The sequence below is a fragment of the Spea bombifrons genome, chromosome 12, assembly GCF_027358695.1.
Source record: "Spea bombifrons isolate aSpeBom1 chromosome 12, aSpeBom1.2.pri, whole genome shotgun sequence".
Taxonomy (NCBI): Eukaryota; Metazoa; Chordata; class Amphibia; order Anura; family Pelobatidae; genus Spea; species Spea bombifrons.
The window spans coordinates 28,451,974-28,514,489 of record NC_071098.1 but is presented as its reverse complement, the minus strand read 5'-3'; the positions used below and the strand labels follow the sequence as shown (position 1 = coordinate 28,514,489).

Here is a 62,516-nt window from a genome sequence, read left to right as displayed (position 1 = left end):
TTTTTCTTAAATCCTGTACTTTATACTAAAATACACTAAATAAACCCACATACTGGTTAATAAACTCCAAATATTTGCTCATACATAAACATTTTAGGCCCTATATATTATTTTATCGCTATCGTCATCATCATTATTTTTATGAAGCAAGACTCCGATTGCCTAAATTAAAAGGGCTTTTCTTCAAATGATTTGTGTCTTGGGAAAGCCTCCGCAGTCTTTAATCCACCCTTCTGTGCTTTTCCAAGCCATTCTTTTTTTCTTTATCCTCTCTCTCTCTCACATTTTCAACTTCTTTCGCATCTCTGAAGCCACCTCGCCAGATATATCCATGACAAGCAAATGAGGCTCCTCCATTAAGCCCCATTCAAGAATAGGCTGGTCTGGCTCGTAGGGGGTAATTGCCCCCTGGACTGGTGTGAATTTAATGATTTGAGTCACCGCAGGAGGTCTCCTTGTCTACAACAAAGCCTATCCATGAAGCAGAATCTATTGGGAAGTAGACCTGTCAATCACAGTTCTGCTTCATTGACTAAGCGCATGGTTTTTCTTTTCGGTTCCCAAGTGAAAGTGCGGGGCTACTAATGGCTCGGTCCCCGGGTCCTTAGGAATCATTCATACCCTTTCCTCCTAACCAAAAAGCTATACGTTAAGTCCCAACATCAGGGTTAGACTATAGGATACCAAGTTCCTCATAAGTGCTACGTTTCCTCCATATTTCTCAAGAAGAACGTGTCTACACCATAAAAACTCCACAAAACATGGAATAAAACAGATATGTTTGGTATTAAACCCAAATCTCTAGAAATTGATGTCCTACAAGTCCCGTATGCAACATATAAAGTGTATTTTTTTTATTATATGAATGACCAATGTATACGGGAGCTGCCATCTTGCTGCCTCATCACAATTTCAATTACTTCCATATCGCCAAGACAACCTTGGGCCGAGACATTTTTTTTGTAAGTCTGGTAAAAGTACTGGGGGAAGAAACAGCATTTTTATTTTGGGGGATTTTTCCTCCATATTGCGCTGTTTTTTTCCCACATATTTCACAATTATCTATATATATTTATGAAATTGAATAATGTTTATTTCTAATCACTGGCTGACAGGGTACTGAGAAGGCCACGGTGGAACCAGGTCCTCAAAGACTCGCTGTTTTGTGTTGGAGGTGGCCATTCGTCTTCTGTCCGCAACGTCTCCTTTGAAAATGTATGTTTATTGGGCTAAATATGAGAACTTTTTCAACTTCGCCACTGACTTTACTTGGCTCAATTTTCTGTGCAAGCAACTAGATGTGATTGTAAGATGGAGCCCTGTTTGTAATTATTTACTGGCCATTGGGTCTCCCATGAACCTTTATTTCCGTACACACATGACCGGCCCCATCCTTTATTGGTCAACGCTGGCTGGATAAACAGGGCTGTAGTGAAGACAAGGCGAGGGGGTTGCCATGGGAGCTGCACTGATGATAGGAGTGGGGATGTTTGTGTGTATGTGTAAGTGTTTGGTGTTAGAGTGAGTGTGTGTCAGTGTATGGAGCTAGAGTGAGTGTGTTACTGTACGGTGTATGCTGTTAGCATGTGTACATGCGTGTTTCTGTATGGCGTTAGTGTATCAGCGTATGTCTCAGCGTATAGTGTTAGAGTGTCAGGGGTGAGCCTAGGATTATTGGTGCGAGGAGGGAGATGGTGTGTGTATGTATGAGTGTATGGTGTTAGAGTGAGTGTGTGTCAGTGTATGGAGCTAGAGTGAGTGGTGTTTGAGTGAGTCTGTGTTACTGTATGCTGTTAGCATGTGTACGTGCATGTTACTGTATGGCGTTAGTGTGTGTAGGGTAGTGTACGGCATTAGCGTCAGCGTATGTCTCAGCGTATAGTGTTAGAGAGTCAGGGGTGATTTTAGGATTATTGGTGCCAGGAGGGAGATGGTGTGTGTATGTATGAGTGCATGGTGTTAGAGTAAGTGGGTGTTAGAGTAAATTTGCGTCTTAGTACGCGCGTGTGTTTTAGCTACAGTGGTGTTATGTGCGGAGGAAATACTACACCCAGGCGCCACTAACCCTCGGCTTACACCTGGCGCAGTTGCGTGTATCCCAGCTGCCTGACAACTGTACATCTAATCTCCAACCAGGCCCTGCCTCTCTGGACTCTAAAATCCATGTCTTGGATTGACTTGTTAAGAAGAATTGGCATTCATTAACCACTTATCATGAATGAAGCATAAACTGTCCTAACACAGTTCATTTGTGTTACCGTATCAGATTGTGTTATCTTTTTATGTAGCAGGAATTGATTTCCTTCCGTATAATTATTGATTAAACAACAACAACAACAAAAAGAATATAATTATTGCTTGGCTTATAGAAGGAAAAAAATAAAGCGGCTACTTGTGATAGAAGCTGCAGCCCTGCAGCTGTCCTCTTTCTCCGTGCTTCCAAGATTCTTGTCACTGATTGGCTGCCTGAACCAGCCAATAGGTGACAGGAAAGCACTTCCATTGAAATAAATGGGAGCGCTTTCCACCCATATGAATAGACCCCTGCCCACAGTGTTCTTTAAGTCACTTTAAATGGCTAGGGGGGTAAATGCGTTTGGGGGGGCAGTATGGGCGCTCTGTCGGCCAGTGGCTTCCTGGGCATTTGCCGGTTTAGGCCTGCTGCTGACTCTCTATAAATAAATATAATTGGGAATAAAAGAGTTTCTTAAAATAGTCGAACAATGACACCATTGCATTTATTCAACATCACATACACTCAACGATATAATAATATTTAAATGCACATTATTTTACCTTTTTTACATAAATCATTAGAAATAACATTAAAAGGACTGCTGGTTAAGTGGCATAAGGTTTGATATATATATATATTTAATTCCAGAAGTGATGGTATCCAAACACTGTTTACCCGGATGTATAAGATCTCTGGAGCAATCCCAACACAGACATTAAATTACGTGTTTTCGTTCCGTTCCCAACACGGCAAGACTACCGTGTAAATACCGTGTTTACTCCACCCAGACATAACAGGGACGCGGAACTCCCTCTGGTACCCAAGCCTGGTTTTCTAAATCTTGTCCCAGGGGTTGTTGATGGAATCCATGAAGAGTCAGCCTTTGTGTCCAAAACATAGAATGAAGTCTATGCTCCAAGAGGCTTCCAAGGCGGGAGATCTAGCTTCATAAGTAGCAGAGGATCATGGGTAGGTGAGTAGAACGAATGTCATAAACTGTACATGTTCCTCGTAACTGTAGGACAATAACATCAACCATATCATGGTCATAGTAAAATGTATCATAATGTGCACGTAGGGTTGTTACCTGGGGTAAAAGGGTTCTCATGCCCCAGGAACCCAGTCCAAGTTTACTAGGTCTCCCCTAGCCCAGGATTAAAAAAAATAATAATAATAAAATAAATAAGGGCTTGTTGCAGCCTACAGAATCGAATCAGATATGTGGGTAAGGTAGTGGAAGGTCTGGGTGGTGTCCGTGTCTCGCTTTACTGTGACTACCTGGGGCCAGCGGCCAAAACAGGTCATAGGGCAAGCAGCATGGTCTACATCTCACTTTATACTGAAGTCGGGCCCTTGAGAATGTTTTGCCCCCAGAACCCATTCATACACCCCTCGTATCGTCACTGGATGCACCATGACACAATTCTCTACGCCTACCACCTAATTCCGCTTCCCACCTTCACATTGGTGTGCACCTGGGTGGCATGGTGTCTTCTGGCGGTGCTTGTTACCCCCACAAAGATTGGATCGCCAAAATTGATCTCTTATTGGAGTAGCCAGAAACAGTAAGATCTGCGGCCTTTGCAATTATCACTGGCCCTCACGCATTCCACAGACACTTGTTCACAGGCAGCCATGCAGGTTGGATGGGGTGTAGTTTCCCTCCTCCCTAGGATTCAGGACCTAGTCCCTGCAGATATACCACTTGTGTGCTATCCGAGGGCCACCCTAGGGTCTCCACTCTCCAGCACACCCCTCCCGCATGTTAATCTAGCAGACAACCGGTTGGCAGCACCCCAGGTTACCACCTAAGTCGCAGCTATTAGGGCTGGCCCTACAGCTCTACTTTTAAAGACCCCTTTAGTGACCAGGGGTGGGCACCTCACTATAGCTAGACGCTCAACCCCTGCCAAACTGTCCCTAAGAAAAAGCCAGCCTGGTTGTGGGAGAGAGGAACATTTCTGTGCTTTTCATTCACAATCTTACTAAGACCTGCTGGGGCCCCTAGGCCCACACGTGAACATAACACATGACTTACCTACTTACCTGGTCCACTCTTGTTAAATGCGTGGGGAGCTCACATGCTAACAGATACACCACAGAGCTACATTATTCATCAAGGACTCCAGAGTCCCCTAGGCACTGGGTTAGTGAGCCTAATGGATGATCCAGCATTGAAGAATAGAATCTGATGTCTACTCACCCATTTTTCCTTAATCAGACGTTGGTCTCGTCTTAGATTCCCACCCCATGCATGTTTAAGTCCCCTCACTGTATTAGCCTCTACCACATCTGCCGGGAGGCTGTTCCATTTACCTGCCACCCCCTTGGTAAAGTAAAATACAGACAACAGTACCATTGTCTCGCTGGTCGGCCAATCTGGAAAACCCGTATTTGCCAAAGATTTTGCATTCAAACCAGTAGACATCAGAATGCCATTGAAGCGATGATTTACACACTATAGCGCTTCTTCCTTGGAAATAAATAAATAAATAGACTCTATTAAAAAAATAAACACTAAAAATAAACAATAATAAAAAGCCTCCTTCAAACAAAAAACAAAGCAAATCTAAATATTTTGGATAACAACAAAAACAATAACAAATATAATAATAACTATAAAAACTCACTACGAATGCATGATTTAAGGTTTATATTATTGGATAAAATGTATCATTATTTAGAGTGACAAAAACACACAGTTTATGGTCTTGCTTTTACAGATAGTATTGTCTTGCGGATGCCACTTCTCTCTCTCTCTTTTCTCCCTTTTTCTCTCTCCTTTTCTCTCTCTCTCTCTCTCTCTCCCTTTCTCTCTCTCTCCCTTTCTCTCTCTCTCCTCTGTATAGTTTTTTTTTCAATGTGTCTCTGTGTTTCCCAGTGAGAATGTATTTGGTGGCTGAGATGTGGTGTAATTTTAGACTGTCTCAGTCCCCTCCTCTCCTCCTTCTCCACCTCCACCTCCTCCTCCTCCTCCTCCTCCTTCCCCTTCCCCTGGCTCTGTGTGGTGGCAGAAGGGGAGTCTCAGCCTGTCTGCCTCTTTCTCTCCCTCCCCTCCCCCTTTGTACAGTTCACTGAAATGTATGCTGGGAAGCTGAAATAGACACATAGAGAGACTGCAAAAATGGCTGCACCATGAGAAAAAAAACCAAAATACATTTGCAATCCAGACAGAGAAGGGGCTGCTGAAAGAGCCTTCTTCAGGAGGGCTTCACAGCTCACCTCTGGAGGGAAGAGGGGGGGGATCTGGAAGAAGAAGAAGAGGTCCCCCCACTACAATCTGTTTATTTGTATCAATTTTGTATCACAAGAGAAGGGGGAGAGAGAGAGAGAGAGAGAAAAGAGAAGAGAGAGAGAGAGAGCAAAGGAAGGAAGCAGAGGAAATTTCCATCAGAAAGAAGAAAAATAAGGAAAAAATAAGGAAAAAATAGGGTCACATTACAACATAAAAATTAATGGATAGAAATTATCCAACCGCTGGATTTGGTGATCCTTTGGGTGCTGGCACAGGATGGAGCTACGAAAGGACTGCAAAGGCAAGGTATGGATCAAATGATTAATAATAATTAGGGAATAAATATGCAATTGGCAGGGATGATATTCACGGTTGGGGTGTTGTTGTTTTTTTTAATAGATCTTGGCAAGCAGTGGGGTCTTGGTGCATGCATTGGCTTTAGTATTGTGTTTGATTATTAGATGCATGGGTTGCAAACTGCACTGATTTGCCCCTGGGGAGGGGGCAATAGGGGGGGAAAGGGGTAGGGGTGTTGGTGGTAGGGGAAAGAGGTTCATCAGGGGCTATAGTTGCTATTGAACCCCTCCACCCCCCCCTTTCTATAACCTTTGCTTTTATCCCTTATAGGGGGGCACACAGAGTGCACCCCAGACATTCCAAGCATAAACAAGAGGCGCCCTCCCGCATCAAATTCCTTGATGGTTGCAAAAGACAGGAGAGGGAGGGAGGAAAAAAAAAAAAAGAATGAATCCAGCCCTGTCTGCTAAAGGCCTGCAGTCTGCAGCATGGAGCACGTTGCAAGCAAAGGGATTTCCTTCCATTTTGCCATTCTTTCTGCTGCTGGGGAAGAAAGGGGGTTGGGGGGTGGTATAATAGTGGGAAAACCATAAAATATTACCTCCTATATTGCATATCCTGATGCATTTACTGCTAGGGGTGGTATTCTACCTAAATAAGCATCTATTGTTGTTTTTTCACCCCAGTTATTAACTTGGAATTTTATATTTCTTTTGCAATTGTCTGGGATCGTAGTGTGTGGAGGGGGGGGGGCTGGTCTGTCTGTGTTATATACATGGTAGAAGAAAGGGGGACAGGAATATAGAGGAAATTATTATTAATATTATATAGCGCCAATAATTTCCGCAGCGCTTCTCACAGTCCGTACATTCAAAGGGTCTGACGAGTCCGACTAAGGGGATCCGATTTATCAGGGCTCGCAAGGTTACTTATGTTTATTTTTGCATATTCTATGCATAAGGCCAGGTGTAAAAGGGGGTGGGTCCTTCTAGACAAGCTCCTCCCACCACACATAACTAAATATTAATTATATCGCGCAAAGAAAAAAAAAATGAGATGCGGGCGCTGAATGGCTGCGCATGGAGATACGGAATTAGGGATCTGGAGGAAGCAGCTGGTTGGCTGCCGATCTTGCAGGAGGGAATGGAAGATGGTGGAGAGAAATTGCAATAAGGGACATTAGCATCCGAGCCAGCGGTGGCTTTGGTGACAATGGCCAGATGCTACAAAAATCCTCCGCTTGTGCATATTTGCTTGATTTTTTTTTTCCCCTCCCCGTCTCTCTACTATTGAACATGCCCAGTGAATGGGAAATGTCAAAGGTATTAGCTGAGTAAAGAATCCCCCCCTCTTCCTCATTATCTAGCTGGGGGCTCATTCTTGAAGTGGAGGCCTTATCTAAATGAGATGCAATCATAGAGTTACTGAATATGCTAATTCCCACGGAGGTATAACATTCAGGTAGAGCATGAAGTGATTGCACTAGGATTCTAGAATTAGTTTTTAGTGCAAAAAATAAAAAATACAAATAAATAAATTATTGGCGCACCCCCAAACGCTAGTCTAAAAAAAATTACGGCTCAACGGAAAAATAATAAGACTTACGTCCCTGAATGGAGCAGACGTTCACAGGTGACTCCCACTTTATTATTATTTCTATTCCTAGGAAGATTAGTAAATACCAACAAAGAATTGTAATTGAAAATTCTGCCTAAATTTTCTTAAATATTTATTTGAAGAAAAAAAATATATAGCACAAAAAGGTATTTATCTTTAAATAAAAACATGGAGTTTTCGCCAAATGGACCAATAAAAATAATTAAAACAAATATTTAAATAATTTTATTTTTTTAATAGCGTTAGCTCAGTGTTCTTTTTTATTATAGAATATGTAAGTGGTGCCAACCTTTTATTTGCTTTTTAAATTGAAACTATATTCTAGTATTTTGGTGCATCCGGACACTGATTAAACATAAATATTCTATATAATAGGTTGCTTTCGTGTATATACTTCCGAATACCAATTAAAAAAAATAAAATAAATAAATACCAATTAATTAAAAAAAATATATATTAATATTAGGCACCATGAACTAGGAAGGGATTAAAAGAAAAATTCTCATTTATTAAATTTAACTATGAAATTTTTGATTTTTTTAATGAAAAAATAATAAATACTAAAAATAAAAATTAAAAAAAAAAATGCGGATGGGTAGATAGATGACTTGACTGCAGTGCTATGGAAAAAAAAATATTTCTCTACATGCTGTAATGGGTTTTAGAGGAGGATTTTGGGTTAAAAGGCTGGCTTTGAGAATTAAAATCAAGGTTTGATGCCTTTAAAAACCCAAGAGTCTATTGGGGGTCGTGATGTCATCGGGTGTTTGATACGTGTAAGCGGCAGGAAGTTATAACGCGATTTCTGTATCTTTAAATGTAAACGGATGTTGATTTATATTTATAACCGAGCAGACACAACGTTACAAGCGTTTCATTTCCCATGGGCTGGCTGTGTTGGTAGTGGGAGGTAGTATTGTCTGCTGATACACACGGTTATTATTCCTACTTTATTTAGACATGTCAAGTGATCCTCATTCCAAGATTATGGAAAATTCAAGCTTCGGGGCAGCATTCAAATCGTGGGTACCCTGCACGATGCTTTAAGGGGTGGTATCTAGGGGTACTTTGAATATTGGGCATACCGTGATCAGCGTTAGGATAAAAATCTCTAAAAATAGGGAAAGAGGGGATGTTTATCACGCTAGGAGTGCCTTATTTTATCACACAAGGCAGGGCTAGGTCTGTTGTGTTGAGCCGAACCACAATATCAAGTCCGAGTCTTTCAGGTCTTTGTTTGGAGGTGACCCATGTGATGTACTTTCTGTAGGTCACCATTAGAGATCTGGTCCAAGCCCCACGCACTAAGTCTTTTATAATCTGAACATTATTGGCCTGCCAGATAGGGAGAGTTCTTACACGCGTCTGGAAGGACCTAAACATAGACGGTGAGGAGGTGTTCTAGTTGGCTTGGTGCTCTTCTTCTCTAGTAACAGGTGTGGATGTCCTCCCCGTGCTCGGTGGGCTCCTATCATTGCCCACAAAGAGACCGTCTCAAATGCCTGGAAGGCCACGCACACCATGCTATTCTGGACCCCAGAGCGCTAATCAACCATGTTTACCACCTCCGCCAGCTGTCACGCTTTAACAAACATCCATAAAGTGTAACTATTCTACATCGTGTTCGTATTAAAACATTCATTGCGCTCGTTACCCTGTTAAAGCACATCCGCCTCACTAGATCTGTCCTTTTATCATCTCCTCTGAAGGTTTATTCACAAAAACACACACTTTGGAGGAGCTTTTCTTTAGCGTCTAGGGCAGCAACCTATCAAAAGCCTGCTTCAGTGTCACATGACAATTATGCCTTCCCTGAAAAACAAAATTATTAAATTTACATGAAGGTTTGGGACAAATCAACAGTACTAGGAATGATGTCTCCAATGCTAGTAGGACCATGCTGGTGGGTGGGACATGACATGGGGAAAGTCCTGAGAAAACTGAGATGATTGGTAGGTATTCTTGTGAGGGGCCCCATTTCGTCTATCATTTTGTGACCTGAAAGGTCTTATTTGGCTTTTTTTTTCCGTTCTTCATACCCCTAGTTCGGTGAAACACGTGAGATGCTTCCAGCTCCCTAGAGACACTCGGACTGGGGCAGTGATCACTAAATGGGTTCCTTGTTATCCGTGGGCTAATTACTTCCACCTGTGGACATTCAATTAGCGCTCTGCTGGTTTGGCACAAACGCTCGAGGCGAGCAATGGATCTCCTTAGTCCAGGAATGTCAGGTGAAAGACGTTTGGGCTGAGATGTCCTCGGTCCACCCAGGCTAATTAGTGCCGACACAGCCACCTTCTGCATCATAAAGTGCAAGCACAACAGGAGACTAACGCAAATACAAGGTCACTGAAGAATTTACTAAAAATCTATTTATTTCAGGTGGGCTATAAAAATAATAATGCTTAGTACATTAGTGATATATATACACGATGCTGATTGGCCGGTGACGCGTTATTTGGAGAGATCTTGAAGTATTTTGGTCCTTAATAAAATGAAGTTAGGATAATCCAGGCTGTCATCTTAACGCGGAGACCTCTGTTTCCCATTCTGTTCAGTAGGGTCCGTGACCCGGCGCGTTTCCGATGCCCTAGGGCTTGTATGCTTCGGGCACCCAGCAGATGTAGGGTTAGGGAGAGGTGGTGGATTTCAATGACCTGGCACGACTCTTCTGAATGCCACCCTTGTCCAAGGACGGTTCTTAGGGTATCCTTAGGAGGGCACGGGTTGATCTCTCAACCGTCTACAACCAGGACTAGAAGGGGCTATTCTGTCCGTGAATGAGGCCGCTCTTTAAAGATTGACGCAACTGGCGGCATCAGAGTTATTAGAAGGTTTATCTGATAATCATTTTATCTCTTGCTGGGACTTGACCTCAACCTTCAGTTCACCCGAGATCCAGTCCTCGCTGCCTCTGTCCCTCCGTCACCTTATTGTCCTCTAATTCTCTTACTTTGTGTCAGTGTCCCAACCGAGGCTCCGCGGGGACTACGGAAAAGGCACAGTCATAAAAACGTTATATAGAAGATCAAAACAGCTTTAAAAAGTTAACGCGTAGCAGTAACACTTTACGAACTCAAGCTTAGGTTTGTTAAAGCTACGTTTTTTCTGTGAAATCACATAAGGCCCTTATTGCTGGTGTTTTTCCATGTATTTTAAAGATGCTGTTCCATCTACTGTACAGAATCATTCCTAGAACTCCTGAATGCCCAAGGAAAACTTCTTTAATTTGCCTCGCTCATGATTTGTGGGAATCCTTAATTGCCTTGTGACACAAATCAGGCATGGGTAGATTGTTGCCATAGAAAAATACATTGTTTTACGTTATTAAGCCCCTAGGGGCAATAATAAATAAGCAGATTTGCTAATATTTGCTTAGCATACTAGATAGTGTAATTAATATTTTCTCCTAGTGGAACAGCACCTTTAACATACAGTAGGTGGTCTCTAGATATGGGATTTGACACCTGTCGCCTTTAATGAGATGAGGTTGGACTTCAGGGGGCCAAAAGACAGGGTGATGTCAGCAGGTGACTTGTATGATGTCATATATGCCCCCCCACCGCATTCCATACTACAGAGATAAAAACCTTTACTGTCTCATTTCTTAACAAGCATGATATATGGCAGTTTGCTACAACTAACATCTGTCTTTAAAGGTTTTGCGTTCTTTTTCATTGTGATAGAAGCTACGGCAGATGTTCTTCTGTTGGATTATTAAGTCATCGGGCAGGAAAAGGGTTAAAATAGGCAGCATAACAGAGGCAGGGGTTATAGAAGAGTTCAAGCAACCTTTAAATCCACTTCCTGGTTGTCATAGGAAGAGATTAGCTTCCTCAACATGTAAGGCTATCTCCAGCGCCTACGTTAGAGACCTAAAACCTCTGTCGGCACCGGCTGCTGAGATGTCGTTTCATTAAAAGCATTAAAAATCTACATTAAAAAAATATCATTTTTATTATTTACAAAAAAATAATAATTCATGTTAATTAATCATTTTCAACATTATTCATAAAATAAAGCAACGGTAATTCGTTATCAATCCTGGTCAATCGGGCCTTTCCAGGAAAGTTCAACGTTCAGAAGTGTTACGTTACGAACTTTGTTTTCGTTTTGATACAAAATACATTTTTATAGGGGAGTTAAAACGTATCTACAAACAAAACAAATCTACTTCACATTGTAACCTCGGGGCTCGCAAGTTACTTTGTATGATTGGCGACATCCAACAATTAAATATAACCCCCCCCCCGATGCCAATTTCTTCACCAGACAACAGTCCAGGGGCGTCAGTCCTTCCTCGGATGGGCAGGATCCATTCTAGAATCAGTAAAAGTAGGATTTTTATTTATAAAATCCTCGAAATCCGGTCCGCTTAGTGCATTGGGGTCTTTGGAGATGTCTATGATTACCCTGGACTGTGTACGTGGGGTGGGTGGGGGGATGGGCATATTTAATATGTATATTGTATACAGCATATTCCGTAACCCTTTTAGTGCCAGCAGGGCGGTGCAAAGCAAGGAAGGGGTTAAATCCGCCAGTCATGTCCTCGTGTGGTCCCACTCCACTAATGGTAAAAAAAGAATTACTCTAATTAGAACTCGTCATCTGCGATTGGCCGAGCGGCCGGGCCGCGCGAATAAACCGACTCGGGGAGAGAATGGTGAGAATCAACACGCAGGACAAGTGTGCCGAACAAATTCTCCTCGGGTAACACTTAGTCCTGCGCAGCTAATAATAACCAGCATTACTAACAAACCACAAACGTGTTATCAACAGCGTACCGTGACCGTAGAATACCCAAGGAGACGTACAGTAAACATAGAATTTGACAGCAGATTGGCCCCCTTTTGGCCCGTCTGGTCGCCTGTTTTTTATCTGCCGCAAGCCTTGGACTCGTCCGTCTTGAGTGTTTTCATTCTCTTATTGTATTAGCTCTTACCACTTCTGATGGGAGGCTGTTCCATTTATCTACCACCCTCTCAGTAAAGTAAAACGCTGGTTGGCCAATCTAGAAAACCAATTTTTTATTGAAAACTGTAGACGTTAGAATGCCAGCTTTCACAACGTTGTCTGATACAACCGTGCTGTATGCGAGCCCTTCTGTCTCCTCTGAACCCTGTGGAGAAAATTATGTAAGAGTGACCTATTTTGTTACTTTTCCCCCCCGATCATGAGACTAATTTCCTTTATTATTGTGTATTTGGTAGGTTACAGTCCGCTCGGCATCGCTGATTTACTTTGAAATCAAATTTCAGAATCTTAACAGCGTTAAAGACATATTAGGTTAGAATTGTTAGAGCAGTTGCCATGGAAACGGAATAAAGTCCTTATTGCTTGCTCCGTGCTCAAGGCTTTGCCCCATGATTGCTCTATGCAAATATTATCTAAAGTTTTTCTTCTAGTACTGACATCTGTGTTCAAATGTTTTGTTGATTATAGAGTAGTTATGTATTTATGTTATATATGTTATATGTTATATGTTATAATATGTTAATATGTTATATGTTATATATGTTATATATATTATATATATAATATATAATATTATATATATATATATATATATATATATATAGTTATGTATTAATGTTATGTATTTCTTGTTATGATTTTTGGAGCTGAAATTCTCCTAATTAAGTGAAAAGTCATTTATATATAAATATATGCACACACATTATATATGCATGATATATATAAATATATATATATATACAATATATATATATAATATATATATAGATATATAGATATACATAATATATATATATATATATACATACATAAAAAATATATATATATATATAAAATATATAATAAAAATATTTTTTGGGGCTTTTTTAAATCTGATTTGTTAGAATAAAATATATTCTTGCTTAATTCGGTTAGTCACATGCTGTTTCATCCCAGTGGGACACGTGAACCATATTTTCATTAAGCATCGCCGAATGAACGATCCGCTGAAAAATAAAAATAAATGAAATGAGATTGTGCTCTAATACACCATTTTTTTTATATTTTAACTCCTTGAGGTGCATCAGCTGAAGAGAGAAAAAAAATATAAAAAAAATAAAATATATAAATGATTTTTTTTAAATCACGTTTACCTGATATATTTAAGTATTCTGCACACAGTTTTCCATCGGACCGGTTTCTTTTTTCGCGGACGCGTCTCTCTACTAATTGCCGAGGCATCCTGGCGCGTTTCAGAGTCGGGTCTGTTAGCGATCACCGATAGTTTATTTAAGGGGATGTTAATAATAGCCGGGGCGAGGGCTGCTCGCATCGGAGGTGCGATGCTCTGTATTTTAACCGCTTAGATACCCGTACGTTGGGATGGCCAACGTCTTACGTAGGATGCCATAAAATAGAGAAATTTAATCCTGGAAAAAGGCAGATTTTTGTTTAATATGGGACTGCATTTAATCATGTGACCAGCTGCTTTTCTGGAGAGGAAAAAAAAGTACGGTTTCATCTAATTTTACTAAATCTACTTGTTTAATCTTTGTATTTTGTTTCTTTTTTTATGTTTATTTTTATTTGCCATTTATATAAATTATTATTATTATTTGTATTCTAATTTATAATTTATTAATATTATTTGTACTTATAGCGCCAACAGCTTCCGCAGCGCTTCTTATAAGTTGAGGTTTGCTTTGTGTGGAAATGATCTATAAACGCCAGGTATGGTGCAAAATTCCATAAGTGCTGCAGTCACCATGGCAACCAGTGAGATGTTTCTACTCGTTGCCCTATATTTATGGCTTTGCACCATAATCGCACTTTGTACGTTTCCCTCTATACCATCGCTCTGTATGATTACAAACCGTTAGGGAGAGCCGGCTAGTGACGTAGTTAAAGAACGGACTCGATTCTATAATTTATTCTAGAATCTCCTGGTTTCTTCCGGATTGCCGTAATCTTTGAATTTCTGTATTCACAGTATATATATATATATATATATATATATATATATATTTCTTGATAATTCTGCCTATCTCTCTGCAATATACCCCTCCAAAGCTTTGCATTTTTTTGCGACTCAAACCACAACGGTAATGATATCGCTAGAAAAGGGGCATTACTCGAGTAATTGTAGCCCAAAAGAGGGCAACGGAACTGTAGTCCAGTTGCTAGCGCCTTGAATATAATGTCATTTCCTAGCATCCCAGGCTGTTACGTTATGACATCAGAAATAAATACAGGAAATGAGTTAGTATACATAGTATAATATACATATACATATATATATATGATCCCTAATAATACATATTCCACAGGGCTATATAAAGGATATAATCAATAAATGCGTGTGAATATATGAAATCTGATATAAACGGAATATTGAAGACAATTAAAATATGTAATAATATATATACTGTATATATATATATATATAATATATTATTCTTTGAGTGGTGTAGGGTTTCACTTATCAATGGGTTAAAGTCAGCTAATGATGGTGTGAGGCCGACGCATTCCGCTCAGTGACTTATAGCTTAACTCTTTGTTTGCCAGGGAGTAGTATCAAGCTCTGCCCCAAGCACTCAGGCGGTTAACGTAAAGGTAAAGGCAACGTTAAGGTTAAAGCACGTCTTTTTTTACCCCCCCCCCGCTACAGAGCGGTGCTGCCAACTGGCGCGGTACAGAAGTGCCATTCCATCTGTTGTCGGTTTATCTAGTTCAGAGCGTTGCTGCAGAGAGCTTATGCTCGCCGGCTCCCTCCCCGCTTCATTTCTGGCTCCCCTTTTAACCTCCCAACGCCGTGATCTATAGAGAAGGGGAGTGGGACACAAATTTTGGGAGACCCCCCCCTGAATCATTTTAACGTTGGTGAAATTATTAAGGGGTACAGCGATCAGATCTCCTCTTCACTCATTTATGAAAACATTATATTGAATATTAACGCATTATGCCGGGAACCAGTGATTTGGATTTTCAGAGGATTCCATTTTTGTAAATTACTGTTGTTTATAAATAAAATTTAGTCATAAAAAGCCTTTTATGTCGCTTAAAAGCGTTAAACCGGTTTGTTTAATGTTTGGTTCTGTTTATTTTAAAAACAGTGTGTTGTTTATTTTAATCCGCTATTTTAATAGCATCATTTGTCTCTTGTGCTTAGAACAATATATATATACCCAGCATGCACCTGGCTTTCTCTTCCTGGTGTTCCTTGTCTTGTGACTCATCTAGGAACAGGAAGTAGAGGGCAGGAGAAAAAAAGGTGCCCAAAACGCCTCTGGCATAAAAAGATCAGCGCAAAGAGATTTAGATTAAAATCTATTCCCGAAACATCTCAAAGGACGCTGACGAGTCTTAGAAAAACGTTTAAACAATTTAAAAAAAATGTTAATTTATTTTAATTACTTACACTTATTCCACTATCGGGACTTTTAGCCATTTTTTATTTGTTTATTAATCTTCCCCTGTCGATTTCCCCAAGTAGTTGGATCAGTAATCGACTCGTAAACCTTGAGGATAGGGCCGTACAGGCTGGCAGGCATTAGTAGATGCTTCACGGGATGGGCACCTTCAAAAAACTTTATTTATAATTCAATGACATGCAATAAAAGGTGATTGTTGTATATATATATATATATATTTATATATATATATATGTTTTATCCGTTGCGACAATAATTCTCGCATCGATTCTTCCAGTCCTTACATCCGAAGTGTCTGACAAATCTAGAACCGACGGACTAAGGTGAACCGACATCAGATTAAGAGGGCCCGGCTTGCAAGTTTAACATATATATATATAACTGTATCGTAAGCATGACATATTTTTTTGGTGCACTTTAATTAAAAAGGGCTTGCAGGCCTGGATTTGCCATGTTTTTAAGGCTTGCTGTCTGTGGGTGTGGCATTATCTACCTGTGCTGGAATGCTGCTCCAGGTATTCACTACCCTTTCTGTAAGATTTTGGTCTCTGGTAAGGGGCGCAGTGCTGTAGAGTTGTAAGGCATAGTAAAACAAAAGTGCCTTGTTTGGCGTATCTCTAATTTACAGCGATTTATGTTCTTCTCTTTGGGATGGGAATGATGGGTGTTGCTGTGCCTCGCGTCTTTGGATCAAGTTGTGCTTTTGGGTCTACAATGAATGAGACATGCCATAAATATATATATATCCTGCTGAGTTGGTGGGAAAATGTATTATTATTATTATTATATTATTATTATCATTATTATTATTATTATTTAATAATAATTATACTTGTATTATTATTATTATTTTATTTTGACACTGGTCAAGACCCAAACCTTAATCAGTCGTTGGTCTCGTCTTAGATTCAGGAGCCGTATGTCTATCCCATGCATGTTTAAATCCCCTCACTGTGTTACCCTCTACCACCTCTGCAGGGAGGCTGTTCCACCTATCCATCACCATGCGAGTAGGGATACTGTAGCCCCATTAGTGGGCACGTTCTGTGGCAGTATAAATAATGTTAGGAACTAGATTGATTTGCTTGCGTGAAACCTCCTTGGGTATCGGGGACTGCCGGGATCACTGCTATTAATAATAGGGGACGGGCAGATTGTTGGAGTAACTTTGTTCGTGAATATTTTTTTGCGTGGGAGGGATTTTAATGAATGCCGCAGGCCGACCTCGCATGATGAGGCAGATTAAATGGGTTTGTACGCTCGCAGCTACTGTCTGGTTTGGTTGATCCGCAGACCGGTGCAGTCTAGCAGTGAAAGGGTTAACAGTTGCCTTCTCGTAACCGGGATAAAATAAACAGAAACGATAAACGAGATTCTGGGCACTAAACCTGCAGCGAATGAGAACCTGAGTTTATTTATAATGAAGAGCAACATCTTTACTTTAATGTTACTGGTTCTTTCTGAAGAAGAGACCTCCGAGGTCCTGAAAGTAACTTTACATGTTGGTCCAATGAAAGGTATCAGCTTCATGTTGACCTGCGTCTGCCGGGGGGTAGTTGAGTTGGCCCTGGGTCCGGCGTGGCTCGCTTATACACGTATGAAGCGGAAGCTGAAGGTAAAAGACGAGTGCTTGAGGTCACACGAGTCTCCATTTACTGCCGCTCGATCGGCAGGGGCATTATTTATTGACCCCTTCCACGTGCAGACGTTTAAACTGGTAGTATCGAGGCCGGCCAGGGAGTGGTAATTAAAACAAATACCCCGTTAAAGATTCCCCCCAGTTGTTATGGTCGATATCCCTGCTTGAATGCAGGTGACTCAATTAAGTGTCTCTTTAAACAATGACACATCAGTGTTTCCATGGCGACCGGTATTAGACCCATTTGGGTTGACATTTGGGGGAATCACCACATAGAGTCGTCACGCTGGGCTATTAAAGGGTTAATATTTCAAGCGTCCGCTCGTTTAGAAAGTCCGCAGGTATGGCTATGCAGGAGCTGTCCGTCTACGGCCCACCGTGTATGACCTCATAATGTAGCTTTTTTTGTGTGTGTGTTCTATACCTCTCCTTTCTCATCACACCCCCTCTCTCCTACACCCAGCCCCCCTCCCCACCGTCCTCCTGGCCATCAGCCCGAACAAGACAAAACCCCATTGACAGGGAAAGGAATTTGATCCCGGGGTAATTTTTAGGAGGGAGGACGGGGATTCCTGTTCTTTTTTTTTTTCCTCCCCTCGGATTGGGGGGTGGGGGGATAGAGCGGTGTTACGTGTTTTGGAGTAACCGCCACAGCATTTTAAAGGCTTCGGAAATGAGAGCAGAGTTTGGATCATTTCCCCCGGGGAAAAATAAGGATATGATTTTTCTGTATTTTGTACCCAAAAAACCCCAAAACAAAACTCAGAATAATAAAGCTTAAGAAACGTGTTGGGCTCTAAAGGGTTACTGCTGACACCTCGCATTCACAGACTTCATGACATTCTGACTCTGTCCCCCTTTTTAAACAATAGGAGGAATAAAAAAGACCTCAAAGCAGCCACCCCGGGGGGAAAACGGCCCACCATACCGGGGGCATTCAGGGATTGTCTCAGAGTCTTTGGGTTTTTGCCCCAATCTCAGGGTTTCTGGGGCAGATTCTCGGGGTCACACAGTCTGAAGCCGACTCTTTCCTATTCTCCCCGCGGCGATCATATATAAGACCCCCAGTTGGTGCTTTTGCCCCCAGTATGTTATGGTTGATGTCCCTGCTTGAATGCAGGTGACTCCATTAAGTGTCTCTTTAAATAATGACAGGTCAAGGTTTCCATGACGACCCGTATTAGAGCCATTTGGGGAGGCACTACCTCCTAAGCATATGCATTTAATGAAATCGGTGGGACGTGGAGTTTCTGAATGAAGGATTCAGTGTCGTCAATGCTTCTAAAAGGGGCTTCATCCGACTCCCCCCCCCAGACGCTTCTAATAAATACATGTTTTGGTGCTAAAAGCTGCGAGTCGGCCCCCGATGCGTGGGAGTCGGCGGGAACGGGATTCTCCTACTGAAGGACGACCGTTTCTCCGTATTCATTCAGCAGAAGTGATGGCGAATATTATTCCCGGAAGGAGCAGCGAAGCCGTTAAGATAATTTAAGCCGCCTGTCAAACGTCCTTTTTCAGACTTAAAAAAAAGAGCAAAAGTGTATATTTTTAGAACGCTAATCGTTCATTGATGGTTTACTTCGGTGTTCGGGATTTTTACATGTTTTTATTCGCTGCCATTGTCATCTCTGCTGAATACTGGGATATGATGTCATATCCCGACACTCGGCACGGGATAAATAGCCCCCTATAGTATAACTGGCCTGGGGGTACAAGGGTGGTCCCTGCTATCCCCAAATGGACCATTGGGAAGCTATAGGAGATAAAAGATGAGCCCAAAGTCCCAAACGCTAGATATTTTAACAACAAATGTCAAAAAAAGGCCATTTTTAAAGGATGAAAGGGCTTGAAGGGCTGTAGGTGGGCATAATAAATCTTTATGGTCCTTTTAAGACGGAATGATCAGGAACCTTACTTCATTTTATTGCATATAATACATTATTGTGTAGAACTTGTAGATCTTTTTCATTTAATTAGCGATTATAAAGATATTATGTGACATTTAGTATAATTCTAAATCAAATTAATTCTCTTTATATCATTCTTCTATTAGTGGACGGAGTCTGTTCCCTTTTCTTATGATTACAAACTGTTCTCATCCATTCAAATAAACAGAATCCAATCGGATGTCATTACCTGGGATCCCTTTGGATTTCCCAACATGATTTGGTGTCATTACCTGGGATCTCTTTAGATCATTTCCCACACAATTGGGCGCCATTACCTGGGATCTCTTTGGGCTTCCCAACACGCTTGGATGTCATAACCTGGGATCTCTAGATTTCCCACCACGATTGGATGTCATTACCTGGGATCTCTTTGGTTTTCCCAACAAGATTGGATGTCATTACCTGGGATCTCTTTGGGTTTCCCAACACGCTTGGATGTCATTACCTGGGATCTCTTTGGGTTTCCCAACAAGATTGGATGTCATTACCTGGGATCTCGTTGGGTTTCCCAACACGCTTGGATGTCATTACCTGGGATCTCTTTGGGTTTCCCAACATGATTAGATGTCATTACCTGTTATCTTTTTGGGTTTCCCAACACGATTGGATGTCATAACCTGGGATCTCTTTAGATTTCCCACACGATTGGATGCCGTTACTTGTTATCTTTTTGGATTTCCCAACACGATTGGGTTTCATTACCTGGGTTTTCCAACACAACTGGATGACATTACCTGGGATCTCTTTGGGTTTCCCAACACGATTGGGTGGCAAACGTTCTGCTCTCCTTTGCGTACGAGAAATAATGTTAGCTCATTGTATGAGCTAAAAGCACAAGGGTGCGAATTGTAGCCGGTTCCTTTTTTTGACTTCCTTCCCTACTTCCTTAATGAATGAACCAGCAGGGTCAGTGAAAGAGTCTCTTGTTAAAAGGACATCTGACAACCCGGCATGCAGTGCATTATGGAGGACGCGTCGCTTACCAACAAAAACTTCAACGAGAGGGCACTTTAAGTTTTGGGGCTTTGGCTAGTGATGGGGCTTTAAACCCTATATATGAGTGTGGTTGGTTAATGGTCTTTAGTCGAAGGTGATACCTTTCATGGGGGCAACACTTTAGAAGAGTCACATAAGCTTTGGAGTCTTCAGTGATCTTTTCTTCAGGTGGAAGTACGATGAGAAGACCTCTGAGATCCTGATTGTAACACGGAGTCTTCACTTAATCCAGTGCGGCTTTGATGGTTTTCACATTAAGTCAAGAAGTTAATTAAGTAACAGAACAGGAGGAACTTTACCTCTTAATCAACTCACATGGTACTCACTTCTTAGTAAGGAGACCTCAGTTCTTCAGAATAAAACCAAGCCGTTTCCTAGAATTAACAGCACCTGTTATACAAGGTTCATTTTTTCCATGGTATAAAGTACTAGTTGGTATAGACTGCAGCCGCAATTTAGCTTCTCTAACAACACCACACGTGGTTATCAAGTCAACAAATAAGTTGTAACACAATTGGATGGCTACAATTGATAGGAAGTATCTGATATCTAGGAGGGTTGGAGATTATTGAGCCTCGTATTAGATGGAGTCCATCAACAGTGGACAAAAGGTCCTTTGTTGATGGGTCCTACCTAGTACGGGATTGAATGACCTCCAGTGACACGTGGTTGAAGCTAGGGGGCAGGGTTTTATGTTTCCGATTACCGTAATACTTTGTAGGAAGTTAAATTCTTAACACAGCTCAATAAAGAGATGAGAAAATGTGCCACTCTTTACCACAGCTCTTCCTGTCTCTCCTACGTTTTCCTCTGCTGAGTAAAGACCTCGACTTTTAAGTAACCGCTTTTATCGAGAGGTGTGTGATTGTTTTATCTTAGAACATGTGGCCCCTATTGTGACACGCAGCAACTGTCCAGTGGTCTCTCCTTTGAAAAAAATGCATTAGAAAGCCCATAGGGGTCCAGAGTCAGCCTAAGGGAAATGTGAATAGCCTGTAAAGGACATAGGGGGTGGGTGGAGACAGACAGTAAGTGGACACACCCAGAGATTAGAAACACAGCCCCCGAGGTTCATCTAACATGCCTGGAGCCTCCAAGACAAATCCAGTTATACCTACTCCACAGCAGCCCTTCTTTTATAATGGTGCATCCCTATCATAAGAACTCGCTGATGTAATGTTGACCCCTGGTTGGACGTGACCCATAAGCCCACCAAGTTTGGCAAATCATCCAGTGATACAAAGTCTTACATTAGGAATAAAAATTGTCAATTTGCGCCTTTAATGGCTGGAGAGCATATGGCTGGCTTTCAGACCTTCTTCTCTTAATCCAAAAACATCGATTTTTGTCCGGCTAATTGGGTGGAAGAACCTAGAAGCTAGAATTGGACACCACTTGTGCATACTGGTGTATCAACATTGTCAAAGCATTTTTTAACTAGTAGGGCACAGGTTATTGCTTTCGGGCTAGCAAAGTTAAGATTACCAACGTTTCCCCCGCCAAGAGGATCTCTGCAGAAGGTTACGCACCTATTAACGTGGTTTTTGAAGGGTCATCAGAAGCGGTAACCTGTCAAACTCAAGTTCAGTTTTTTATGACCGTGAAATCCGATACACATTGATTATTTAAACGTGTTATTTACAAGCAGGTCACCGGAGGACAAGCAAAGTTTTAGCTGTTCTAATAACTGACAACAGCGGGTTTGTGAACCAACGATGGCACGTCTGGGGTTTAATGACCCCCAATTTGAAGCTCATCATCAGCCTGAAGACACAGGGAACTGAAACCCTACCGGGGCCGGCTAATATTTCAGTGGAGTTGTCACGTCCGTAAACAAAACCCTTTGGTGAAGTGTTTATGGAGTCCAATTAAATCCCCTACAAAGGTATTTATAGTGCCAGCTTAGGGACCCTGTCAGCGATCTCCGTCAAGTGTCAGAAGCCTTCACCTGCCAGGCTGACCTCCCGCAGGACTTGTTAGGGTACACATCATTTTGGCATCTGTAATGGCATGTTGCCTGCATGTAACCCTTCGGGAGCCCAAAGGATGTTGTGTTTCCCTGTCCAATCCGCTCCATGCTGGTGGTAGAAGTTGGATTTTCGGTTTAATGGTGATAGTCAGAGACCGAGACAGGTTTGGTTTTCAGGAGAGTGAAGCAGCGGGTACACATTCTATTTACCCGTTCCCGTCATGGACCTCTTCTGTAACTCCAAGCCGTGGCAGTAATTAATTTTTTATTTTCCCATATGATTTTCTTTAATTTATTCAATATTCAGCTTTTTAAGGGGGATTATACATATCTTTATTAATCTGTAGAACAGAACATACCTTTTGATCATACCAATTGTCCCTCTTTTTGAGGACGCGAGATGCATATTCATCTGTCCATCCCGCTGTCCACCTCTTCTCATACCGTAAACCTTCTTCTCCGTTCCATACGGGTTCCATCAGGTTCTGTCATGGTCCCATTCGCGTTGTGCGTGTGCGGTGAAATATATATAATGTCGTTTTTTTCACCAGTTCCGATTGTTGCCAAAATAATAAAAATCTCCCCTCTTGTCTCTTTCTTTTTTCCAGTTTGGTCTATGGCAGCTCAAGAGGCTCCCACCCAGAGACAGACATTTTGCACAGACAAGCTTATGCAACACCTCACCCTCTGCAAGGCTACGCGACCAATCACCATCCAGCAGGTAAGCCGTCGAGACGTTTTACAAGATGCTTTTTGGACCAAAAATGGCCGCAGGAACCGTAGTCTGTGACTAAAAATGGCTACCTGTGTTTCTGTAGACTTTGGTCCCAGTAAATCCCATGGATCTAAATCCAATAATGTAAAGTAGCACTGAAGGAAAGGGGGGTTTATTTCCCTTGTATGGGGTCATGTGACATTCTCTACTCAAACACCACACTGAGTTTTTGCTTTATGGCAATGCTGATGAAGTCCTGCTTACCCAAGAAGTTGTTTCCAACTTCCTGAATAGTCCAATGGGCTCTATGGGTGATTAAGACTGAGCTATTCTACGGTTTACCAAAAAGGGATGCGTTAATCTGCTTGATTGGATTAAATTAAGAAGAAGCAAAACACATATTGCAAGCATACGGCTGTCAAAACATTTATGATGTGAAAAGTATGATTGATTTGAAACACATTAAAGCCGTCTTAATTGATATTTAATTAAAAAACATATAGCGAGTTCTACCCGGAGAGCCTTCTGCCCGATGCTTTAAATGGTTTAGTGGGCGTAGCCATGGGGTGTGGTTAGGGGAGGGGTTTCCCCAAGACTTTTTATGTGACTTAATTATGGAATAATTTGAATAATTTTAAATAAACTCCCCTCCTGTACTTTGTTAAATCCCCTTCTGCGTCCTCTTCCACTGCCCAGTAGACAGTTTCTATGTCCCAGGGCCAGACTGGGCGTAACTGGGCAGCCTGACACGTTAAGGCCTTTGGCCGCTAAATGATGTGACTGCTACTCACGCAGCATACGGACGGGCATAACCAGCCGGTGGCCACATACTGCAGGGCTCGATCTGCCCCTCCATCAGGGAGTATGGTGCGCCAATGGCCAGCGGCCCACCGGGCATTTGCCCAGCGTGCCAGATGGCCAGTCTGGGACTGCTACGTCCCATTACATGCCTGGATTCAGCAGGGAAATCTGTTGCAGTTGGATACCCCGTTTTCATCAGACGGAACGTTTCCAAAAATTAAAGCTTGCAAAATAAAAAAAAAAAAAAAAAAATTAAAGCTCGATTCAACTTATTTACAATATCCTCTGGGCTGTTTGTTTTATTTTAGGTTTTGTGTATAAACTTCACACAGACCAAACAAATAATGTACAAGAGTATCAAAAAATACACATAAAAAAAAAGAAACAATCAGAAAACGTAAACAGATCCGTCGCCGGTTACTTTGTATTCTGGACAGATGTGATCGCAAGGAGCAGAATGCGGGCGTCTATGCAGATACCCCTTCCATTTACCACTTAAAGGGATAGTTTAATGTCCCTGGCACCCCACTGGTAACCCTTTAATATACATTCTTCCAAAAAAGGTGGGGAAGGGGGTCAAATGCATATGGGAGGGGGTTATCTGCAGAATCTCTATGCATTAAAGTGCATATGACGGCTGGAGAGTCCCTTTAAATATATGCAAATAAAGTCCTTTACCTCGTACGCAGCCTCATATTTATTTAGAGCGCAGATTGAATGATCTTGATGATATCAAATTGTCTTGGTTAGGATGAGAGCTATCGAAGGCTGCTTTGATCCACGGCTTTCCAGTAATGTTCCCCAGTATCGTGCGTGTGACAGATCGGAAAACAAAAAATGGTGCATTGCATCAAAACCCATGTTTCTTTCTCGTGCCTCACGGATCACAGATCCATCTGTACCGGAAATCTTGACCTGGATATAGCTCACCCCTGGTTACCGCCTGTACTTTAAGTCCCTTTATGTATTTAAATGTTTCCATCATACCCCCTCTCTCTCTCTTCTCTCCTCCAATTATGGCGCATGTAAAAGAGACGGCGTTTGGGTAACCTCCATCCCCTGGTTGTCTCTCCGTCTGGAGAAGAAAGCGTCGACGGATCTGAAAATGTCTCGACGGCAATGAAACTGTGACAGCCAGTAGTTAACGATGTTCTTGTCTTGCCGTAGGATTGTCAGGGTTGTTTGAGACTGGTCTCCACCATGCCAGCAGTGCTGCTCAAGATGCCTCGGTTATGAACCTCATCTCTGCCCTAGAATCCCGCGCACCTCAACCTGGACCCTCCGCCTCCTCGTTACTCTCCCAGTTTCGAACACCATCATGGCAGACAGGTACAAGCAAACCTTACTATGCATGGAACCCTAGACTCAACATCCACATCAACCCGGCTGGGAAAAACAAGAGCCACAAACATACTTTAAGCAGTGGGGAGTTGATCCATACATTGAGCTAATTAAATGTCTTATAGGTGTCTTAATTTTGTATCTTTTTGTATATGCCACTTGCTATTCCACATTGCGGAAACATAGAACATGTAGCCTGGACACTAGCCTGGAAAAAGTATCAATGCTGTAGGCATTGAAATATAAATCAATAATTATATGTTATACAATGTATGGATCAAAATTCCTGGTTTTAAGTGTATTATTGTATTATAGGGTAAATCTAACATTGTTGTGCTGTATTTTATTTTAAATGTGGTGCATTTCAGTGCATTAAGGCTGCTCCCATTACCCTAAGCCACCATAGGAATCGTTCATTATAATGCTGACACTTGGACTCCTAAGGACGGCATCCACCTTCTACATCTAACATTGTATATGTCACCAAGACAAGCCATAATATCAATTTATATATGTGCTGATATGACCAGGACCCCATAAAAATAATTAATTTTCAAAATAGACAAAAATAGTTAAAACAGTGTCCAGCCAATCACAGGCAAGAGTCCAATGTGTCATTTGGGTGTTTCGGCGTCCACCTACATTCCAAGTTCTAAGACTGACCTCATGTCAACTTACGCAAGTATTTCTGATTGTATAGAATTTCTCACTAGACTTTATGTTCTTTCTTATTTTTTTCAGCCATGCACACCCCTGCCCCGGCAGAGCTATTTATCTCTGGCGCCATCCCTGGATCTGGTACCTTTCCATCATCATCCGCCCTGTCGGCTTATCAACACCCAGCGTCTTTTAGTAGCAGAAGCTTTCCTGTGACCTCTTCCTTGACACTTCAAGATGCCACCTTCAGTCCCACTTCAAATGGACTCCTGTCTCCTCACGATCCTCTCCTCCACATAAAGTCATCCCAGTCATCAGTCCCAACTTCATTGAGTTTCGATCGTCTCGGTAGTACTGTTTTAGGCACCGGACTACCATCACAGAGCTCAGCTTATCGAAGTGCTCAAGAGTCGGCCTCGCGTCATCTACCCTCCCAGTTCAACCTTCTCTCCTCTTCCTTGGGTCCCTCAGAACAAACATCCCAGCTGTACAATGCGTCTGTATTCTCAAGCTCTCCTGCCTCCTCAATCGAGAGGGCCATGCCCCGACAAGATAGCGTCATTAAGCACTACCAGCGGCCCTCTAGCGCCCAGTCTCAGCTTCCCTCGGCTGCAGCTGCAGCACACTCTCTGCAGCATTATCTCAGTTGTGGAGGTAGCTACCAACAGATGCAACATCGCTCCTCTTTGTCTTGCAGCCCTTTGGGGGATCAGTCTCCCGTCAGCAGTGAGGGTTCGCAACAGAAAAGCTCCCAAGCGCGCCAAGAGCAGTCTCAGAGCTACAGGCCAATAATTCAGTCGCCTGGTTACTCCACATCTTCATCATCCAACAAGTCCAAAAGTTACTCTGCTTCTCGGCAGACTCAGAGATCTACAGCCACTCCAAAGTGCCAAAGCATTGCTACCACCGGACAGTCCCACAACTACTCTTCATCCACTCCAAAGCCTAGCTCGGTTATTGCCAGCCAGTCGCAGGCCTACTCTCCTGGGCAACCCCAAAATCTCCTTTCTATGTCCCAGTCACAAAATTATGCCGTAACTCAGTCTCAGAACCTCTCCACTCAATCACAAGGCTTCACATCCAGCCAAGCCCAAGATCTGACAAGCGGAAGTAAATCTCAGAGCTATTCATCTAGCCAGTCGCAAGGTTTGCAGACCTGCGTAAGCCAGAATCAGACATACTCTCCAGAGCAATTACAAGGGTTATCATCGGTGGGTCAGATTCCAAACTACAATGTCCAATCAGAGTCTCACGTGTCTGTTAGTCAGACTCCAAGTTATGTTCCTGCACATTCGCAAGGTTTACCCACTGCAAGCCCTTCCCTCAGCTACAGTACAGGCCATTCCCCTGCAATGTCCAGCCATGGTCAGTCCATTGGTTATCCTTCGGTCAGCCACGGCCAAAGTTTAGCTGATTCCAGCCCTTCTCAGATAATTCGACCACTGCAATCTCCCTCATCAAGTCGATCTCAGAGTGTAGCTTCCCCAGGGCAATCTCAGAAGTATTTGACGTCTGTGCTTTCACCGTCTTTCATGCAGCCCTCTCATTCACAAAGCTACCAAAACTCACAGTCAAGCTTAGAAAGAACATCCTCTTACAGCAAACCAAAACAAGACTCTGACCTTCTTTCCAGCGAAAGAACGGATGATGAAGACTTTCTCATCCAGCACCTGCTACAGTCTGAAAGTCCTCCACGAGTGTCCTCTGAAAGCCTAGAGTGTGAGGAAAGATCCAGTAAAAATATGGTCTATGAGATGAGCAAAACAGAGGAGAGGTATCATCTTCAAAGTGTCATACGAACTAATTCAAATTTAGACAACCAAGGGTTGGAGATGTCTCTGCAGAGCTTAAAGGACAAGAAAAAAAATGATCGCCACAAGGAATATGGTAACACAAGGTCAACTCCTGAGGCCTTGGGGACATCTGTTGTCCATTATAGTCATCAAGGAGGCCCGATGGATTCCTTTGCTCAGGACATCAAAAAGTCAGTAGACCATCTACCCCATATGGACAACTCAAATAAAGACTTAAACTCAGCTCATTCGTATCTACAAAAGACCCCTGAGCATGCATCACAAGCTCATAGGATGGTGGCCGAGAGCCAGTCAATGGATGCCCACAATATGCTTCAAAGCCAGCAAGGCACTCCAATGATGATGGACACCTCTCCCGATCTGCCACTTTCACTAACCCACCAGCCCACAACCCAGCAATCACAGCTGCTGCAATCTGTTCTCACCCATACACAAAGTCAGCTTCAGGCACACCAGAGAAAAGTTCAGACGCCCATGGACGTTCATATGATGGAGCCACAGAGGATCCAAGCTGAAGCACAGTCTCCGCAGCTACAGATGCAACTGCAGTCTCAGGCTTTGGAAGCCCATTTGCAGTCGCAGCAAATGCAAGCGCATGTCCGCTCACAGTCAATGGATGTACATTCTCGATCTCAATCAATAGAGGCACAATTGATGGATTCCCACCAGATGCAAGGAGACCAGCATTCTCCACAACTCCAGGCACAAATGCAGTCAGATCGTATGCAAGCAGAGATGCAGCCCGAGAGAATGCAAGCTGCCCTTCAGTCAGAAGGCATGGAGGTACTTCCACAAAACGACGGCATGCAAGCTTTATCACGGCCGCAAGAAATCCAGGACTTCCTAGAGCCCGATATGAGCTTAGAGTCGCATCTGAGCCAGAGTGGCTCCGTACAGTCCCAACAACACCTTATGAATGATGCAGGAGAGGCCTTGTGCTTGGATGCAGAGTCATCCCAGCAGGTCCCCCAAGCTCAAATGGAGCCCAAGGACCAGTTTGATAGCCCCAGTCCTCAAGGATCAAAACAGCGCTTTGTTCCTTTGACCTCCATCTGCTTTCCCGATTCTCTGCTGCAAGACGAGGAGAGGAGCTTTTTCCCTGGAATGGAGGATATGTTCTGTCCACCTCCTTGTGGAAATGATGAGTTTCCCAAGTCAAGCTGTGGTGATGATGGTTCTCAGAGCATGGACAGGAACGAAGCAATGAAAAATAGTTATGAAATGATGCAAACTAACCAAAGCTACTCTGGTTACTGCACCAATGACACTAATGACAATCAGCAGAGTGTTCACTTGGGTCTTGATTCTGTATCTGTGAAGCATGAGTTGCCATCTACCGTTAATACAGAGCAGTTGGGTCTCATCCAGTCTGGTCATGGTCAGCAGTCATCAGATGTTAAGCCCGGCTTAACATCACCCATCTTCTGCTCTTCTAAACCCAAGAAACTTCTCAAGACATCATCGTTCCACCTGCTAAAGAAGAGAGAACCCTCTTTTCAGCCTCCTAAGAAAAACTATGCCCAGGAATACGAGTTTGAAGATGATGAAGACAAGGAAGACGTCCCTGCAGATATCAGATTAAATAGTCGCAGACTGCCTGATCTTCTTCCCGATCTCATTTCCAGCTGTCGTACAAGACCCAACATAAGCCCCATGGGGGATATAGATTTCTGCCCACCCAGCATGGATGGCCCAAAGAGAAGAGGAAGGAAACCTACTAAGCCCAAAAGGGAAGGCCCTCCGAGGCCTAGGGGTAGGCCAAGGATCAGACCACTTGTCGAACCCCACATGATGGCACATGATGCTATCAGAAAGCCTCGTGGGCGAGGAAGAGGGAGAGGCAGGAGAATTCCAGATGAAGGACGGGAAAGCTTGATGATGGAGCCCCTGAAACCACTAAAGGTATATCACGCATAATCAAAACGTATAATGTTTTAAAATCAAATGTAGTAAATTCTAATCCTTAGAACTTCCAATAAAAATTGGGTTTTCTTTCTGCGTATCAATCATATATATATATGTTTTGTGTGCCATGGATGTGCCCTCTCATTGTATGTATTTCCTATCTCTTCTGTCAGATCAAGCTGCAGGTGCCAAAAGGGAATGATACTTTGCAGATGGATCAAACTGAGATGCTCCCTCCTCCCCAGGAAAACACATTGGACAACAGCCAGACACGAGAGAAGATCAAACAAAAGATCAAGGAGGTAGAAGAAAAGCAACCAGAAATTAAATCTGGCTTCATGGCTTCCTTTTTGGATTTCCTAAAATCGGGCAAAAGGCAGCAGCTTCCCACCGCCAACACCAGCCCCTCAAAGAACCGGCCGCCATCGGCACAGCAGACCTCTCAACCTTCCTATGGTATGGCTTCTCAAATGCTTTCTGGGCCGCTGGACTCTACAGAAAGCGACAGCCTGGTGATGAGCTGCACCAGTCCGTGCAAACGGTTGGATGATGAACTTAAGCGGAACCTGGAGACGCTTCCTTCTTTTTCTTCGGACGAGGAGGATTCTGTCGGCAAAAACCAAGATCTGCAGAAGAGCATCACCTCGGCCATCTCTGCTCTGTATGACCCTACGGACCGCAAAGAAGCAGAGAACCCAACAGGTCAGTACGTTCTTGATATTTCACTTTATTGTCCTTGGATATATACTAGCCTTAAAGGGACAGTTTACTCCATTTGCAAGGGGGGCACCATTACAATATGAATTGTTTCTTTAATACTGGGGCATTCAGAGCCTGACAAATCCCAGGCCATGTTTGAGTTTCATGGGACCTAACTGGTCCATTGGTGTACACATGCCTGGATTCTAAAAAAAAATATTGGGTTGGCTCATAATGTTTGTCTGGCTTGAAATGTAGTCACCACGTAGTCAACAATTTTGCAGGATAAACTCTTAAGAAGGAGAAGATGGTCTTTACCTTTGAGCTTATGCTCTATTAGAAGGTTGAACGGGAATGATACAAAGCTAGGTTTGGTTTCCCCGGGGGCCAAAATATTAATTCTTCATTTTCTCTTAAGTTCCCACGGTGGTAGAAGAAAAAGTAGCCAGTCCGTTAACGCCAGAACCTACATCGCAGCCCGAGCCGCCTGTCCCAGTCTCACCACCATCTCCACAAGAGGCTCCAGCCCCACCTCCGCCGCCACTGCCACCACCAGAGGAACAACCCGTCCAGTCGTCCCCGGAGCAGGAGGAGCCTGAAGATTCCCGGCCGCTCCACCTCGCCAAGAAGCAGGAGACGGCCGCCATCTGTGGAGAGACCGACGAAGAGGATGTGGAGAGCGACGGAGAAGGAATCTTCCGTGAGAGGGATGAGTTTGTTATCCGAGTGGAGGATATTCAGGCTTTAAAGGTATAGCACATTTCAAGCAGGTTCTCGTTGGGTTTCAAAGAGACGTTCTTAGATATTTTAAGCAAAGGACCATGGGTTTCGCAACTGCTTAAAACACGATACGTGACTGTGACTGGTACAGGAATCCTGGTATGAAAGTTGGATGTAATAAATGAGATTTGTATTCTATTGAAATGAGTTTTGCTTTTTTTTTTTATTTATCTGAGTGTGCGCATGTTCTTTTGCTTTCTTTTGCTTTCTCTGCTTTCTTTGCATTTTCTCCACTGTCACAATTCCATTGCCATACAGACAGCTTGCATGATGACAAACGTGGCAGGGGCTTCGTTTACACGCACAGCGACGAACCGACAGAGCAGTTTTGCATGCGCTTTTAGACACCTTAAGTACCACAAAGACGTTGCATGAAAGTAAAATATCACCCCCCAAAATAATGCACACACGTGTCTGGCATTTAAAGGTTTAAAAGTGCCAGGGGTGCTTGTGTGTCTGGAAAGGGGGTGAGTTTATTAAACAAAAACTTCTACGAAAATGACCAGGTAGGTTTCAAAAAAAGTAGCGAATAACAAAAGCATTAAGCATTTCTTTTAGAGAGGTTTATGGATTACGGGATAATAAACACATAACACGTTTGCTGTTTTTCTTTTTATTCCACCAGTTATTTAATAAAATACGCCGGGGGTTGTGCAGAAGTTCCCAGCAATTCTAGAAACATAGAATCTCCTGGCAGATCGGCCCCATTCTGCCCTGTCTAGTCTGCCCGTTTTTACCTGCTGTAAAGACTCAAACCTTAATCAGTCATTGGTCTCGTCTTATTTGCAGGATACCCTTATACCTATCCCATGCATGTTTAAATCCCCTCGCTGTTAAGTTCTACTGCTTCTGCGTGAAGGATGGACACAAGAGGCACCTAGAACACACTGTTACTGCTCCATTGGCGTTAGTTCACATCCATAATTGAAATAGGCCGGACTGCTCCATTGTTGTCTAACTGCGGCCGTTCATCTTTTGTTGGTTTCATGTTCCTCAGCCTTTTTCTAATATTTGAAGAGCTTAATGTCCCATTCTTTCAAGTGGCCAGAGTTGGTTCCCTTTTGTTTTGGGCATAAGAACTGAGAATGTTAAACACTGTGCAAGACACCAAACATTCTCAAATGCGGGAAAAGAGGGTCACCGGGGCTAGAAGGGTGGAATCTGGGTATTTAATGCCTTTAAATCCTAACATCTATGAGATTAGACCTAGATTTCGCAAAGGAAGTCTTGGAAACCCACCTTCTTTGTATAACATGAGAGCAGCCTACTTAACTTACTGTTCTAAGGATCCGCATGTTTATTCCACGCCTGTTGTAAAGCTATCCCTACCATTTCACTTGAAGCTTACCTTTGATATGGGGTGAAATAATAAAAATAATTTTTCTAAAGGTATATAAATAATTACTTTCATGTCACATATAAGCTCAGCATTAAATGTTTAAATTAGTATATATATATATATATATATATATATATATATATATATATATACTAATATATATACTATACATATATAGTTATACATACAGCAGAATGTCAATTATTATGAGATTTGTCCTGTACGTTATCCTTGTGGAAATGAAAGCGAGTGTATAGATCAAGAGGAATTATTTTAAGATGAAGTGAGATAATTAATAATTTAATTTAACCTGCATGGTTAATATGTATACTTTCTTCTTAAAACTTTGAATCTCACTGTATATACTATTAAGGGGACACTGTCCATGTCTCCCCTGATTTAGAGCTTCCATGTAGCAGGCTAGGAGGATGTTTAGACAGTTACGTGCTCTTTTGAGTAACGGGTTCACTTTAACCCCTAGATAATAGGGCAGCTACATCATTTTTATATTAAGAACTGGTTGTTTGATTCCGACACCTTTAACAGGAAAAACCCCTCTAGAGCTACACCTTCAGGGAACCAAACATATGCGTTAAAAGATATGAGGTGCATGCATGTGGCAGACGACGACAGACAAGTTGACACTTGTTACATATCCTGTGAGGGGGTTGGATGCGCTAAAAGGTCCATATGTATTTTATGCTATAGAATATCTGTCTTTGTCAATGAGGATCTACCGAACAGTGAGGGAACGCTAATCTAGTCCCTTATTCTTACAGATAATTACAGCTTCATTTGTAAGTAGTTAATGGGAAAAGGATACTGCACAGTGTTCTAATTAAGAACGGAGTGCCTGGATATAATATATATATTAATCCTTTTACTTCCATTATACTTCGCTGTGAAGGAGGGGACTGATCATGGACACCCATTAGTCGTATATTCATAAATTATTTTTCTAATTTTTTTTTTCCCAGCTTGCCCTGCACACTGGACGCGAACCACCTCCCATCTGGAGGGTGCAAAAGGCTTTGCTACAAAAATTTACACCGGAGATGAAAGACGGACAGCGTCAGTTCTGTGCCACCAGCAACGTAAGTGGCCGTGCTTGCTTCCGGTCAAGTAAAAACATTTGTGGAATCTGCTTAATAATATTTCTACTAATAATTCTACTAAAAAGTTCAGTCTTTAACAGGTTTTCCTTTTTTTTTTCTCCCGGCCTGTGCTTTCGTTTAGTATTTGGGATATTTTGGTGATGCCAAGAATAGGTACCAGCGGCTCTACGTGAAATTCCTTGAGAATATTAACAAAAAGGATTATGTGCGGGTTTGTTCTAAGAAGCCGTGGCATCGCCCCCTCCAGACTATGCGGTAATATATCCCTTTTATCGTCTGTGTAATGGAAATTAAAACGTTTGTCCTAAACTTCTTCCATTGGCTGCAATACACAAGTTTAAAATAAAAAAAAAAGGGTTAAAATATACATTTCATGAAATCTGGTTTGCTTACTTTGTAAGCAAACCCCGCTTTGAGCGTCTCCAGCGCTTTAAAAATGGTGCAATTAAACTCTGTGTAGCAATTCTGCCCCCTTGTGGCTGAGTATTGTGAGTGGCAATATAATTTAAATTGGAATTTTTTGCAATTGCGTAGGTGTTTAGTTTAGTTTTGGTCGGCATCGAAAGAGCTTCAGAAATACAATTCCTAATAATATTTTAGAATTGTTGGCAATATTAAAAAAAATGTCGCTTTCTTTTGTCTACACGTCATACAAATCAATTATTCTCTCGTGCCACAAAATGCGTCGAGCAAAAAAAATTAAATAGATAAATATATATATAAATATATATAAATATATATAAATATAAAATATTACATTTGACAATTTATGCACTTGAAATATGGATTCAGTTCAAATGTATAAATTGTCAAAAAAAAATAAAAAATTATACATATTATTGTATTATTCAAAATTATATGAATATGTAACAAGTTACTTATATTTTGAACAGGAGGCAAAGTCAGACAAAAGCACCGGGAAGTAAAAGCCCTGTGATATTGTCAAAACCAGAGAAATGTGAGAAGCTGGAACGGGCTATGAGGATAGACAACTCGGGCCGGCCGGAAAGAAATGACGCGGTAGAAAAGACGGAAAAGGTGGAAAAAGTTGAACAACCCGACAGGGCTGAAGATGAGGAGATGTTTGAGAAAACAGAAACTCTTCCCAAAACAGAAACGCAAAATGCAGAGGAGATCCAAGAAGAACAAAGACCTGTAACAAATCTATTAAAGGAAGGACCCCCGGATGAAACTGAAAAAGTCGAGCCGGTTACAAAGGTAGAAAGAGCAGAGCCAACTGCCAAGGTAGAAAAGTCAGAGATGTTGCGGAGAAATGAAAAAGAAGAGCCAGTTCCGAGGACAGAGAATTCCGAAGCTGTCCAGAAGAAAGAAAAAAATGGGAAACAAGTAAAGCCAGAAAAGGCTGAGCCTTTGGACAAGATGGAGACTAAGGAACCAGCTCCAAAACCAGAAAAGGTAGAGCCGGTGATAATGTCGGAGAAAAGCGAACCGACAATAACATCGCCAAAGGTGGAGACGGTTGTTAAACATGAAAAGAATACACCTGCTGGAAAGCAGGAAAAGGTAGAACCTTTGATAAAACCTGAGTTGGATTCACCCGCCGAAAAGATGAAACCAGAACCGGCTGCGAAATCAGAAAAGGTTTCATCTGTTGGAAGACGAGAGAAGATGGAAGCTTTGGTGAAGCCGGAGAAGGTAGAAGGGGCCCGGAAGACACAAAAATCAGAGACTATTGAAAAGTCCTCACCCACGGTGGAAAACCCTGAACATGATGAGGAGATGGACACTCAAGAGAAGGAGGAATCTGTAGAAACGCCGGAAAAGCAAGAGCCACTCAAGAGACAGGAGCACGTAGAAGTAACGAAAAAACAAGACAAAATAGAGTCAGCAGAGAATCCAGAAAAGTCAGAGGCTGTAAAAAGACTCGAGAAAGCGGACCTTCGGGAGAAGGGAAGTAAGACTGATAAGGTAGAAAAACAGTCTAAGACGGATCGAGTAGACAAAACCTCAAAGGTAGACCGATCGGACAAACCTCCCAAAGCAGACCGACCAGAGAAACCACCCAAGCCGGAGAAAACAGAAAGGGTAGCCAGGCTAGAAAAAACCGAGAAGTCGAGCAAGGTGGAGAAAACCGAGAAACATTCTAGGACAGAAAGATCATCAAAAACAAGCAGGGCGGAAAGGCCTTCGAAAATGGAGAAGTCTGAAAGACCTGAAAAAATAGCCAAGTTAGAGAAGACACCAAAGGTTGAAAAAGTGGCCAAGAACGATAAGCTAGACAAGAGCGAAAAAGAAAAAACGCCAAGAGCGGAGAAGACGGAAAGACACGTCAAGGTGGAAAAAGTAGAGAAGATGGAAGGGCAGCCAAAAGTTGCACTGAAACCCAAACAGAAACAGGCGAAAGCGAAAGCCGAGCCACCACCCAAAAAGAGGAAAAAGTGGCTGAAAGAGGTGGCATCATCTTCGGATTCAGACTCCTCTCCCGACCAGCAGAGCGAAGAAGGTAAGGAAGACGCATCTTCTCACACCTCATTGAAGGTGATTTAATAATCAATGTGAAGGAACCTGGCATAAAATAAGGTATTCTGCATTTGGGTCTATACGTTTCTTTGAACAAGCACCTAATGTGGTGAGAGATGATTCCCTCAACCTTTGGTCACAGGTTCTCTATGAACATGTAAAGGTTAAAATATTAATCCCCGGAACTTCCCATGTATCTACCATAAAACCGAACTGAAGAGCCCGATTCTCCATTTCACTCCCCATCTTTATGGAGGTCTCAACTACATCTCCTTTTTTTTGAGGAGGTGAAAGAGAAGGCAAGGTTACCAAAAGCTTAAATGTCTATATCCATACTTCTCCTTTGCCGTCGCCTTTTCCTCTTCTCAGTATAGACAACATACGGCTTTGGTCCATTCTTAAACGCTTTTAGATTTGGCAAAGAGGCCTTCAGTTATTGTCACCTGCAGCTTGGTGGAACTAATGGCTGCCTTGTTAAACCTACGAGTTAGGCCTGCCTTAAGACCTTATGTGCTTGACTGTTGTATATATGTTAACGTTTTTATGTCGCTTTAGACCCTTAACATGTCCATCTCTTTCTAGAACGCATTCCCGTGGGACGAGTGTTGAACACAAGAGCCATGAAAGAAATGTTCCGGAGTTACATAGAGATGCTGGTTAGCACAGCTCTAGACCCAGACATGATACAAGCCTTGGAGGACACCAGCGGTATGTAACTAATGGGCCATAAGGGAGACAGCAGATCCCAAATGGGCTACATACAATCATACAAACATACAATCACCACCTTTAATCTCACTTTGTGATGGATAACAATGGATTGAGTGTGATATCCCACATAGTTTCAATGGTTGTCTCATCCAAGGGGATGAGGCAACCATTGAAAGCCCATTTCTCTTGACTGGTACAGTATGAAAGCTCTCGTTGTTAATGGGGGGCTTGTGCCGATTCTCTGGTTATCTAAAGTCTTTAGAATTTTTTGAGACTCTAGGGATTTGAAAAACTGTGCAGACGACTAAATTCTTTCACTCGTTCCGTGTCCAGAGCGTGAAAACTTTGACATATAAAACTCCAGAAATCTCGACCTTTTGCACACTTCCAAGGACAGCAGCAACAATAACTCAATGTTGTCCCTTTTTTCTTCCCACATTCCGGCGGGAGCAGACGAGCTTTACCTTCCACCCATGAGAAAAATCGACAGCATTGTAAACGAACACAAGAAGAAAGTGCTCAAAAAAGTGTCTCTAAATTCAACGGTACAGGTGGGAAGCTCTTATCGGCCATTTTTTCCTGTTATGGATTTGGTGACCCGTTGTCTCCTTTAACTGGGCGCGATTATTAAAACAATATCGTAATAGACAAAGTAGCAATATTATTCAGGCAGGCTGGGCTGGGATAAGTTGTGTGACCCTGAGAGTCTCCCGGTTTGTTCTGAGACCGTAAGATTTTATACACAAAGAACATTTAGGTTTGTTGCCTCCTGACACCAGACGAGGAAGCCCTTCCCAGGGCGCCAATGAGTGTATCCCAAATTGCAAGCACTGTACTCAAAGTGATACCGATACCAGTCTTTGAAACATTGTCGTATACTGAGGGACCCTTCGCTCATCTTATTTCTCTCCCTCCTTAGGAGGCAATCCACACGTTTCCCCAGCTTTTCACTGACCCCGGAGACTCCACCGTCAGAGTGAAGCCTGGAGGCGAGCCCTACAACCGGAAAACTCTCAACAAGTTAAAAAAGAATGTAGCAAAACCACAGGTATGGATGCATTTATAATCCAATTCGCTCGATTATAAGAAGACCCTGGTTATAAGACAACCCCCCCAAACTTTAGATCTTAATGAAAGAAAAAAAGGTCTGAATAAAAGACAATGTTTGCTTTCATTGCTCTCTCACTCATCCTGTCTCACACACTCACTCTCTAACATTCTCGCTAACACTCTCATCCACTCTATCTCGCTCTCTGTCAGTGTCTCCTTACCGTTTCCACTGACCACTTCCGTGTCCCGGTCTCCTTTTCCGCACCTCCTCTTCTTCTGCTGCCTCTTCTCGCTCTTCTTTCTTCATGGATTCAATGCCTGTGCTGCTCATTAAAATTCATGCTTCTGTATTAAACCGCAAACAGGCAAGAAAACTGGTTTCTTGAGCAAAATCTAAATTACGTGCCATTTTTATTCCACAACCGATGGTATATCTGTGTTCCTGCTTGTATCCGCTGTCTGCTTCCAGCACGCTGTCTTCGCGTATAAATCACGCGTATCTTTTCTATCTTTTCAGGAATTTAAGGTGGATTCTGAAAAATGCCCCTTTTACGTTCTGTATCATTCCCTGCATCACTACAAATATCACATCTTCTTACGCTGCAAGCAAGAGGTGAGCAAGACCAGGAATTCTGGTGGCAGTGGTCAAAGTCAGGTCACCATGGGAAAGTGGTCAGGTGTTCTGGAGGTGCCATAATCCCAAATTTTTTTGTGTTCTCATCACTGTTGAATAGTTTAGCAGATGAAACTTCTTCTCTTCCTCTGCTTCCTGCACATTATAGAGCTGATGTCCTTGATGTCTCTTATGGGTAGACTTTTCTCATTTCTTCCTGTTTACTAATTTTTGAGCAGATTTTTTTTCCCAAAGTTGTAATTAATTCCAAAAATTCCATAAAATTGTCCTGTGGATTTCATAATTCCATGGATAGGTAATGTTGGTAGTGTGACTATACAGTCTTTTGTCTGGACTAATCACGTAGAGATTGGTCCACCAGGCCACCCTATGATCCTTTTCCAGTGACAAAATAATACTGATCATGTTACTGTTGGCCAAGATCTGCCTTTCCTCCCTGTTCTTTGGGTGGTACGGACGACTTATATCTCATTATCTGCTGTCCATCTCTCGTTCTTCCGCAGACCAACGCAATAGAGCAGCAGAACGATGACCTGGGCCAAGAAGAAGTCGTCCAGCAGTGCATGAGGAACCAACCGTGGCTTGAAAAACTCTTCGAATCCTTCATTGACCTTCTCACGCAGGCGCAGAGCAAATGCGCGTGACACCGTTTTCTGTGTTGACCGACACAAAGAGACGAGACAACAGGAATCGAATTCAAATAACTAAAAATACGTCATCGACAAAAAAAAAAAAGAAAAAAACACCACAACAGACTGAACAGAGATGAAAGAAGAAAGCGAGAAAGGCACGCAAGACATAAAATGCAAAGCCTTTCGTTCTATACTTACTTTGTAGCCTTGGCAGTTGGCCACGGCAGGGAGCGAAACGTAAGAGGAATGGATAACGTAAGTCTTGCAACCCAACCGTACTTGACGTTAGGTCTCTCCAAGGTCTTCAGATGGTAAACAAACAAACAAAACAAAGACTTTGAATCCATGTGGTTCTCTCTTTCTCTTGACTTGTCTTCTTCCTCTCTTCTTCGCCCTTCTCTGCCTTGGGAAGAGCTTTAGCTAACTGTACGCTGTTTTCGTTTTTTTTTTCTTTCTCCGTTCCTCTTGCCATCCCGTCGTGCCGTAAAAGGAGAATTTCCGGCTTCTGATCAGATTCCGCTTCCAGTGACTGACACAGTCTGACAGGAGCAAGCAGGGTGAAAATCATCATACTTTTCTTTTCCCCCTTTTATTTCGACCCTCATTATTTATTGGGAAGCATGTGTGTATGTGTTGTGCGCGTGGAAGAGCCAGGACCCCTGTTGGTTGGGGAGGTGGGCATTTAGATTTTGGATTAACAAATCTTTTTTTATTTTTTTGGGTTTTTCTTGCATAGATTTGGGATATAGAGACATTTTGCTTTAAAGATTAATTTGCTTGTAAGTGGCCACGCTTTGCTTCTAAGATAGCAATCCAATATCTGTTAGAGACCTAGCTCGGTTTGGAAAGCACTCCTTCTGCCCCAAATCTTTTTTTTTTTATTTTTTATTTTAAGACATGAAGACCAAACATGTGATTTTAATCCGGGTGCATCTTGTATCCATCTACCTATTATTATTATTATTGTTTTTATCATTCAAATGTAGAAAATAACATTACTTGTGGTTAGAGGAGCCGAGAAACATGGATTTTTTTTTTCAATTGTTTTGAAATTTTCACATTTAAATATTCAAAATCGTGTAAATATTTATTCCCACAAAAAAAAAAAAAAATTGTTTCCAGAAAATTTTTAACCTGGAAGGAAAAGTATTTTTTTTTTATTTTTTTTATTTTTTATTTTTCTTCCCCTTGGCTTTAAAATTTCTGGAAATTTTACTTCTCGAACCAAGATGCTAATTTTTGGCTTTGATCTAAGCCAAGCTAAAATGTAGTAATGTAGTATTTTAATTCCATGATATGGCTTTATTTTTATTTTATTTTTATTTTATTTTTATAATTTTTTTTTTTTTTTTGCATTCCTATTTTTTGTGTATAAGGAAAGAGGGTCAGTAAATCTATAAATTCAACTATTATGTCCATAGGTTTGAATTAGGTGCATTTATGGTCGATATAAGGTACCGTTGTTATGCTGTGTTGTATTTTAAGCTATTATTAATTAAAGCTATGTTTTTTTGGAGAAAAAAAAAAAATCGCATAGCCTGTTGCCAAACAAACAGCATAATAAAGGTTTGTTAATCCAACGTCAAGGACAATTTTTTGTTTTTATTATTTTTTTTTTTTATGTTTTCGAGCCCGCTGACTGTTTCCTGTAATCAGTGTTCTTCTTTATTTTATAATATTTTTGTTAACGTCCCGTAACGGAAATATAGTGTTATACGTACCATTTCGAAACGTCTGTTTGGAATTGAGACAGGGGAACAGAGCGATTTGGGTTATTTCACCCCGTTTCTGTTGGAAGCAAGGCAATATCACTGCTGCTTGGCCTTTATGCTGTTGCGCCGCTGGGCTGCTACGCGTTGTTCGGAAATTTCCGAAGATAATGAGTTATACGCACCCTCTCGTCATCTGTTTATACTCAAATCTCATCCTTGTCTGACTTTATCCTCGAAAGTTGAAAATATTCATTTTTTTTCCTTTTACCGAGTCAAAAATACCTTCGCTTGTATTTCATCATGGGTTTTAAAGCTGAAATTAGAATAATTAAAAAAAAAAAAAATAATAATAATAAAAAATTAGATATTTTTTTAAAGTTATCATTCTAACATTATTTAAACGTTAAAAGTAGTAAATGTACCCCATTTTTTTTTAATTAATTATTGTTCTTAGAAGAAATCTTAAAATCATATTTTCCCAGTGTGTTATAAGGAAGAATTTATCGGTGGGGGGGGGGGGAGATGAACTTTGTGAGTGTTTTTATTAATTTTTTTTTTAATTCTGTATATATTGTATAGGAAGAAAAAAAAAACTCTATGTACAATATTGTATTTGACTATATCTAATTGGTAACGATGACGATGTTGAATAGGTGTGAAACGTTCAGTTTAACTGAACTTGAATTAGTATTTTGCTCAGAAAAAAAAAATAGGACAGAGAAAACCAGAAAAAAAACGGTATCCTTACTTGAGAAAATTTTCTCTTTTATTTCCCCTGTTTTGAGGATTTTTTTCTTTTTTTTTTAGCTAATAATGTTTGAAAAATAACAAACCAAGCTATTTCTCTCGTCTTCTAATAGGTTTGTGTATTGTTTTCCCCTCTTGCCAGCATCCATTGCAGCAGGTGTTTCGGTGAACTAGGTTGAAGCCACGTATTTTCAAGTTTAATTAGGCAATTTTTATTTTTTTTAGAAAATGAGTATTTTTGTGATTTTATTTTCTCATTTCAATTTGGTGCTATATTTAAACAACATAGGGAGGTGGGGTTTTTAAAATGAAGGTTTTTGTTTAAATTCCTGCATTCAGTCCCACAACACGATATCGATAAAAACGAAAAAAAAAAAAAAAATTGCAGCGATTTGTTATTTTCAAAAAGTTGAGTGTGGATTGGCTTATTGGGCGGTGAGACGTCACCTGAACCGCGACGATCATTCTAATTAGAACGTTCTTAGGGTTCCAGGACATTCATTCACTATTCGAAGAGAATGTGGATATCGGCAGAAATATATTCCAACCGATTAAATATGACGCGTTAGTCTTTTGACTTGAGGTCTCTCTTACCGGCTTGTCTTCTCCACCAAGCAAACCGCATGGAGCTAATACTCCTTTTCCCTACAATAAAGTCTTTCATAGCTGGCTTGGACTATTTAATAATTATAATGCCTTATAAATCCAATTTTATGGCTAGAACAAACCAATGGAACGTTTTTTTGATGGTTAAACATCGTACCACCAGCTTCGCCCCACCTAAGCTTCGTAAATGAGTGTTCCAAATCCTCGCTCTTTTAAACCTCGGGTTCTAAGTCGATTGTTCTGGAATTCCAACATTTTTTATATATGTTTCCTCTAAAGGCTGTACGTTGGCTCCTTGTGTTTTACGTTTAAAGACCTTCAGGTAGACAAAGGGGTTTATTCACTAAAGAGACAGAGAATGTCAAGGAGTCTCCTCATTTTTAACTTCTCGCTTCACTATTGACTATGAAGGGCTTAGCAAGAATGGCTGAGATGGTCCTGTATCATGGATGAGAGACCTTGGAGAAGCCTCATTGATTTAACCATACATTATACATGGACCTCCAAGCCCTTGCTACAGCAGAAGCTCATTGGAGCTGGACCTTCATAACGTATAGTGAAGTCAAGGAGCTAAAAACTCTTAATAATCATACAATAATAGATGGAAGAAGCTCAAGTATAGAAAATTCTATGTGGGTAAGCATTGGGTAAAGGCAAGAGTTACTTGAAACCAATTTACCTATTTTTCACATTAAATTCCCCCAAAAATTCTAGTAGAAGCAGCCTTTGTTTTTTTTTAATATATTCAAAAAGGGGGTTTAAATTTGGGATGAAAAGAATGACACAAAGTATCACATTAACTCCGATTGTTCTTTCTCTTAATGTGTTCAAGATAAAACTGCAGCTTGTAGGATGGGGTCTCACTAAATGAATTTAGACAACTTTCCACCTCCTAAATCTACAATAGAATATTACAACAGAAGTGTCCAACTTATTCGTGACCTTATATGGTCATAAAAAGCGGTCCTTTGAATTTGTTGAAATGTTGGAGATTTGAGAGCGGGGCAAGCTTGCCAGTTATTTGTCTTTTTACAAAAAAAAGAGAAAAGCTGCAGTCTAGAAGTTTCTAGTTCTCCCATCTATCCGGGGTAGAATGTGACTTTAAAAAAATAAAAAATATAAGTAAATGTATAGGTCAAATGAATGCTTGGTGATGATGTGCCTGTCCAGTGTCTCTTGTAATAGTGGGCTGTGTGTTGTAGGAGAATGCGTATTACGTTCCATGCGTGAGAGACGCCAATTCAAGCTTTAGGGCAAAAAAACAAACAAAAAAAACAACAAAAGTTGTGGGTTGAATGTCAAATGTTTAAGGAAAATATCCTATTTTGTGTAGATATCAAGAGAAAAAAATAACATATTAATGTCAGACCAATTATTTCTTAATTCCTGTTACTACGCCAGAATTTTTTTTTTTTTTATTGCCTATTCTAAGAAAATCAACCATTATAGCCAGCACCAAATGATCTATATTTTTTTATTATCTGTTGTGTAGAAAAATATGTGTTAACTAGTCGGAATTATTAATATTATAGTCACGCTTCTGAGTTTTTTCTCCCGGCTTGTAGAAACAAAACTAGCTATTTTTTTCATATTTTTTTTTATTTTTTTTATTTTTTTTTGAATTTCGAGTAATCTTCCCCCAAAACCTGTTACTAATCTCTTTACTGTGTTGTAAATAAAAGTGGGTTGGAAATTTGTCACCGAGAGGGGTGTTCTGGCAAATGTTTAGTGTCATTTTTAATTTTTCTTGTTTTTTTTTTTATTTTTTTTATTTTGTAATTAGTCAGTATTGAGAAGCACAGCAAAATGCCAACATCTATGTTCCAAACTCTGAACGGAAATGCCCGTGGCTCGGAAATTTGTATTATAGTGTAAAGTTTTGGCCGTGGGTTAAAAAAAAAAAAAAAAAAGGTTGAATTTTCCCCACGATGGCGTGAAAAAAATAAAAAATCACGACGAAAAGAAAACAACAAACACATTATTTCTTTTTGGTCCGATCTCAAACTGACTTTGTAAGTAGTTTAAAAAAAATGGGTGTAAAAAGTATTTAAAGAAGTGAAATAATTGAAAAAAAAAGTTAGCCAAATCTTCATGAAATAAAGTTTTCACCCAAAACATTCTTCAGTGGGGGCTCTCTTTATTTTAAATTTGTTAGCTTGGTTGACAAAAAAAACATAATAAAAAAAGATAATAAAACAGGAAATTGATTTCTCTGTCCATGTTACCAAATGTATTTCTCGACTAAAACCCTAACAGCCCCCATCTTCTGCCCTTCGACCCTCCCAACCTTTTTATGTGTCCTAATCTAGAACTTTTTTACATTGTGTACTGCGTGTAACTTGTTCTTGCCTCAAAGGTATTGTTACAATATTTGAATTTGTGTTCCTGTATGGATGTTATTATATATTTTTATCGTTAATTAGTGTCTGACATTTTTCTCTCAATATGTACAACTCACATTGTATAATGTGTACACAAAGGAAAAAAAAAACACTTTTTCTTTGCATCTGGCTTTCTCTGGCTTCTTTTCTTTCTGGTGTTTGATTTTTTTTGTGGCATTTGGCAAGTATCCGCTTCAGTTGGCCACGTTCCTTTTTTTTTCTCTATAGTCAATGAGATGAAGTTGTATCCGAGCAGGTCACCCCTGTCTGCCTAAGAACGGATATAAGAAAAAATGGAGGTGTATCGGTCGTCATTTACTACGGGGGATGGGCCTTATAGTTCTAAATAATCCCCCCCCCCCATTGATGAATGCATAGGAGCCATGGGCTGTGATCCCTGTGATCTGCTGGAGAAGGAAGTAGATTTCCAGCGGCACTTGATCTCTTCTGGTGGCAGGGAGCAGAGGAAAAGGGATCGCAGCTCCCCCACTAGATCACGGGAGAAAGGAGGCGAAGGAGGTGCAGAACATCTACGTCAACATCAATGGGTGGACTAGAAGGGTGGGATGGTTCTTATCTGCCTGGTTACAGCCCCTGTTGGAAGGAAAGTAGGCAACGCCATGTTGGGCCCTGAGAAGATGGAGTTTTTAGTCCAAGTTGATACCTTTTATTGGGCCGTCATAAGATTTTGAGACCTCAGAGGTCTCTCCTTCAGGTAGTAAAAGATTACACGTCCCAAAAGCCCACGTACCTTTGTGTGTTTGGTTTTTTTGTATATTGGCCCATTAAGGTGTCAACGTAGACGTAAAGGCTATATGTGCCTACATGTTAATTAGATGTATTCAACATACTCTCATACCTTTCAACACTTATCTAACACAAAAAGTAACCCGTAATAATCACTACTGCAAAATTATTCTTATAGAGGTTATATTTGCTATTATTCTTATAGAAAACACAGCTGGGGGGGGGCAGTGAAATCATTGTATATGAGAAGACGTGTCTATACCCCCCTCTATGTTTGACTTATTAATTATTATCCAGTGTGTAATAAATTCCTACATTTACATACTTTATAGAAAAATGTCTGACAGCAGGGGGCGCTATAGGAGCAGTTTCTAACTTTAAAGCCGCAGAAAAAAAATATTTCTTAATATTATTTTCCATTTTAACCCCTTAAGGACAATGGGCAGTCCCTAAGCCCATTGAAAACAATGCATTTTGAGCCTGTACATGTACGGGCTTTGTCATTAAGGGGTTAAAGCAATTATAATTTTTACACTTTATTATTATTATTATTATTTTGACCACTTTGCCTATTTTATGGTATCTTGTGGTAATGAACAGAATTTCTTAAAAACCCATTGGGACCCCGTGACTAATGAAAGTCTTAGGACTCCCGGACTTCATTAGCATTGCCATAAAGAATCGTCTCGTTGTGGTGCTTCAGTAAGTAATGTGACCCAGATATTGGAAGAGCCTTTCCTTTGGCGCTGTATGGAGTTTAACGCTCAAAGAAAATATTTATTTTCCATGGGACTCCATCTTTAAATACATCTCATCTAGAGACATTCTAAAAACTTTGGTTGGTAAACTCTTGAGCTGTAGGGTGTATAGGGCGCAGCTAGAGGAAGGGTGAGCCTGTTGGTGCACGCTCTGACCTGTGGCCAAGCACGGTCCCAGGCACGGGGTACACGCCAAGCTGGATTTGTCTGGAACAAAAGGAAAGTCAAGTGAAAAGAGCCGTCTGAGGTGGAACGGCTCTGGCTCTCCTCTGTTCTCCATGAGCCAGGCCAAGTTGACATGTTGCGTTGGACCCCAACTCACCCAGCTATGACCACGACGAGCAAATCTGGACCTCTGGAAAAATCACAGACTTAGCTTAGAGGCTCCTAATGTATAGCTGGAAGACTTTATCCACCTGAACCTTCATTTTCTACCCCAGAACTAGAGTGTTGATTGCCTAATGATCCCAGAGACCCCAGTAACAAACAGTGTCGCCAGCTGTGGTGTTGAGTTGGTTCCATTGTCGAGCTTTAGTAAATGTTGCTGGAGAGTTCCACGGCACAGAAGGTCCCAAGAAGAGGAGATGTGTCCATGACTTGGACTTATTGTGCTCTACAGGCAACTTGTTTTTTTGGGGGGTGAAGGGTTAAAATTGGCTTTTAATGGGTAATTATGGTTATTTTATATCCATCTACAGGTCTTGTTACTTCTCATGTGCCTTTGCTGCTAATGTTTAGCAGATAAAACCACTTTGGTGCTGCCATTTTCTGTGTCATGGAATGCTGGAGGTTTTAGCGGCCGATGATTTATCTCTTAAAAGGGATTATTACACAAAGTGAGATTAAAAAAAAAATGTTTATTTTGGGGGAAAATGACATCACTCCTTTAATGTTACCAATAAAAAAAAAACCCACCTGCCTGTAAACGTACCCTCGCACTCAAAAAGTTAAACATCGATGCCGGTTGAAAATAAACATAAAAAAAAAGCTTGGCGATGATGTAGGAGCGCAGTTATTATAATGAGAAACATGTCCAGTGAGTTCGTGTGAAATAGAGGAATGCAGCAGAAACGACGACTCGGAACTAAAAATAAACATTAAAAAACGAAAATAATTCTGACTTTTTTTTTTTTTGTATAAAAGACTAGTTCGAGATCTAACGTGGTTCATAAATCCCATGTTTTGCAACCAAATCTATGACATGGACCCGTATCATATATGAGCTGTATTTAGGTTAAAAGACCCACCTTATGTATATATACACCATGGGAGCAGCCGTCTAAACTTCCTGTTCTCAGGATCTGCATGTTTATTATTCCTCCCCATTAAGTTATTTCTACCCTGTTGTTATATGGCTGGAGGAACAGATTGAATGAAGTCATCTGAAAAAGAGACCTCTGAGGTCGTGAAGGTTTATCTATCTATACGTTGGCGCAATAAAAAGGTAAACGTTTCAAAGACTCCATCTTTTCTTGGACCATATTGGCCGTGTTCCTTTCCCTTGTTAACCCGCTGTGGGGTCCATGCCATGAGGGCCCGGCGGACTGTAGAAGCGGTCGGTGATTACAATAAAAAAAAGAGTCATAAAAATCACTCCAAGAAATTGGAACTTAGTGTTAAAATTGTATTTAGTTTTCCGATTTCCACATCTTTTTAATACTTTGTCCCGTGATTACAAATGGCAGAGAGACAGTCTGTTCGCTGTGTTATGAGATAACTCACCCCAAGCAATGGCACGGACTTTGTGGTCCTGTACTAGCCCTCCATGTGTCGGTGAACTACAAGTCCCATGATCCTCAGCTAGCACGGGCTATCCGAGAGTCATAGATGCTTCTGTTCAGCAACAGCTGGAGCGCTACCTGTGCCCTGTATATATATATATATATATATATATATATACTGGCTCTTGCAAATTGAGCTTTTGAGTGTTCTGATATAACATGGTGCGTAATAAAACAACCTGTCCACAAGGGCCAGTTTTCTGCAGAAACCTACGGTTTAAAGAGGACGTTGTCACCCACACGATGTTTACAGTGTGACTCAAACCAAATAATACTATTTATACATCAGTCTGGCAGAATTAAAAACTTGGCGTGTTTTATAAAAAGGTTCAGAATGCGGTTGAATGAGTGCCCAAAATGCCCATACTATAAAGAGCTCAATCTTGGATTAAAAACTAAATGCTATGTTCACACCATTTAGGTGACAGTGCCCCTTTTAAGATGACGGTGAAGGATAGATTAGGGTTTGAGCCAGAAAACTGAGATGCTTGTTTAGTGTGTAAGGCGTTTAAATCCCGGAGGGGCCAATAAAATTCCTAATATATATAGCGGAAGTTGGTGTTACAAGAAGCCCTGCGTCAGTCTTTCGAATGCACGCGCACCTTGCTTACGGACAGCTCATGGAATACTAGTCTTAAAAGAACAAAAAATATATATAAAATATATATACAGAATATATATTTACATGCAGATCCCAGTATACAGGAACACTGAAGCATCAGCAATAATGATTACATTGTGTGCAAACTGCCTTTCCTCTGTAGTAGTAAGAAGCTCTGTCCCTGGGATGCAGGGCGATGTTCTGTCTTTGGATGCGTTACTGGCCCTCAGGGGTGGGGTCAGCGGAGGGAGGAGCTGGCAGGTCATGTGATCATGTGAAGAAAGCAATCGTCGCTCTGATGTAGGCTCCAGGTTTCTGCGGATTGAACTTGGATGAGAGCGCCACCGAGGAGAAGGCTGTCAACAGGAGCAAAGTAGATACTCAATGAGTATGCTACAATTTCACTGTGTTTTTTCTGTGCCTTTTTATTTTTTTCGGGCCCCACCTGTGCTCCACGTGGAACCGCATTACAGGATCACGCAGGGGCAGGATTTGGATTCTTTCTTTTTGGGATTAACCGTGGGTGTAGGAGGACTCTCCAGCTCCTGAAATTTCCTAGAAAACAAAGCAAGTAGATGTTTCACTATTGAACAAATTAAGTTAAAGTTCATGTTGGTAGCTGCTGGCATGAAGAAGAACATTGGATCCCTCCTCCCCTGGGGAACTTTAATCCATACGAGTGTTTCCTCATATTTCGTCTGAATGAAGGAAATTGTGTTTTTGATACAATGGCAGCTGATTACTCCGGCTATTTAAGCACACTCGCATCCAACCACGTGAGTTGGCCCACTGTTTGCCAACCATAAGCCAACCAGAAAGCTAAACATGGTGTTGTCCACCTGGAACCTGGATAAGGAGATTTCGAGTTCCTTGACTGTTCTTTGAGGGTAAATCAGGGTAAATGTGTCACCTGCTCCGAAGTCTTAAGTTTATTCCCACTAGAGGAGAGTCAAAGGAAGGAACTACTCTGAAAACCATGACTTCACTAAGCTGCTTGGACTCCAGGCAGTGCTTCTACGCTTGCATCCTGATGGAGATCCAGCCGACTCTCCCATGTTTTAGGTTAGGGAATAGTTAGAGTCACCAAAGCTGAGGTTGGGAAACAAAACCCTTTAAGCAAGCGACTCTCTCTCGCAGTTTTCTCAAAGAAGTGGCCGAGTTACCTGATTGCTCTCACGAGTTCATGAAAAGATTCATCGACGTTCAACCGGATCTTAGCAGAAGCCTCCATGTAAGGGATCCGATTTTCCCGCGCAAAACTCAAGGCTTCTTCTTTAGTCACCTGTACACAAGTAAGGAAAAGGAAGCAACCTTGGGTCAAAATGAAACACAAGTCTGAAGATAAAACAAAATCACTTAATTATATTAAATTTTTTCCCGTTCCTAGCTCCCCGTGGTAATTCTCACCTGTCTCTGGAGGTCCAGATCTGCCTTGTTTCCGACCAGAATCATGGGGAACTCATCTCTGTCTTTGACGCGAAGGATCTGTGTGTGAAACTTGCTGATTTCATTGAAGCTGAAGAAAAAAAACCATAACAAAAGTTTGGTCAACTCAGTAAACATTCCACTGATGTTATGTGTTTCAGAACCTTTGTGACGTGGTGAACGTTCATACCTTCCCCTGTCATTGATCGCGAAGATCAGAAGGAAGCCCTCTCCTGTGCGCATGTACTGTTCCCTCATCGCACCAAACTCCTCTTGTCCGGCGGTGTCCAGAACTGACAGGAGGAAGACAGATATATAAATCCCCCAAACATCTTAATCAGAATAGATCCGTGACAACCTATGACAATCGAGGTGTTAATTTGGACAAACACATAAAGTTGGGTAGCCGACTACCCAGAGCGTTATTTATCGTGGGGTAAAACAACAAGGAATAAGGTTAAAATAAGTAACCAATAACTATACTTTCTGATTTGTATAGGATAGAGGTAATGGCGGTGGGATCTGGTTTTTCTCCAAGGAATATCTGAATCTTGTAGATTGGTGGCCTACTGGAGAGGTTGGTCCAAGCCCAACCATGGGATGATATTTTTCTTCTTCTGTGGGACCGTGGGAATGATTCTTACTGTAGTCCTCCTTCACCTTCAACCTCAGCAAGTTCAATGGGTTTTGTATTCTAAAAGATGGTTATCTTGGTAGAGAAAGCGCCCCAGGAACCTCGTTCTGGTCATTTACCTCCATGTTGAGGTCGCAATCCAAGGCTCCACTGAATCTCACGAGGCTCTGGGAGTTTTAGCATGGCTGAGCACTTAATCTGGTGGGGTTGGTAAGGATCTCCATGTTTTAGCCAGACTAGAAGTCTGTGGTTTAGACCCATAATCCCATAGTGCGTAACAGACCTTAATTTGGCTATTGCGTTTCATCTGGGGAAAGGACCCCTTTATGTACCGAAGAGTCCATGCTCTCTCTCAGCCTCTTTAACTTGGGTTGGAACTAATCCTTGTACTCCGAGCGGGTATCACTTTTACCTACCGGTCGGACAGGTAGGGCGGTGAGTTATGCTCCAGTATATTGGGTAATGGGAGAGAGAAGCAATCCCCTCTGCCCTTAAGGCATAAACTAAACCGATTCTGACACAAGTTTTTAGTTCCAAATGATAGCCCCAGGCGAGTGAGATACTCATCCTGAATAGTTTCTCAATATTTCCCAACGCTACGGACGTTACATGAGTCACAGCTTAAAACACACCATTCCCCCCCTCGGGCAGCTGCTTTTAGTGATATTTTTTTATTAACACAATTATGTGCATTGCACAGGCATGGGAACCATAGTGACATAAAGATCCATAGGCGCCTTCCCATAGGGGATTAATGACCGGCCATCACGGAAACAAGCTGTAGATTATGCAATAACGTGTACTTCTGTTACAATGTATCAGTTGTGTTTCTTTTGTTAACATTGTAGCAACCTTGTGTTCAGCAGTATCCTCGGCAGTCAATAAAAGCAGTAGGGGGGCGAAGCTGCAACCACTCCGGAAGGATGTGTATCGCTTGCAGGGGGGGGGTCACAAAGCACGGTGTAATTATTATTACTATTTATTGATCTTTAGAGCGCCATCATATTCCGCAGCGCTGTACAAAGGCTAAACAGGACATACCGATTTGGAATGATGGACTCCCTCTGTCCTCAAGACCATCTCTGGAGGAATGTATTAGGTGACAGTAAAATAAGCAATTGCTATAAAGAGAATGTTTACAGGGAGGATGTCCCCTCTTTATTTACGTTGGCGACGCTTTGTGGAAAGCACACAGTGCTGTGTACACCGAGGGATTGTCTGATAATAGAACTAAAAACGGACAGGTTTATTTAGAGTAATACTGGTGCAGAGCTTTAAAAGGGGTCTTATCACCTAAGCAACCGACGGAATGTTCCTTCTGATCCTCTAGATTAGTTTCCTCAACAAAAGAAAAGAGAACGAATGCAAAAAACGGGCTTCTGTGGCCAAAATACATGATTATTTTCACAAAGGCATAGACGTTTTTTTAGTAGCCTGAGGCGGTGCCTGGTTCTTCTTGCCAAAATGACGTTATGGCCAGAACGGCAACTATCTTCTTATGGGACCTTAGAGATACGTGGCCCCTTCCTTCCCTCCATGGCTGAAGCCAGAAGGATCAGATCTTGTAGGGCCAGCGATCCAAGGAGGGGAACCCCGGAGGTCTTGAGGGGAAGGTGGCAGCCATAAGGCCACCTCATCTCCAGGGCCCCGGCCCCCCCTCGCGGCATTTCCAGGTCAAGACGTTCTCAAGAAAAATCTATATATGAAAGACATGGCTAAAAATGCTAATTTATAAATAAAAATCATACTTTCCGGTTGTACTTATTTTAAAATGAGAAAAATAATGTCTTTGGGTTTCCCCCCTTTTTCTGGGAAATGACACCATTTGCAGAGTTCACCATTTCACATTCCTGACATTCCCGAAATACTCCTCCGGGATCTGCCTTCACCCACACCCCGGGCGCGAGTCCTCACCTCCACTCCCTGGAATCCACTAAATATTCTAAATATACCTCACCTCGACCCCCTGTGAAATCCAGTCCCAAATACCCCCTGCCCCCACCACAGTCACACAAGGCCTTCCATGTAAGGGGCACTTACTGTCCAGGCGCGTTTGCTTCCCGTCAATCGAGCAGATTTTCGTGTACGAATCTTCAATCGTGGGGTCATAGTCGGAGACAAAGTACGACTGGATGGGGAGAGAAGAGAAACAGCGATAAATACGGGCATCGGCTGCCAATATCTACACAACCCCCTACTACTCTGTGACGATGTGAGACTTTCTTTAAAAAGTGGCAATTTTCATCCATATATCGGTCAAGAAGTCTTAAAAAAAGAGCCGTTTTAAGGGTGATGGTGGTTTGGGCCAAAAAATACAATAAATATGGATCTAGAAATGGTGGCAGAAGTGGGATACTTATCACAGCAGCTGACTTTGAGGCAACGTATGCGCATATATCAGATGGAAACCCACCAAAACGAGTCCGAAGCTCTAATACGAGGTCCTCCAGGACCTCTTACAAAGACAATTCGGTGTAATAACCCGTTAGAGATAAAGTATATCGTGTTTCTTTTTGCATTGTTTAAACCTCTTCTCTTGTAATAACTTTTTACTCCAGTGCGCTCTGTGACGATGACCTCAGCGGCAGATTAAATGAAAACGCTGTTGTTTCTCAGAAAAAAAATAAAACAGACGACAGCGAAGCCCGGGGCCTGTCACGGCCTCGCAGAGACAAGTCGATACAGCGCACCCTTGTTATTGTAACCCCGCGGTTATTTTCACCCATTGAACGAGATAAGTATGCTATTGCGCAACCACGTCCTAGCGCGACGCTCATCGCTCCCAGGAAACGGAAGGACCCTGGTCAAAAGAGCTTACAATCTAGGAGTCGAGTCGCCTGTATTTGCTACGGTGGGGTAACTATAATGACCGCAGCTTGGTATAGCCGTAGCCGTAACAGACAACGTCTCTGATGCTTACACGTCTAAAGCCGATAGGTGTTTGGCAAGAGAGAGGTAAACCCCCCCCAATCTGTGTGAGGGCGACCCAGACGGGGCAAATCTGGGGCAAATCACCTTTGATGGGCGTCATTACACAGCACGCAGTCTCCTTATCTGCGATACAATTCAAACATCCTGCTCTTTGCACGGCCAATAAATCTAGCTGTCCAGAAATAGGAAGCCCCAGACCTTGAAGCATCCGACAGGAGACAGGAGAGTCAGATTTCCGGCTGTTTGCTGACCCCCCCCCAATCTACTCGTTCTTCTATGACTTGTTAAAGTGCCAGCGAGGCTTGGCCACCCACTGGCGGCTACAGAAAAAGTGCACGGCGAGTCACCGGCAGAGGAACCTTCTAAACTAACGATACCAAACCATCAGAAGGCTCAAAACGTTCCTCGGCCAAACTTTTTTAAGCTCATGGTCAAACCCTTTTCCCTATAACCACCTGTCCGTCATGGAGGTAAAAGAGACGCGATGGAGCAAAAACCTCTGCCAGCAGATCGCCGGCCCTATTCGGCCCCTGTCTTGTCTAGTCTGCCCGTTCCTCCTATAAAGACCTTCATAAGTCGTTGGTCTCGTCTTAGATTCAGGAGCCGTATACCCATCCCATGCATGATTAATACCCTCACTGCATTACCCTCTACCACTTCTGCTGGGAGCCTGTTCCAATTATTTATCACGTTCTTAGTACATTAAAGCTCCTTACATTACATCTACAAGGTTTGTGGCACTAAGTCCGTTGAAGTCCAGTTAGGGACCCCCGAGTTCCCTCTAGCTTTGAAGACCAGGCAACAGGAACCATCCCAAGGGCCGCAAATACAAATCACTCCAGACGCAAACCTGACTCCGAGAAAGAAGCCTCAAGGTTCTAGGATTTAAAAAAGTACAGTTTGCTGACCGATGGACCAGTAGACATTCCGACTGCTCTGCGTCCAGATGATCCGTATCCAGAAAAGGTCAGCCGGTCTCGTGACATCGAGTCATTTTAAGAATCTTAAAGGGTTTTTTTTTATTTATAGCGCCAACAATTTCTGTGGCGCTCGTTACAGTCCTTACATTCAAAGGGTCTGACAGATCTAGGAGCGACCGACGAAGCCGGCCCGATACATTGAATGGGCTCGGCCCGTAGGCTTACAATCTAGAATACGAAGTCATCAGTTCCTGATCGTGTTACCCCGAGAATCTGCCCCATTCTGCCGCTGCAGAGGCGTTAAGGAGGTCCGTGATCAGGAATATACAGAGATTGCCCCCCGGGCTGACAAGGATGAGTATGAACAGCTTCCCTCTCCTTCCATCGTCCACTGATTCTTGATGCTGATTGGCTGCTTGAATATGATGGCGCTTTATAAAAAACAATAAATGATAATAATATATGCGACGCTTTACGCAGCCGTCAGACCTTTGGCAGATCTCGGCTCTGTGTCGGTTTCCACCCTGGAGGTGAAAGTAGAAGCCGGTGAGAACACCTGGCTCACCCCGACGGCTTCCGCGGGGCCGGCATATTGCGCTACCATACACGCCGACTCATACAGGGCTCGCCGACACATACAGGGCACGCCGACACATACAGGGCCCGCCGACACATACTGGGACACGCCGACACATATAGGGCCCGCCGACACATACAGGGCCCGCCGACACATACAGGGCCCGCCGACACATACAGGGCTCGCCGACACATACAGGGCACGCCGACACATACAGGGCACGCCGACACATACTGGGACACGCCGACACATACAGGGCACGCCGACACATACAGGGCACGCCGACACATACTGGGACACGCCGACACATACAGGGCCCGCCGACACATACAGGACACGTCGACACATACAGGACACGTCGACACATACAGGACACGTCGACACATACAGGGCCCGCCGACACATACTGGGACACGCCGACACATACAGGGCCCGCCGACACATACTGGGACACGCGGACACATACTGGGACACGCCGACACATACAGGGCCCGCCGACACATACTGGACACGCCGACACATACTGGGACACGCCGACACATACAGGGCACGCCGACACATACAGGGCCCGCCGTATAGGAACCGTCACTTATGAGAGCTTTTTGTTCACGGGAAACTGTCTCTTTCGCTACAATGATTTAGTAAAATCACCTATCGCTTTGGGCTTTTTGTGTGTCAATCAGGAACTTATCAATAGAGGGAGATAACTTAATGGGGAGGAATAATCCTGCAGAAACTGAAAACAGGAAGTTAAATGGCTGCTCCCATTGTATTCACATAAGGTGGCTTTTGGATACATCGATGTATTTGGTGTATAGAATTCTTAAAATGTAGGATTTGGGAAAGGTACGTTTAATAATAAAGGTAAAACATGTATTAATAATAATACAGTGCGACCTCCTGTCTGATTCCTGCACCAGTTCTAGAAGCGGCTACATATATTTAAAAAGATACCAAATGCATAAACTGATTAGGAAGTCGGGCTGCTTAACAGAACATTATAAACGATACAAATCCGCAACAATATATATCTTATAAAACATAATACACGATATAATATATACAAATATACAATACGTAAACACAAAATAAAAGATTGTGCTGTTGATAAATGTGACCTCAGAAATCGGTTTATTATATTATTATTATTATTATTATTGTAAATATTTATTATTATTATTTATATTATATATTATTCAATAAAGAATGAAACATTTTTACACGTGGTGTTTTTTTTTTTTTTTACTTTTTAAATAGCGTAAAAATTAAAAAGTATATATATATGACCCAGGCACTCAAATGGTTAATGAATAAAAGTGGGATTCATCTCAAAAGTGAGAGTCTACCGACAAAATGTACAGCATGCAGAAAAATTCAAAGATGGCCTCTCTAACATTACTGAGATGGTAGTAGATACGTGGAAGAGCTTCCCAGCAGAAGTGGTAGAAGCGTATCCAGTTTCTATTAAACAGCATCTGGCTTTTATTCCTAATCGGATAGTTTTAACGTTAGATCTGACACGGGTGCAAAGAGCGAGGCAGATTAATGTGACGGTACATTACACCGAAGGCCGCATCTTAAAGGGACCGTCGTGCCTTATCGCCGAGATTACAACCCGATTCACCCCGTGTCGCACTTCAGAGCAATGTTTTCCATGATTGTTATTATTGCTCTCTTCCTGGAGCCCTCGTAACGACAAAATTTCACCCAACGAGCCCCGGCAGCGAGTCGGCGATGTTCCCAGGCTGCCTGACCTACATCTGTGGCAAAAGCAGACGGCTGTCTGCATACTCTGCACATGAGAAGCTAAAACAAATGGGAACCCTGCAGTCCAGATTTGTTTAACTTCCTAAAACAAACCAGACAGTATTTACTATTAAGAGACTTAATTATCTTACAATGATTAACCCCTTAAACGCCATCGACAAACTACTCCTATTTTTTTTTTAATCTCCAGCTGCACTTCAGAGATGGCCCCGAATTCATGGGATCAAAGCATTTCTTTCTCCTTTATCCTGGCCCTTAAACAATGTTTAGTTAGGCTGTGCCAACATTTCCTACCCCCAGTTTATTAACCCCTTCCACTGAGGGTTATATTTGAAGAGAGTACTTTCATTTCATTGTTTTTTTTTTTCTGCTGCTATGGCAATGACATTGGTGCTTCTCTTTAGTTTCATGTGTTTAAAGGCAACAAGTCGACACCTTTTACCAGACCTCAGAGGTCTTGTCTTTGGTCGAGGTTGACCAAGTCTGGTGGAGATCTAAGCTCTGAGCTCAAGAACACCGGAGCCCACCTGCTTCTGGGCTATCCTTTCGTCTACTGTGTCTGCCAGCAAATCTACGGCCCCCGCCGTGGTCCTGCGGACTCCGACTTAGGAAAGAACTCCCTGTATGGAATAAAAATGGCACGGAGAACCAATCCGCCGCGCGGAATGAAAGATCTCCATTACCATATTAACCGACAGAACGTTTCAGCTTCCTGGAAAGAAACCAGCGCTGTCATTTGTTTATAAATCTCTAACATAAGAAAGAATGTTTGCAGAATGTTGCAGCTCGACCCAGAAGATGTCAAGCGGCAGCATATCTTAACCGAAGGCTCCTATTACTCTCAGCCGACAAACGGGTCGGAGGTTTAGACGCAACGTGAGGAAGTTTTACTTTGCCGAGAGGGTGGTGGGTAGGTGGAACAGCCTCCCAGAAGCGGTAGAGGCTAAACAAAGGTTGAGGATTGGTTATATACTCATGGGCGTGGGGCCGGAGCAAGAAATTCAGAGCACGGGTACTGGATTCCACCCCGGGGTATAGATCTAACTGGGGTGGGGCAAATTAAACATGTGAGCTTCATAGTCCTGGATACAAGAATGGTTTTCCAAGGGAGGAGGCTTAAGGTAGGAACAGCCTTAGGTAACAGATCTGACCGGGGTGGGGCGGCGAGATAATCGCAGATCTCCTGCCGGTTTATAATCCCTCCTTCGCTGCAGCAGAACAAAGCCTTGGATTGTAGCCCCCCTACCTCCTCCAATCCCCCCCCCATCACGGCCAGGAATGCCGGCTCTCCCAGGTAACGTGGATTCTGGGTGAAATAAGACACTTCTCTGGGGTTACCAGGGAAGCCATAATGGATTTAACTTTATAAGCGAGTCCCAATCGTGAACTAGAAACCAAAAGTAATAAATAACTATTATATATATATATATCTTTAAAATAGGCAAAAATAAATTACAAAAAATATTACATATTTTTAAAACAAGGCATAGTGATAGAAATACCAATTTTATATATAGATAGATAGATAGATATGTGTGTGTGTATATATATATATAATGTGTGTGTGTGTATATATATATATGTGTGTGTGTGTAGGTAATATTGCTTAATAAAAAAATATAATTAAGGAGGAAATTCACCATATTTGACTTATTTCCAGTAAAGTTGACTCATTCCTGTTATGTAGATTCAATTGAATAACATAAAAAAAAAGCAGTCATTTATTTGGCAACTGAAATTCTGAAACTTTCCACCCCTGCGTTCGCGAGATTATCTGTTGGGAAATAGCGTCTGAAAGTATTTTTACACCTGTATGTCTCAATGCGTACTCTTATTATACTGAATCACAGAATCTGTCGGCCCCATCCGGCCCCGTCTAGTCTGCCCAGTTTCTCCTGCTGTAAAGACTCAAACTTAACCAGTCGTTGGTCTCGTCTTAGATTCAGGAGCCATATGACTCTACCACTTCTGCTGGGAGGCTGTTCCACTAACCACTTATAAAGGTATTGGGAATGGTTTATAGTTTTAAAATCCAACGTTATTAGTGGGTTACTGACAAGTGCGGCAACCTGCTGACTCTATCATCCCGGGTGACCTGTTTCATATAAAGGGTTAAACACAAACAGCTCAGAGACTATTAATCAACAAAGTGCCCTCTGCTGAACACCTTGCGCGATCTCAAAAGAAAGGGATATAAAACCAGGGCCTATGGCATAGGAGTACAGAAGTCGAAGCGGGAAAGAAAGGGTTAAGCCAACCGCAGGGCAGAATGGGTTAAACGGATCCTGTAACTCATAGAGAAATATAAAAACAATTAAATTTGCGCAGAAATGACGACGGCTGTAATATAATTACACGATGATGTGCAGGAAGAGGACGTAAAGGGGTATTTATATACGGTAAGCGATAGGATCCGAGGGTTGTATGACGCGGCCGCCGTTAAAGCCCATTCATTTTGCCCATTGGACAGGAAGTGAGCATTGCTTACGGAGGCAGGCAATCCCTGGACTGCCACTCCCATCATCCCTGAATCAGATCCATGACACAGAAGGGCGGATTTCTGTGTCACATACATATATATACAGACATAGAAGAATGGATGTTTTCTAGAAACAACCAATAGTGTTAAGCTTGGATTGTAAGCTCTTGGGTTCATACTAATAAGTATTATTCTGTGGCTGTGAGACTTGACCTATGCATATGGGCCAGCAATGATAACTTAACCCTTAATATGCTATATGACCTTTGCAATAACTGCCCCAAGGAACTTAACACAACACATCCCCCTTTTTTCTAACTGCAGTGAAGGGGTCAATGTGAGAGTGAGGGGGGGGGAGAGCCTGTGTGAAGTCACACCGTACAGATTTATGTCATCAGCCACACCAAGAGATCAGCCCTGAACCCAGAAGTAATATAATTCACCAAGAGGGGTCTGCCCTGAATCCAGCAGTACCATGATGTAATAGGAGGGGTCTGCACTGAACCCAGTAGTATCATGATGTAATAGGAGGGGTCTCCACTGAACCCAGCAGTATGATACAACAAGAAGGCCCTCCTCCTAAAGCCAGCAGTAGAAAGATGCAACAAGTGGGGTTTCCCTAGCGGTATTATGATGCAATAAAAGGGGTCCCCCCTAAACCCTGCTGTGACTTGGCAGAATAAGGGGGTCTTCTCTAAACCCAGTTGTGACAAGAGCTTTATCCAAAGACTCGCGTGTGACAAACATCCACCTAATGTATCGGTCTGTCTCCGTCTGTCGGTTCTAGTTTTGTCAGACCCCTTGAATATACGTATTGTGTTAAGCGCTCTGTATACTGTTGGCGCTATATAAATAAAATATAATAATAATAAAGATCTTCCCTGAACCCTGCAGTAAACTGGGTGCAGTACAGGAGGGGGGTATCCAAAGAACCAGCTGTGACAGGGAGGGGTCACAAAAGATTCAAAAAGAGGGAGTTTCCCCTGAACCCGGCAATTACAGGGTGCAATCAGAGGGGGTCTCTCTGTCACCCGGCAATTACAGGGTGCAATCAGAGGGGGTCTCTCTGTAACCCGGCAATTACAGGGTGCAATCAGAGGGGGTCTCTCTGTCACCCAGCAATTACAGGGTGCAATCAGAGGGGGTCTCCTCTACACCCAGGGTGAAAGAACAGGGGTCTCCCCGAACCTGACAGAGACTGAGGGCGACCATCCATCATTTTACTGCAGGCTACATGCCTCAGCAGACAAAGAGTTAAACAGTAGGAGCCACGGGGCACTAGAAATGCCTGCATTAAACTATGTAGCTCCAGGGGCCACACAAAAAAAAATGACGTAAGAAATCTGACCCAATGACAAAAAAATCCAGTCCTCGCCCTGCTGTATAAAGTCCGAGTGCCCTTCCCTAACACCCCTATGGGGTGGATTTATTAACCCTTACTGCCAGGGGAGCCCAAGGCATTGCAGAATACTGGCATGCCTTCCTTGTGGCCCCCAAAGAGTTAAATAAGGTGGGTCTTTAACCCCCCAAATCCCCCATATATATGTATATATATATATAAGTCACTTACCTGGATAAACTGAATAGTTAATGCACTTTTGCCCACACCTCCACCTCCAACTACCACCAGCTTGTACTTCTCCACAGGGGCAGATGTGGAATCTTTGGCGCTCATTGTCTTCAGAGTTCTAAGACTTGTTACTTTGTATCAATATTGTTGATAAATAAAGGGAAGGGGATACAAAATATCAAAAAAATAAAAAGAAGGCAAAGTTCTTCACATCAGCAAACTTCCCATGGACTCCGTTCCTGCAAAAATGGCTGCTCTGCCCTCTTTTTTTTCTCTCTCCCCCCTTTACTCCTCCTGGGGTGTTACTCTGTAATGTTAATGAGCTCATGAATATTAATGAGGGAGGGGGACTGGGCGCTGAGTCACTAAGCTCCACTTCCTTATATGGTGAGGGGCAGCATTGCCAGCGGGCGGTGGTTTCTAAGGTGTCCCCCGGGTCCTAAACTCGCCTCTTTTAACATTATTTAGCGGTGCTGGGTCCTCTAAAGAGTAGTAGCCATGGTAACCAATAAAATATATTTACTGATTTCATCACAACTACTCTTTAATGGGGCCGATCTGCCGGCAAATTTGTTATTGTTTGTTTTTATTTTTTTGTTATCGTTTTTATTATTTTGTTATTGTTTTTTTATTTTTATTTATATTTTGTGTTTATTGAAACAGTCCAAAGGAATGACGTTTAGAGTAATATTTGATTATATGTTTATTTAATTTCTTCCTGAAAAGAAACGTTTCTTACAGACGTGTCCAGGTGTTTTTCTCATTATTTTTATGCTAACTTTGACTCAAGTGCATTAGATTGTAAGCTTTTCAGACTACTTAGGCCTCTTAATTTAATGTATATGTATATTGTGTATGGCTTCTGTTGTAAAGTACCACATGGCATTCTCAGCCAACTACTGGCTGAGTGTGATGGTACTTGGAATATCTTTATTGGTGTACAGAGGCCCTTTATCACTCCCATCACTCCTGTGTTCCAATGGCCCTTTATCACTCCCATCACTCCTGGGTTCCAATGGCCCTTTATCACTCCCATCACTCCTGTGTTCCAATGACCCTTTATCACTCCCATCACTCCTGTGTTCCAATGGCCCTTTATCACTCCCATCACTCCTGCGTTCCAATGGCCCTTTATCACTCCCATCACTCCTGTGTCCCAATGGCCCTTTATCACTCCCATCACTCCTGTGTTCCAATGGCCCTTTATCCCTCCCATCACTCCTGTGTTCCAATGGCCCTTTATCACTCCCATCACTCCTGTGTTCCAATGGCCCTTTATCACTCCCATCACTCCTGTGTTCCAATGGCCCTTTATCCCTCCCATCACTCCTGTGTTCCAATGGCCCTTTATCACTCCCATCACTCCTGTGTTCCAATGGCACGTTGTGTTTGCGGATCCAAGTTTAAAAGGTTAATTGATCCGGGTCATGTTGTGACATGCTCGCTTACAATCTATTAGAGCGCCCCGTTCCTGCCAGCTTATTATTAGTCATGTAAATTATTTGCAAGTGAAATCACTCAGTCCCGGGTAATTAGTCATCTCGTGTTATCCAATCAGAATTGTTTGAGTGCTGTGGGGGGCATTTTACAGCTGAAAAAACATTTTTTTGAGTGTTATCATAAGATTTTGATAAGAGTTACAGAATAATATCGAGTTATTTTTCTACCGTAGACATCATCGACAGACACTGCCCAGGAATCCCCACAGCCTCCAGTAATACATTCTGCGCAACTTAACCCAATGAGCGCCGGACAAAGCGAGCCGCATCTTGTGCTTGATCCAGGGGGGGGGGATCCAGTTTCCGGCACTGCGGGGGTTAAAGTGAGGTATGTGAAGCCTGTAAGGGCAGCTCCCCGGAGCGCTGAGGATAATGTATGGATATA

The 62,516-nt window shown here is 42.2% G+C and overlaps 2 protein-coding genes across 3 annotated transcripts; one reads left to right on the top strand and one right to left on the bottom strand.

Moving 5' to 3' along the window:
* Window positions 1–5,237: 5,237 nt before the first annotated feature.
* On the top strand, window positions 5,238–39,303 carry PRR12 (proline rich 12). The gene is made up of 14 exons (XM_053452521.1): window positions 5,238–5,777; window positions 22,931–23,043; window positions 25,006–25,167; window positions 25,921–29,552; window positions 29,729–30,257; window positions 30,673–31,004; window positions 33,351–33,467; window positions 33,610–33,743; window positions 34,382–35,952; window positions 36,552–36,677; window positions 37,134–37,231; window positions 37,600–37,728; window positions 38,248–38,343; window positions 38,868–39,303. The coding sequence occupies exons 1-14, from the start codon at window positions 5,692–5,694 to the stop codon at window positions 39,006–39,008; spliced, it is 7,266 nt and encodes a 2,421-aa protein (XP_053308496.1). The 5' UTR covers window positions 5,238–5,691; the 3' UTR covers window positions 39,009–39,303.
* An 8,254-nt stretch (window positions 39,304–47,557) lies between these two features.
* RRAS (RAS related) lies at window positions 47,558–60,893 on the bottom strand. 2 transcript variants are annotated; one of them, XM_053452545.1, is made up of 7 exons: window positions 60,633–60,893; window positions 52,429–52,516; window positions 49,945–50,047; window positions 49,737–49,845; window positions 49,493–49,611; window positions 48,775–48,884; window positions 47,558–48,644 (listed from the first exon to the last, which is right to left on the bottom strand). In XM_053452545.1, exons 1-6 carry the CDS (start codon window positions 60,735–60,737, stop codon window positions 48,797–48,799), a joined length of 612 nt encoding a protein of 203 aa, XP_053308520.1. In that variant the 5' UTR covers window positions 60,738–60,893; the 3' UTR covers window positions 47,558–48,644; window positions 48,775–48,796. The 2 variants fall into 2 exon arrangements, with proteins under 2 accessions (XP_053308520.1, XP_053308519.1); XM_053452544.1 differs by having other exon boundaries at window positions 47,558–48,884.
* Window positions 60,894–62,516: the final 1,623 nt, after the last annotated feature.

Coding starts and splice junctions, on each gene's coding strand:
- PRR12 (XM_053452521.1), top strand. CDS start 5,692: ATGGATAGAAATTATCCAACCGCTGGATTTGGTGATCCTTTGGGTGCT. Junction 29,553..29,728: donor AGCCCCTGAAACCACTAAAG/GTATATCACGCA, acceptor CTCTTCTGTCAG/ATCAAGCTGCAGGTGCCAAA. Junction 33,744..34,381: donor CGCCCCCTCCAGACTATGCG/GTAATATATCCC, acceptor TATTTTGAACAG/GAGGCAAAGTCAGACAAAAG.
- RRAS (XM_053452544.1), bottom strand. CDS start 60,737: ATGAGCGCCAAAGATTCCACATCTGCCCCTGTGGAGAAGTACAAGCTG. Junction 52,517..60,632: donor TAACTATTCAGTTTATCCAG/GTAAGTGACTTA, acceptor CTCCCCATCCAG/TCGTACTTTGTCTCCGACTA. Junction 48,885..49,492: donor GAACTCGTGAGAGCAATCAG/GTAACTCGGCCA, acceptor TTTGTTTTCTAG/GAAATTTCAGGAGCTGGAGA.